Source organism: Oryzias latipes, chromosome 2, assembly GCF_053564925.1.
Source record: "Oryzias latipes strain Hd-rR chromosome 2, Olatipes_Hd-rR_3.1".
Lineage (NCBI taxonomy): Eukaryota > Metazoa > Chordata > Actinopteri > Beloniformes > Adrianichthyidae > Oryzias > Oryzias latipes.
The window spans coordinates 42,299,232-42,351,077 of record NC_136238.1 but is presented as its reverse complement, the minus strand read 5'-3'; the positions used below and the strand labels follow the sequence as shown (position 1 = coordinate 42,351,077).

The 51,846-nt window shown below is 43.8% G+C and overlaps 2 protein-coding genes across 3 annotated transcripts; both read right to left on the bottom strand.

Annotated features, from left to right (window-relative positions):
- Positions 1-474: 474 nt before the first annotated feature.
- Positions 475-22,643, bottom strand: LOC105355334 (NLR family CARD domain-containing protein 3-like). Of its 2 annotated transcripts, XM_078939546.1 has the most exons (13): positions 20,068-22,643; positions 19,154-19,245; positions 16,484-18,885; positions 15,539-15,661; positions 15,346-15,456; positions 10,033-10,111; positions 9,673-9,871; positions 7,742-9,533; positions 7,472-7,645; positions 6,578-6,754; positions 4,859-5,035; positions 3,868-4,041; positions 475-3,551 (listed from the first exon to the last, which is right to left on the bottom strand). In XM_078939546.1, exons 4-13 carry the CDS (start codon positions 15,607-15,609, stop codon positions 3,542-3,544), a joined length of 2,964 nt encoding a protein of 987 aa, XP_078795672.1. In that variant the 5' UTR covers positions 15,610-15,661; positions 16,484-18,885; positions 19,154-19,245; positions 20,068-22,643; the 3' UTR covers positions 475-3,541. The 2 variants fall into 2 exon arrangements, with proteins under 2 accessions (XP_078795672.1, XP_078795677.1); XM_078939551.1 differs by lacking the exons at positions 475-3,551; positions 19,154-19,245; positions 20,068-22,643 and having other exon boundaries at positions 3,904-4,472; positions 16,484-19,142.
- Positions 22,644-28,977: 6,334 nt separating this feature from the next.
- On the bottom strand, positions 28,978-48,186 carry LOC144988709 (NACHT, LRR and PYD domains-containing protein 12-like). The gene is made up of 13 exons (XM_078939533.1): positions 48,049-48,186; positions 44,480-44,617; positions 44,293-44,397; positions 43,746-43,841; positions 41,921-42,031; positions 38,761-38,839; positions 38,401-38,599; positions 36,470-38,261; positions 36,201-36,374; positions 35,289-35,465; positions 33,565-33,741; positions 30,805-30,978; positions 28,978-30,488 (listed from the first exon to the last, which is right to left on the bottom strand). The coding sequence occupies exons 2-13, from the start codon at positions 44,563-44,565 to the stop codon at positions 30,470-30,472; spliced, it is 3,189 nt and encodes a 1,062-aa protein (XP_078795659.1). The 5' UTR covers positions 44,566-44,617; positions 48,049-48,186; the 3' UTR covers positions 28,978-30,469.
- Between the last annotated feature and the right edge of the window lie 3,660 nt (positions 48,187-51,846).

Sequence of the window (51,846 nt, the reverse complement as noted above, 5' to 3'; positions counted from 1 at the left end):
GGGTTACACTGGGCCTTCCCTACCACCGCTGTGGTGTTTTCAATCCAGGAGAGGTCCTTGGTTGTTTACGTAGCCTAGCAGCCTCGCTTCTGCTTCCTCTCTCTCCTCTGCCTTCGTCGCTTGCCGGGTGGGCTGACAGTCCATGGAGATCCTGGTAGCCTTGCTATTTCCTCCGGTATGTTGTGGCGCTGCTGAAAGTTCTTTGTTACTGGCTGAGTGTGTCTACCAGGCATTGGCGGTTGTAGACAAAATCAGCAAATATCCAAAAGTTATTCAGTTACAAACAAAACACCACGCTGAAGAGCTAAGAGCTGCTGCAATCACGCACACCATCATCAAGGTAGGATGTTTCTAGTGTTATCGCTGGTCTGATGCGTCAGTAGATCCAGCTTCTGTAAATGTGATTTTAGGCCCAGCAGCAGAATCTTATCTCTGGTAGAATTGTCTGTTGGTCAGTTTTCTTGGTTTTGTTCATTCGCTTTATGGACCTTTTTGTGTTCTGGTTCCGTTTAGCATTCATTCTTGTTGTTCCTGTTTAGCTCTCAGCCTCAGTCACTAACTTTTAGTGGCCACTCACCACACAGCGGTTGGCTGTGACACAGAGGTAGAGCGGTCGCCCTATGATTGTAACATTGAAGGTTTAATTCCTGCCATTCTTGTCCATGTGTCAAAGCGTCCTTGGTATTTTATTATAAGAGCATCTTAAATTGAGGGAGAGCCTAAGTTAACACAACAAACAGAACACAACTCTTGTAGGAAACAAACTTCCCTCAATCCTACAAAATAAAAGTTACAAACCTACATGCTGACTGTCTGGCCACGATAAGCAACAGGAGAAAAACTATTTTGAAGTGAAATAGCAGCTCTCTCCTAAAACAAAGATGACAGTTTCACTCTCTTCAAAATAAGGCATGAGTTCAGCCTGGTGTCACCTGTTGGACTGCAGACTGGGGCTGCTATGGTGGTCCAAGTCTTTTTTTTTATCTGATCCCCTCTCATCAATACAACCACTGGCACCTGGTTAGGGGCAACCTGAGAGGTAACAATCTATGACAATCCCCTTCACATTGTAGCTGTGTTTATACCAGAGCTAGGGCGTACATTCACATCAGTTTAGATAAACCAGTTCAGGTTTACTTTGAATCAAGAGGAAAAAATTTTAGTAACACCTTTAAAATGTAAACTAACTGGATCCAGGCTAGTTTATCAGTTATTTACAAGGTTACTTGTTACAAATTCACATCAGTATTTAATTACATAAAATAAACAAACTTCCCAACAGAGATAAAAACTAAACTGAAATACGTTATTTTGTATTAAAGATATAAATCTTCTTTCCCTGTTCCAGAGTCAGAACCAGGATTCAACACCTGACTGTGTTTTCCCCTGACCCACACATAGATCTATCTAATCCAGAAATGTTCTGCCTGATCAATGATTCCCTTAATCCTTGATTGGTCCATCCCAAACTCACATCTGTTCATCAAACGTAGATCAAAGAAGAAAGTGCTGATCTAGAAAATAATCTGTTTTTCTCCAGATCCTGGAACAGCTGAACATCTGAATCCAACTGATCTATGGGGTCAAATTAGGATCAGCTTAAAGTGAATAAAAAAAACCCAGAAAATTAGAAAACAGTTATGAACTTAAAGGTACACATTGTAAACTTGAAAGAAACATCGAAAATTGGAAAAAATAATTGTAATTTTAAAACTAGCATAAAAAGAAAATTGACACATAAACCTGTTATCAAAAAATGTTTTGTATTTTCAACCTTTTTTTCTCAATTCTCAGTTTTTAGGTTCAATTAAATTTTCACTGCCAAACGGATCCTATTTTTGCATGATGGGCGGGTTTTGAGCTAATTGGCTACCGGGAGACATATTTCCATGATTCCCAAAGAGGTTCTGGTAATGTGAGGCCTTTTCTGCTCTGGAACGATGTCTGTTCATGTGCACCCCCACCACACGCACGCACGCACGCACGCACGCACTCTGATGTTCCAAACTTTGGGAGAGCATCATCACTTAAGTGTGAAAATGTTCATGTTTGTCTGAGAAAAGAGTAGAAAGTGTGTAGTGAGGAGTCTCCTCTGTCACTAGATGGGAAATCACGTCCTGGTAGCCAATGAGCTCAAAGCCCCGCCCCCATGTAAAAATAGTATCAGCTCAGCAGCGAAAACTTGAAAATAGAATAGAAACCACAAACTGAAAAATCAAAGAGCTAGAAACTGGAAAAAAAGTTGAAAATATGCCACTGCGTGGCGGCGGGGGTGGGGGGGGGGGTAACGAGATGATTGTGAGTATGTGTGAGTGCATGGGTAGGACGGACCTGGGGGCTGGCTCGCTGGGACCCTCTGGGGCTTTCCCTCCCCATCACAGAGAGGGGAGGGCACTGAGAGGGCTGGGGAGGGGGGCTCAGATATTATGGCGGGGGGGGGGGTGGGGGGGGGGTTGTAGTGTGTAGGGTTATAGGGTTATGGGGGGTGGCTGTGGGTGCGTGGCGATCCCTGGGTTGCTTGGGTCGCGTGCCTGGGCTGGCTTGCGGGGACGGGGCGCCGGTCAGGTGGTGGCCGGCTCATGGGTTCCGGGGGCCCTGCCTTCGTCCCTGGCCTTTGTCTCGGTGTCCGGCGCCCGGTGGCCCCCATGGCTGCCGCCTGGTATGGCTAAGCGCTCCTGTCTTGTGGCCTGGGGGCCGGACACTGGGTTCGCTTGTGCCTCTGGGCATTGGGGGGCCCCTGTAGGGGGGCCCTCTCTGTGCCTGGCTGGTGGGGTGGGCGGTCCCCTCCTCCCCCCCTCCCGGGCTGCCTGGGTCCGGGTGCTGGGGGGGCTTCTGGCCTGGGGGGCTCTCCTCCCCTCTCCTGGTCTGGCTGGTCTGGCTGGGTAGGATCTGGTTCCCCTTATGAACACACGGTTCACTCCGGCAGCGTGCATGTATCTCCACCCCCACGTGCACGTGCACACTGCCACACTAATCCCTGTCTGCTTCATCCCCCTTCCTAACCCACAGTGTATTGATGGACAGATATTTTCCACTCATCTTCGTGTCAGAATTTCACCTTTGATGTTATATTTGTCTTTCTGCAGATCTGGTATAATTGTTACAGCTTAATATAATAACTTATTCAAATCAGTACTTGTATCCCCCACTTTCTCACTTCTCTTCCCTTTACTCCCTTCCACCCCTTCTCTCACATTATTCTTTAAACTTTACAATTTCTTTTTTTAATTTTACAATTTTATTTTAACATTTTCCATAATTCCTTCAAGTTAATGATGAGATAATCTTTATTTGAACCTATAGTGACGTTTCAGATCCAAGTTAGAAGAAGAGGACGTGCAGTTCTCCATCAGTCCACCGGGGGAGCTGGAGCACAATAACTGTCCACTTGATGCTGAGAGAGACAGTGGAGCTGATTTCAGATCAGTTCATGCTGATTCCTCCATCACTCTGGTCTCCACCTTCCAAGAACACCATCCAGTCACAACATCTCTGCAGACCAGCTGCTGCTGCTGCTCCAGGAGGAACATCAGACTCACCTTTACCTCCACCTGCAGAGAGAAAGTGTAGAGCCAGAGATGAAGGAGTGTCTCCTGATCCTGGTCTGTCAGTCAGTGATGCAGCACAGCAGCAGAAAGAGCAGCAGGAGCTTCAGTCCTGTTCAGAGCAGCAGCTTCCTGTCATCTTCACCTGTTGGAGCTTCTGCTGCTCTGATTGGCTGACTGTTGTCCTGAAGCCTGTCATCATTCTCCTCAGAGCTTCACTGAGAAGCTGCAGCTTCACAGGAAACTCTGCATCTTTGCTCTCAGACTAACTTTAGGACCAAACATCTGGAAGCAGCTGGACTGACTCCAACCCTCTACTGACCTCAGAGTCTGCAGTTTGGAGTTTGGACTCTTCACCAGATCCTGGAGCTGCTGAACATCTGAAGGATAAAGGTTGTTGAACATCAGGTCCAGTTCTGTCAGGTGGGACGGGTTGGACTTCAGAGCTGAGACCAGAGCAGCACAGCTGGTCTTTGACAAACTGCAGTTAAACAACCTGAATCCAGAAGAAAGAGTTGAGTTTAAAGACAAAGTTCCTGTTTTTCATCCTTCACTTCTTCTAAAGAGTTCAGAGCTGAAGAAGATCAGAAAGTTTAGAAAAAGTCCAAAGATGTGAAGCAACAGCAGCAGATCAGAAGAGTCCAGCAGAAGCAGAGAAGAAGAACATTCAGGAACATTCAGGACAACATGCAGCTGCTTCAGGAAAGAAGTCCAGATGTGTGAAAGTCAAACATCAGCCTGTGGCTGCATCCAAACCAACTGATGTTTCTGCAGCAACAGCAGAAAAAGTCCACTTCCTCTTTCTGCTCAGCTCTTCTCCAAACAGCACTGAATCATGGGAGAATTTCAGTCAGAGCAGCATCCAGCTGCAGCATGACTCTGTCACTGTCTGCTCACAAACATCAGCCGCTGGACTGTCAGCTGCATCTGCTGAAACACAGCAGCAGGACTTAGAGTGCATGTGAGCATGCACGGCTGCTTCTTCTGCACGCGCTTTAAAGGAGTTTCTTGGACCAAAGCAAAGACACAAAGAAGAGCTGATGGCTGCAAGCAGAACTTTGTGGAGCACAAATGTCAGCAGACAGCTTTGAAACAAGCAGCTGCAGGAAGAAAAGAAGAAGTTCTTCTGCAGATCTTTGAAGAGAACAAGCAGCTGCAGGAAGAAAAGAAGATCTTCTGCAGATCTTTGAGGAGAACAAGCAGCTGCAGGAAGATACTGCTGCAGATCAGAATCTGGACATTTCTCCTCATTGTGGGTCAACACAACTTTGTCATCACATTGATCTGAACACAACTGAAACATTTAGTCTGACCTCAGAGTCTGCAGTCTGTAGTCTGGACTCTCCAGAAAACCACACAGATGAAGAACTCCTGAATCCTGCAGGTTCTGGTTCCAGCTCAGGTCCAGTTCTGTCAGATTAGACGGGTTTTTCTTCAGAGCTGAGACCAGAGCTTTACAGCTGATGTCTGACAAACTGCAGTTCTCCAACCTGCAACCAGACAGAAAAGTGTGTTCAGGAGCAGTGATGCAGCTGGAGGTCCAGAAACATTGTCCATTCAGTCAGGTGGGACCTGCCCTGATGACAGACTGATAGAGGATATTTTCAGGTGAAATTTTGGGCTGAAAAATAAGAAAATTCAGATTGAATTGAATTGAATTGGTAACACTTTATATTAACGTCTTCATCTTGAATCCAATATTGTAATGTGCACTTTCAAATGACATCATCAAATTGTAAAGGGAATTGTTAATTCAGAATTGAAGATCATTTTGAATTATGGGTATAAAAAAAAGTCCATAGGAACATCTTTATCACATTTAATGAATCCTACACAAATCAAGTGAACAAAGAAAGTTTAAACCCTCTGCAGATATTTTACAGAGGACAAGATTCAAGAAAACAAATTAAAAGATTCATGAAAACCTTTAAAAGAGATATTAAAGAATTTTCCAACAAAGATAAACTAGACAGAACTCTGTTAAGAATCTTTAGCACAGAAAAAGGACAGGTGCAAAAAGAGCACCTGTCCTTTTTGCCTCTTATTAAAAAGCAGCACTTCTTTTTTATTTCAAGTTTTTATTTGTATAAATTTCTGGTAGAAATACAAGAAAAAGGCCCCCCTCCCAGTATTACGTTGTACCCATTTTCTTGCAATACGGGGTTCTAAACTGTTGCTTCTGTCTTTGCAGCTCTACTTAGACTCAGAGCCGCCAGAGACAGAGAGACAGCAGGGACGGTGAGAGAAACTGCTCCACCATGGAGAACTGAAGAGATGTAACAGTGAAGCTCTTGTCTAAGATTAAGATAAGATTAAGAGTTTATTGCCATTTGTACATTTAAAACAAGTACATTGTAATTTTTCTACTGCAGCATTCAAGTCAGGGTGAATTACAGAGGACATCAAAGTAACAAAAACTAAAAAGGCTCATAAATAACCTGCTCAGTGGCCTTGTGGTAGAGTGTCAGCCCTGTGACTGGAAGGTCGTGAGTTCAAATCCAGGTCGAGTCACATCAAAGACTCGAAACACAGGACCCTGCTTGACACTCAGCATTAAGGGGTTGGATTGGGGGGGGTTTAAACTACCAAATGGTTCCTGAGTGCGGCTGTGTCTGCAGCTCACCGCTCCCCCAAATAGATACATAATGGGATTTTGACTTTAAATAAGATGAGGAACAAAATTTAATTTTTTATAAAAAATGAAGTATAACAATATTGCAGTGTCCTAACCGTTTCATAATTGCACTTTTTATCATTTTTGTAACATAATTGTTCGATTCACTGTTCAATGCACTTAGTGTCCCAGCTAGTTAGCTGTGGAGGAAAGTCCTGACATGACTGATACTGCACAGCTGGACATGCAAATTTTACATAAATTGTGCACACCTGATATATGTGAATACCTCTCTGAAAAAAGAAATCAGTAAGAGTGAGTGCAGTCAGCAGCAGCATACAGTAAGGTGGGAATGGGAGGGTCAGTCATCGTTCTCTAGTCATGTCAGCAGTCAGTTATTGATCTGAACACAACTGACCTCAAAGTCTGCAGTCTGCAGTCTGGACTCTCCAGAAAACCACACAAATGAAGAAATCCTAAATCCTGCAGGTTCTGGTTCCAGCTCAGGTCCAGTTTTGTCAGATTAGACGGGTTTTTCTTCAGAGCTGAGACCAGAGCTTTACAGCTGATCTCTGACAAACTGCAGTTCTCCAACCTGCAATCAGACAGAAAAGTATCTCGAATTTGTGTTTGTTGGTATTGCCTGCTCAGCAGTTGTTTTTGGTTATTTCGAGTATTAAAGATTTTGGGTGACTTGGAACTTCCTGCCTCATCTTCTCTGCATTTGGGGTACTTCTTCAGCCCCCCCTTAGTGACAAAATCAGAGAAAAACAGAAAGAACTTCTTGTAGAGAATCGACATTCAACCCTTGTGCTATCCTAGGCCCTTAAACATTGGGAGTTGGGTCATTTAGACCCACTAGACAGTGCGCTGAACCTTTTTTCTTCAATGATTTGTGATCTTAGGGGATCTTAGGGGGGCCGTGGTGCAGCGGTAGGGCGGTCGACCCATGATCGTAAGATTGCAGGTTGGATTCCCGCTTTGCACGCCCATGAGTCGAAGTGTCCTTGGGCAAGACACTGAACCCCCCCCTTGCCTCTGGTGGTAGGCGGGCGCCTGTGTTTGGCACCGGAGCGGCCACCAGTGTGTGAATGTGTGTGTGTGACTGGGTGAATGGGTCTGTGACTGTAAAGCGCTTTGGGCCTTGTAGGTCGAAAAACACTATGTAAGTATACGGAAAAAGCCATCTTCACTGGTGTCCATGGATTACATGAAATCTTTCCACCTTTATCCAGCTTTGTCATGGTAGGGAGAACACGTCAATATAAGGGTGGGGTCATCTAAGATAGCACAAGGGTTAAATGAAACTGACCTGAGAGTCTCCAGTTTACAGTCTGGACTCTCCAGTCCAGCTGACAGTAGCTTCACTCCTGAATCCTGCAGGTTGTTGTTACTCAGGTCCAGATGTCTGAGTCTGGAGGACTGAGAGCTGAGAACTGAGGACAGAGCTGCACAGCTTCTCTCTGACAGATTACACCATCTCATTCTAAAGAAAACAAAGACAGACAGCAGTTATTGAATCTTTCATGTTTCCACTCAGATTCATTTGTTGACTGAAGGTGATTTTCCTGAGAGTTCTTACAGAGCTTTGTTGGAGGCTTTGATCACTGGCAGCAGCCTCAGTAGAGCCTCCTCTGAACCAGAGTATTTATTCAGATCAAACTCTTCCAGATCTTCTTCTGATGACAGTAAGATGAAGACCAGAGCAGACCACTGAGCAGGAGACAGTTTCTTTGTGGAGAGACGTCCTGACCTCAGGACCTGTTGGATCTCCTCCACTAGAGAACCATCATTCAGTTCATTCAGACAGTGGAACAGGTTGATGCTTTTCTCTGCAGGCAGATCCTCACTGATCTTCTCCTTGAGGAACTGGACTGTTTCCTGATTGGTCTGTGAGCTACTTCCTGTCTGAGTCAGCAGACCTCGTAGGAGACTCTGATTGGTCTGCAGTGAAAGACCCAGGAGGAAGCGGAGGAACAAGTCCAGGTGTCCGTTTGGACTCTGTAAGGCCTTCTTCACAGCACTCTGGTACAACTGGACTGGACTTCCCTGTTCAGGCTGAGAGATCTGTGATTGTTCTTCCTCCATGAGGTTGAGTTTGGAGGTGATGAAGGTCAGGTGGACATGAAGAGCAGCCAGAAACTCCTGAACACTCAGATGGATGAAGCAGAAGACCTTGTCCTGGTACAGGCCTCTCTCCTCTCTAAAGACCTGTGTGAACACTCCTGAGTACACTGAGGCTGCTCTGATATCGATGCCACACTCTGTCAGGTCGGATTCATAGAAGATCAGGTTTCCTTTCTGCAGCTGCTCAAAAGCCAGTTTTCCCAGAGACTCCATCATCTTCCTGCTCTCTGGACTCCAGTGAGGATCTGTCTCATATCCTCCATCATACTTGACCTTCTTGACTTTGGCCTGAACCACCAGGAAGTGGATGTACATCTCAGTCAGGCTCTTGGGCAGCTCTCCTCTTCCTCTGCTCTTCATCAGATCCTCCAGAACTGTAGCAGTGATCCAGCAGAAGACTGGGATGTGGCACATGATGTGGAGGCTTCTGGATCTCTGGATGTGGGAGATGATCCTGCTGGCCTGCTCTTCATCTCTGAACCTCTTCCTGAAGTACTCCTCCTTCTGTGGATCATTGAACCCTCTGACCTCTGTCACCATGTCAACACACTTAGCAGGGATCTGATTGGCTGCTGCAGGTCGTGTGGTTATCCAGAGGCGAGCAGAGGGAAGCAGGTTCCCCCTGATGAGGTTTGTCAGCAGATCAGCCACTGAGGTGGACTTTCTAGGGTCCTTTAGGATCCGAGTCTTGTGGAAATCCAGAGGAAGTCGACTCTCATCCAGACCATCAAAGATGAAGAGGACCTGGAAGTCTTCAAAGCTGCAGATTCCTGCTTGTTTGGTTTCAGGGAAGAAGTGATGAACAAGTTCCACCAAGCTGAACTTCTCCTCTTTCAGCACATTCAGCTCTCTGAAAGTGAATGGAAATGTGAAGTGGAGGTTCTGGTGGGCTTTGCCTTCAGCCCAGTCCAGAGTGAACTTCTGTGTTAAGACTGTTTTCCCGATGCCAGCCACTCCCTTAGTCATCACGGTTCTGATTGGTTCTGGTCTTCCAGCTGGGAGTTGGAAGAGCTCTTCTTGTCTGATGCTTGTTTCTGCTCTGTCTGCTTTCCTGGATGCTGCTTCAATCTGTCTGACCTCATGTTCTTCATTCAGCTCTCCTCTTCCTCCCTCTGTGATGAAGAGCTCTGTGTAGATCTCATTCAGAAGGGTTGGGTTTCCTGCTTTAGCCATCCCCTCAAACACACACTGGAACTTCTTCTGCAGACCAGATTGGACTTCACGTCGACAAACTGGAGCAGCAGATCCTGAATGAAGACAACAAACAGTAAATCAACTCTCTGCAGCCCTGTATGACGAGGGTTTGAATCCCTGTGGTTCCATGTGTTCAGACATCAGTAAATCTTCATTTCTCAGCAGCTGAAACCTTCAGAGAAATCCTCTTACTGCTCTGCAGTCCATCAGCCAGCTCCTCCTGCTTCATTCTCCTCAGGAAGTTCACTGTGATCTTCATCAGTGACTCTCTGCTGCTCCTCTGCTCTTCATCTCCATCCTCCAGCTCTTCCTCATCCTCCCTGTGACTCAGAAGCTTTTGGATCTTCTTCAGCTCCTTCTTGACAAAAGTGACAATGTTGTCCTCCAGCAGCTGCAACAGAATTCCAGATGAATGAGCCAATCAGAGTGAAGTCATGGAGCCAAACATCAGCTCCATGTTTGACACACTGACAGTCCACTGGTGTCCAAAGTGCAGCATGGAGACGACTGTGGACAGAATGATGGGAAAGTAGTTGTTGTTCATGTACAGACCAGAAAGATGGAGTCCAGCTGTGTTTGATGCTGCTGGACAGACGGACCACTGGGAGTCTCTGAGCCCTGCTGGTCCAGTCTGTGGAGAATCAGCAACAATCAGATCCATTCTGTCTGTACTGGTGGGTTTAACCCAAAATAACTAGTGTCATGTCACAGCTAGAATGTTCTACAAACAAGTCAGTTTCCATTCACTCCAATGTAAAATGGTCCAATTGAAAAACCCATATAAGAATATTTACATTATTTTTTCCTGTGTGGTTACATTTCTTATTCATAAAGCTACTTTGGGAATTTTTAAATAAATCTTATCAGTTTTTATTTTATATAATCTAAATAAATAAGGAAATTCCAAATTGTCATTTGATTCTCATTTCACAGTTCAGATGTAGAACAGCAAACCAAAGGATCATATCAACATGTTCTGTGTCAGTGTCTATGGAGTCACTGAAGTGTCTATGTCTATACCAGGGGTCCCCAAAATTTTTAAAGAGAGGGCCACGTGTCTTTTCCATTCTCTGATGGGGGCCAGGGTCAGTTTAAAACCTAAAAAGTGTGACAGTCGCAGGGGGTGCCTAAATGTAAACTGAAAGCCACACATAACCAAATATTAATAAACCAATCTGATATTAAATAATCCTCTCTGGGTTCTTCACCAAAAGAAAAATCATAATAATCAGCAAATATATAATAAGACTATTTATGAAATCAGTAAAAAAAACATATTGTCATGGCTACAGAACAACTAAGACACAGATGCTGAAACCCGGAATAAGACACAGATGAGAATTGGCATGATGAGTAAGTGGATTTAATAATCAGGTAAGTTAGCGAGCAGGCAGGTTCTGTGAGGTCAACAATGCGTGAGACAGAGTCCTGTGGATTCGTCTGCGGAGTTCGGAGACGGCAGCGCTGGTGGAGGTCCGTGGGATAGACGGAACGGGTGGAGCAGACAGGATGCGGTTTCCAGACCAAGGCTGATTCAGGCGACCACTCGTGGCTGTGGATTCATTGAACAGGTGAGTACAAAGTATTAGGCGCAGGGTTGAAACAAGATAGCAAACTAGAACGACACTTGAAGACCAAATATGCACCATCAGGGCCAATGGACTGGCGATAAATACTGGTCCTGGAGCTCCTTAAAAAGGCAGGCGGTGAGATGAGGTGAGTGGGTACAGCTGGGCTGAATCAGGAACCAAGCGGAGAGGGGAGGAGACTGGCAGAGGCACCATAACACATATAACCCCTCTCAACGACCGCCTCCAGGCGGTCAAGGGCGGTGATCTGGGTGGGCCCGGTAGAAATCCTCAATGAGCGAGGGGTGCAAAATGAGCGAGCGAGGGGTCCAAAATGAGCGAGCGGGAGATCCAGGAGCGCTCCTCCGGCCCGTAACCCACCCAGTCGACCAGGAACTGGATTCCGCGACCCCGACGACGGACATCCAGGATCGGACTGACCCTGTAGGCCGGAGCGACGTCAATGATACGGGTGGGTGGTGGGGAAGCGGACACACCTTCAGGGCTTTGGGAAGATGGAGATGGACGCAGGTAGGATTAATGAGTTTGTCTATGACATAAAGTCCGATGAACCATTGAGCTAGTTTTTTGGAGGATGCTTGAATGGGGATGTTGCGTGTAGAGAGCCAAACCCTTTGACCTGGTTGGTAATTGGGTCCCACCACCCTGCGATGATTGGCGATGCAGCAGTTGCTCTCCTTGGTGAGCAGCCTTCATCTGAGTCCATATGCGTTGGCAACGCTGGATTTGATGTAGGACGGAAGGCACTGCCAAGTCCGGTTCCTGTGAGGGAAACAGAGGTAGTGAGTACCCTAGGGCAGCCTCAAAAGGAGAGATCCTGGTAGGAGAGGAGGGATGTATTATGGGCATACTCAATCCAAACAAGGAATTGGGACCAGTCCTGTTGATTCTGTGCCACCAGACAGCGGAGAGCTGCCTCCTGTTCCCCTTCCAGACGTGGGAGATGAACTGGGGGCCACGGTCAGAGACGATGTCCATAGGAATGTTCTTTAGTTCTCCATGCCTCTGTTTGGTGCAGTGCGATTCATGTTCTGTCCCCCTTTCCCTCTCCCCTCCTGGGGAGAGGGAAAGGTTGGCTTTCCCTCTCCCCAGCCCATCGAGACGACTGTTGTTGTAAGAGGGAAAGTGGAAGCAAACTGCTTCCAGTTCCCAGTTGGCTCATCCGTGCTCCTGTACCGGACCGTGTACCTCGTCTCTGGCTCGCCTCTACTACTGCTCCTACACCTGGCTGTGGATCCTGTTACCGGGTTCACTCTGCGCCCCCGACCGTCCCCCCAACTCCGGCTGGGTGAAGCTCGTCTGCTGGACTTTAAATATGTAGTTGTAGTTAGGTAGTTAAGATAATTCTTCTCTATGAGTTCTGGTAAATCGCCTGTCCGTCCTGGGGAGGATCCCTCCTTCATGTGGGCACCCCTGAGGTTTCTTCGTTTTTTCCGGAATCCGTTTTTTTTTGGAGTTTTTCCTTACCGCCAAGGGGGGTGTAAGGGCAAGGATGCCAGTTTTATTTAGTCAGTTTGTTTCAATTTAGTAAACTGGAGACTCTCAGGTCAGTTTCCTATTTAACTCTATGTATTCATTATCCTTTTGATTTTATGTTTAACCTTTTAATTACCGATACGAAGCCCATCGAGACGACTGTTGTTGTAAATTTGAGCTATACAAATAAAATTGAATTGAAATTGAATAGGAATGCCGTGGTGATGGAAAACATGGTTGACCATAATATCGGCGGTTTGAGTGACGGTGGGCAATTGAGGAAACGGAATGAAATGGGCCATTTTAGAAAAACGGTAGATTACCGTGATGACGGTGTTACATTTGGATGGGGGTAACCCGGTGACGAAGTCCATAGCCAGATGGGACCAGGGTCGATTCGGCATGGGGAGAGGATGGAATAACCGAGCAGGGGCCGAGGATGACGTCTTGGATCGGGCACAGGGGGTGCACGCCGAGATGTATTCACGTACATCCTTATCCATCGACAGCCAGTAGAACCTCTTGCGGAGGAGATTAAGGGTCCAGTGCACCCCACCATGACATGCCATACAAGAAGTATGACCCCACGCAATAACTTCTGGACGGAGAGAAGTCGGCACGAACAGCGTGCCCCCCCTAGGTACGGGAGAATGGTTAGTGTCCTCATTCTGGGCTTGGAGTACCTTGGCCTCGATGTCCCAGGTGACGCTTCCGATGATGCAGGAGGAAGGTATGATAGATGAGGGGGTGTGTTCTGACGGGCTGTAATTCCGAGAAAGGGCGTCGGGTTTGATGTTGCGGGAGCCAGGTCTGTAGGTGATGGTGAAATGAAAACGGTCAAAAAAGAGACACCAACGAGCTTGCGTGGAGTTTAGTCTCTTGGGAGGCCAGGTTCTTATGATCCGTCCATACGATGAACGGCTGCTCTCCTCCCTCCAACCAGTGATGCCGTCCCTCCAAAGCCAGCTTGATAGGTAAGAGTTCCCGGTTAACGACGTCGTAATTCTGTTCAGAGGGGGACAGTTTACGGGGAAAAATGCACAGGGTTTCAACTTGCCACAGCTGTCTTCTTTTTGGAAGAGAACTGCTCCTACCCCTAAGTCAGAGGGGTCCACCTCGACTATGAATTGATGTGAGGGGTCAGACTGGATGAGGATAGGAGCAGATACATAAAGACCTTTTATTTGTCAAAGGCTTGCTGTGCTTCCATGGACCAGACAAAAGGGTGCTTGATGTAGAATCCGAAAATCACTGACGTGATCGTTAACCGGTCGGTTACGTTGTTTGATAGTGAGTAACCGCCGGGTAGCTTCTTCCTGCTTGCGGGGTTGGTCGAAGATAAATCGGAACTCGCTGAGGAAACGTTCATACATGATATGACTGATGGGGTTGGCGGAAAGGTAAGTTTGGGCCCACTGAAGAGCTTTATTTCTTAGAGAATTTATGAGTAGTGTGATCTTACTGCGATCCGACTGGTAATAGCGGGGGGCTTGTTGTCAAATCAGCTGGCATTGTAGTAAAATTCCTTGACAGGCTTCAACATCCCCGGAAAATGGTTCCGGTTGCAGCCGGATGTTTTCATGAGTAGTAGATGGCCCGGAAGCGGAAGGAGTTGGGGATTACTGTGGTATGAGCTGTAGCGGCAGAAACATGAGAAAATTGTCCAGTTAATTCTTGTAAGGTCTGAGTCATACCATCCAGTCGGTGAAAAAGATCCTGTTGGACAGCTGCCATCTGTGAAAGGGTGTCCGCCTGGCGTCTGAGCATTATGCCTTGCTGGGAAACGGCTGATCGGAGTCCTTCCGGGTCAGCTGGGTCGGGATTATGGCTAGTCCGTTCTGTCATGGCTACAGAACAACTAAGTCCCAGATGTTGAAACCCGGAATAAGACACAGATGAGAATTGGCGTGATGAGTACGTGGATTTAAATAATCAGGTAAGTTAGGGAGCAGGCAGATTCTGTGAGGTCCAAAATGCGTGAGACAGAGTCTTGTGGATTCGTCTGCGGAGTTCGGAGACGGCAGCGCTGGTGGAGGTCCGTGGGATGGACGGAATGGTAGAGACTCATTGTGTGACCGGGTGGAGCAGACAGGATGCGGTTTCCAGACCAAGGCTGATTCAGGCAACCACTCGTGGCTGTGGATTCCTGGAACAGGTGAGTACAAAGTATTAGGCGCAGGGTTGAAACAAGATAGCAAACTAGAACGACACTTGAAGACCAAATATGCACCATCAGGGCCAATGGACTGGCGATGAATACTGGTCCTGGAGCTCCTTAAAAAGGCAGGCGGTGAGATGAGGTGAGTGGGTACAGCTGGGCTGAATCAGGAACCAAGCGGAGAGGGGAGGGGTAGGAGACTGGCAGAGGCACCATAACACATATAACCCTCTCTGGGTTCTTTACATAAAAAGTCAGGAAATATATAGTATTTTAGATTTTATAAAATCAATAATGACCAAATAAATCTCTGTGGTTGTTCACAGAAATGAAGCTTCTGTTTGTCCATGCACAAACTTAGGTACATGTTGTTAGAACAGAATCTCTTAAAAGAATCATATGAGCAGTCTCTTAAGGTTTTTGTGTCCTTTCTTTAAAATCCAATTTTGGAGGTTCCAGGAGGCTAGCCTAGTAGACACCCCTGTTTGTTCTCCTTGATCAAAGATCTCATTACACAGATGATGCTCCAGGTGAGCCTGATCAGAGAGATCCAGAACTGAACCAGACCTCAAGTCCTTCATCTGAAAACTGTTGATCATCTGAACTAGAATCCAGCCTCCAAAAACTCTGACAAACACTCACTGTTCCACTCCTGGACGGATGTCTTTAAAGTCAGGAACATGACCCTTTGATCTGTCACTCCTTCTGGACATCCTGCTGGATCCAGGTCCAGATCCAGGTCCAGGTTGGTTCCTGTGTAGAATGAAGGTTGCTGGTGTGAGTCCTGAGCTCTGACATGGAGAAGATCATGGACAGTTGGAGATGTACATCTCACCTCTGAGCTTTGCTCTGGTTGTCATGGTTACCATCTCTGCTTTTAGAGGGAGGGCCTCCCTCCTGATCCATGCTGCTGGATTCACTGGATCCACATCAGCTCACACACATCTTCCACCTTTACCTGCAGAGGAAACCCTCCTCATCATCATTATCATCATCATCATCATCTGCACATCAGTATTAAGTTTCTGCTTTGGAGCTTCATTTTCAGTCCTCAACATCTTCATCAAACCTTTGTTTGCTGCAGCAAAAAAGTCTTTTTGCTTTCAGTCAGCCAATGCAGCCATTTTAAAATTGGTGTAATGTGTTCCCGCCCCCTGATCCTCGTCAGAACTCGTGCCGAAGAGTTCTGTAGAAATTGTAAACTCTTTGGGTAAACCAGAAATCAGGGCATTACAATAATCTAAACGACTGAAGATAAAAGCAAACATCAGCACCTCTGTGCTGGCAAGAGAGAGGAATGGGTGGACTCTGGCATAAGGTGATAAAATCTTTACACATTTTTAATGTGTGGAATAAAATTTACTCAGTCAAAAAGTAGGCCCAGGTTTCTCACACATGGAGAAAGTTTGAAGTTCTTAAGATGTGGTAAAATAATCTCTCTCTTGTCTTCAGAACCGATAATTACAATTTTAGGTTTGTCCTAGTTGAGCTGTAGGAAGTTTTCTGCCATCCAAAAAGAAAAATCACAACCAGTTAAAATGGGATGATAAAGCTGAAGTTCAGATGATTGATCCTCCTTTCAACTCCTCCAAATCCTTTAATCACTTCATGATCCAGAAATCCAAACTAATGTTGGATCAATCTGATCTGATCTCAGCCAGGATTCTTTAGATTCCAACAAAGAGGCTCCCAGCTGATCCTAACATTCAAGAACTTCTTCTGAAAGCCTGTGAAATGCAAACATCCACATTCTTTCCATCCCAGCTGTTCATCAACTCACCCCTCTGACACAAATGCAGCTGTTCTTTCTTTGACTTCTTCCTCTGGATCTTTGGAACCGCTTTGTGTCCTGAAGTCCAACCGGCTCCAGTTTCAAACCGGTTCTGAATGCAGCCAGGAAGCAGATTCCTGTGGACTTTGGACAGAAGGACATGGTCTGAACATGAAGCAGATCATAAAGTTGGTTTATCAGTTTTGTGGTCAACAGATGATTGGTTGATGTGTAATCATTGACTGGATTTATGATTTGATTGTTTTCTGTAAAACATCAACAGATTTGGAGTTTTTTCTCTTTCTGTTTCTTCCTCTGCTTTAGTCAAAGCTGCAAGATTTCTGCTCAGCTTTTCCTCAAACAGGATTCAATTCAATTTTCAATTCAACTTTATTTATACAGCCCAAAACCACAACAACAGTTGTTTCAATGGGCTTTGGACCAGTAGTTGTGAATTAAGTATACAATCATAAATAAACATGAGTACAAAGAATTCAATAGGAAAATTCTAAACTGTCAGGGTTTTGTTTGTGAAAAAGCAATATTTTTATCTGTTTTTCTGATGAAGGTCTGACAGACAAAACCTCTAGGAAGTTGGATTTGTAGATTTTTGGTTTGGACTCTTTGGTCCAAAGTCTGTTTCCATGGCAACAGCAGGACGTCAGGTGATCCCACACTCCTCTGTTGGAGCAGATCAGAGCCTCACAGAGCTGCTCTTCAGTGGATCACTGATCTGATTGCAGCTGAGAAAAGATCTTTCATGGTCCTCAGCATTTAGAAAGCTCTGCTTTAACAACCAGAATGCAGACGGGTGGGGGGTGTTCTCAAGGAGGTTCTGACCGGGAACTTCAAATGTTTTTTCTCTGCAGCTTCTACTTTTAGCCTGAAGCTCTGCAGCTCATTGACAACAGCAAACATGTTGGAATCACTTCGACTTGATGAAACTTTCCAGTCAAAGGAATCATCTGGATCTTTCTTCACATCCACAAACTCTTCTCTCTGTTTGCTCAAAGGCGGTTTTCAACCTTCAGCGTCACAGCAGATCAAACTCAGCTGTAGGAGACTGAAAAGCAGAAGATCCTCACATCAACTCTGCAGATCTTCTACCTGAAGGAAAGGGTTGTCATGGTGACCTGCAGACTTTACACTCAGAGCTTCCTGAGGGTTTGGAGGTGTTATCATGGTACGGGCCACAGAGCTCCATGTTCAGAGCTGCTGATTAGATCAAGTCAAATCAAATCAAGCTTTATTTATAAAGCACTTTTGCAACACAGGTCACTCAAAGTGTCACTCAAACAAATCATGTTCACAGAGTCCACTACCACAGGACCCCCCCCCCCCGATCTGATCTAAAGAGCCAGACCAGGGGGATCCCACTGCAGAGACCCCGTCCACTGAGAAGGGTCATCACTGATGTGGAGGATCCCTCTGAGGAAAACACTGGAGTTACAAATAAAATGGAAAAGGATTAAGTTAAAATAAATTAAAAAAACAACAAACAAATAAGTACATGAATAAACCATAACACAAAATGGTAAGTTTGAATGAAAAATGTAATAAATAAGTAAAAAACAAATAAATGTACATACATAAACATATCAAACTGAGCACATAAATAATTAAAATATCAAATAAATTTCCTAAATTTCAACAAAAAGCTAAATTAAAAAGGTTTTAAGCCTTCCTTTGAAAACATGATCAGTCTCTGCAGCCCTGAGGAAACTGAATCTGCAGCTGAATGGAAGCAAACAGCAGCTCTGCATGGACTCTCCCACCAGTCTGGAAGTCATGAAAAAGCTTTGGAGCAGCTTGGAGTCTGGAGGTCAGCAGGAAAACATGTCATTGTGTGAAGAAAAGAAGAGCTTCTTCATTTCCTGGTAGCACCATGGTCCTCATGTTCTTGTCTTCTTGTTAGTGGAAGGAAGGGAAGACCGTCTGACCCAGACAGGATCTGCAGGGAAACCCAACAGAACTCCTTCTATGAAGCTGATTTGATTTCTATAGTTTTCTTTTATTTGGAACATCATTTTCTACAGATTCATCAATGGAGTTTATCTTTATTCTTTCACTAACAATGAAACTGTGAAGAAACTGGATTTTCTAGAAAGGACTGTATTACATTTTAGGTTCGTAACCCCGTCAGTTTCTTACACACAGAAATGAATGAATAATGACTCAGAGACAGTTACTTATCTTTTGTGGAGGTTTTACTTCGCACAAACACGAAGGGGACAGACATATGAACATGGTACATTCAAAGTCCGAACCAACGAGCTCAGGGATGGGCTTTGGTATAAAAACCCTTCATTTGCATATTCAGAAGATCGTCCGATGGACCTCGTGTGAAAATCACGCCCACAGGTTACTGCTGGAGGGAACCTCCAAGGCTAAAGTGAAGATAAGTCTGAGGCCTGCTCAGCAGAAAACATGCACAGAAAAGAGGGAGTATGGGAAGAAACTGTTAGAACAATAGTTTGGCTGTGCTTTCTTCAAATGTAATATAATTTTGAGATGACAATACATGCTCAGTGAATGCAGTTTAAACCATTAGTGTAATAAAAGTTAAGGGCAGTTTCTAACTATTCTTCACATACCCCCCTGTTTGTCATATCAAAATTATATATGTAAAGTCAGCAGAACTCCTGTCATCATCAACCAGATACCATTTGTCATGGTTACCATCTCTGCTTTTAGAGGGAGGGCCTCCCTCCTGATCCATGCTGCTGGATTCACTGGATCCACATCAGCTCACACACATCTTCCACCTTTACCTGCAGAGGAAACCCTCCTCATCATCATTATCATCATCATCATCATCTGCACATCAGTATTAAGTTTCTGCTTTGGAGCTTCATTTTCAGTCCTCAACATCTTCATCAAACCTTTGTTTGCTGCAGCAAAAAAGTCTTTTTGCTTTCAGTCAGCCAATGCAGCCATTTTAAAATTGGTGTAATGTGTTCCCGCCCCCTGATCCTCGTCAGAACTCGTGCCGAAGAGTTCTGTAGAAATTGTAAACTCTTTGGGTAAACCAGAAATCAGGGCATTACAATAATCTAAACGACTGAAGATAAAAGCAAACATCAGCACCTCTGTGCTGGCAAGAGAGAGGAATGGGTGGACTCTGGCATAAGGTGATAAAATCTTTACACATTTTTAATGTGTGGAATAAAATTTACTCAGTCAAAAAGTAGGCCCAGGTTTCTCACACATGGAGAAAGTTTGAAGTTCTTAAGATGTGGTAAAATAATCTCTCTCTTGTCTTCAGAACCGATAATTACAATTTTAGGTTTGTCCTAGTTGAGCTGTAGGAAGTTTTCTGCCATCCAAAAAGAAAAATCACAACCAGTTAAAATGGGATGATAAAGCTGAAGTTCAGATGATTGATCCTCCTTTCAACTCCTCCAAATCCTTTAATCACTTCATGATCCAGAAATCCAAACTAATGTTGGATCAATCTGATCTGATCTCAGCCAGGATTCTTTAGATTCCAACAAAGAGGCTCCCAGCTGATCCTAACATTCAAGAACTTCTTCTGAAAGCCTGTGAAATGCAAACATCCACATTCTTTCCATCCCAGCTGTTCATCAACTCACCCCTCTGACACAAATGCAGCTGTTCTTTCTTTGACTTCTTCCTCTGGATCTTTGGAACCGCTTTGTGTCCTGAAGTCCAACCGGCTCCAGTTTCAAACCGGTTCTGAATGCAGCCAGGAAGCAGATTCCTGTGGACTTTGGACAGAAGGACATGGTCTGAACATGAAGCAGATCATAAAGTTGGTTTATCAGTTTTGTGGTCAACAGATGATTGGTTGATGTGTAATCATTGACTGGATTTATGATTTGATTGTTTTCTGTAAAACATCAACAGATTTGGAGTTTTTTCTCTTTCTGTTTCTTCCTCTGCTTTAGTCAAAGCTGCAAGATTTCTGCTCAGCTTTTCCTCAAACAGGATTCAATTCAATTTTCAATTCAACTTTATTTATACAGCCCAAAACCACAACAACAGTTGTTTCAATGGGCTTTGGACCAGTAGTTGTGAATTAAGTATACAATCATAAATAAACATGAGTACAAAGAATTCAATAGGAAAATTCTAAACTGTCAGGGTTTTGTTTGTGAAAAAGCAATATTTTTATCTGTTTTTCTGATGAAGGTCTGACAGACAAAACCTCTAGGAAGTTGGATTTGTAGATTTTTGGTTTGGACTCTTTGGTCCAAAGTCTGTTTCCATGGCAACAGCAGGACGTCAGGTGATCCCACACTCCTCTGTTGGAGCAGATCAGAGCCTCACAGAGCTGCTCTTCAGTGGATCACTGATCTGATTGCAGCTGAGAAAAGATCTTTCATGGTCCTCAGCATTTAGAAAGCTCTGCTTTAACAACCAGAATGCAGACGGGTGGGGGGTGTTCTCAAGGAGGTTCTGACCGGGAACTTCAAATGTTTTTTCTCTGCAGCTTCTACTTTTAGCCTGAAGCTCTGCAGCTCATTGACAACAGCAAACATGTTGGAATCACTTCGACTTGATGAAACTTTCCAGTCAAAGGAATCATCTGGATCTTTCTTCACATCCACAAACTCTTCTCTCTGTTTGCTCAAAGGCGGTTTTCAACCTTCAGCGTCACAGCAGATCAAACTCAGCTGTAGGAGACTGAAAAGCAGAAGATCCTCACATCAACTCTGCAGATCTTCTACCTGAAGGAAAGGGTTGTCATGGTGACCTGCAGACTTTACACTCAGAGCTTCCTGAGGGTTTGGAGGTGTTATCATGGTACGGGCCACAGAGCTCCATGTTCAGAGCTGCTGATTAGATCAAGTCAAATCAAATCAAGCTTTATTTATAAAGCACTTTTGCAACACAGGTCACTCAAAGTGTCACTCAAACAAATCATGTTCACAGAGTCCACTACCACAGGACCCCCCCCCCCCGATCTGATCTAAAGAGCCAGACCAGGGGGATCCCACTGCAGAGACCCCGTCCACTGAGAAGGGTCATCACTGATGTGGAGGATCCCTCTGAGGAAAACACTGGAGTTACAAATAAAATGGAAAAGGATTAAGTTAAAATAAATTAAAAAAACAACAAACAAATAAGTACATGAATAAACCATAACACAAAATGGTAAGTTTGAATGAAAAATGTAATAAATAAGTAAAAAACAAATAAATGTACATACATAAACATATCAAACTGAGCACATAAATAATTAAAATATCAAATAAATTTCCTAAATTTCAACAAAAAGCTAAATTAAAAAGGTTTTAAGCCTTCCTTTGAAAACATGATCAGTCTCTGCAGCCCTGAGGAAACTGAATCTGCAGCTGAATGGAAGCAAACAGCAGCTCTGCATGGACTCTCCCACCAGTCTGGAAGTCATGAAAAAGCTTTGGAGCAGCTTGGAGTCTGGAGGTCAGCAGGAAAACATGTCATTGTGTGAAGAAAAGAAGAGCTTCTTCATTTCCTGGTAGCACCATGGTCCTCATGTTCTTGTCTTCTTGTTAGTGGAAGGAAGGGAAGACCGTCTGACCCAGACAGGATCTGCAGGGAAACCCAACAGAACTCCTTCTATGAAGCTGATTTGATTTCTATAGTTTTCTTTTATTTGGAACATCATTTTCTACAGATTCATCAATGGAGTTTATCTTTATTCTTTCACTAACAATGAAACTGTGAAGAAACTGGATTTTCTAGAAAGGACTGTATTACATTTTAGGTTCGTAACCCCGTCAGTTTCTTACACACAGAAATGAATGAATAATGACTCAGAGACAGTTACTTATCTTTTGTGGAGGTTTTACTTCGCACAAACACGAAGGGGACAGACATATGAACATGGTACATTCAAAGTCCGAACCAACGAGCTCAGGGATGGGCTTTGGTATAAAAACCCTGCATTTGCATATTCAGAAGATCGTCCGATGGACCTCGTGTGAAAATCACGCCCACAGGTTACTGCTGGAGAGAACCTCCAAGGCTAAAGTGAAGATAACTCTGAGGCCTGCTCAGCAGAAAACATGCACAGAAAAGAGGGAGTATGGGAAGAAACTGTTAGAACAATAGTTTGGCTGTGCTTTCTTCAAATGTAATATAATTTTGAGATGACAATACATGCTCAGTGAATGCAGTTTAAACCATTAGTGTAATAAAAGTAAAAGGCAGTTTCTAACTATTCTTCACAGAAACCTTCATCTTCTGCCTTTCCAGTCATACTAATAAACCTATTATAGATGTATCCAAACTTCTCTATTGAATCTTCCTCTTTGATAAATATTTCACATTTATTTCCATGTTTTGGTCATGAACTAAATCTTATTGTTTTTGGAATTATTCTCTTTAAAGGCAGTTTTTCAGTTTTTTTCTTTGACGTTTTGTTTCTTCATTTGTTGTTTTATTTGTGAATTTTAGCGTCTTCTTGGTACATTAGAACAGTGTTTCTCACTGCAGCACACTAGTGAGCCTTAAGAGACGGTCATCTGCACAGTGGGAAATTATTTTCACTGATCTAAAAACATTTACCATCAACAGATCAGCAGCTCTGTGTTCAGCAAAAAATGTCAGAACCAGGTCTTGAGGACCAACAAAAGATGACAGACCCAAGGAGGACGAGATCTTCAGTTTATTTAAAGGGGACCAGAGCAGGCAGGATGCTAGGCAGAACTTTGACACCAGGGGGCGTGGAGACGGACTTGTGGGAGGCCTGGAGTGAGAGGAGAAAACTATGAAGGTAGTAATGTTCCAAAATGGACGAGTTTGTAGATTTGATTTGAGAACTTTTAATATAGAATGTGAAAACTTGTGCATCAAAAATCTGCATGTGTGTAAAAATCTTCTGCTGTGAACTGACAAATTTCCATTTGCATGTGTTCATTTAGAGTTACAACTTCAAATCTGTGATTACAACTGCTCAAATGTGCTTCTGCGTGTGCTACAAGTGCGCTACAACTGTGCTCTGAATTCTTCAATAACTCTTCTGATAAACGTTCAAATGTGACAGAGTCTCTCAATCAATTTTATTAACACAGATAGGTAGTACAAGGGTTAAACGATCTGCTGGTGCTTTGTTTACACGATCAGCTGTTGTCACCTGTTAACAACTAAAGGTTTATGTTATTAGTCTCTGTTTTTTATCCCGCTTTACAGGAAACAAGTGTTTTACCGGACTGACTGTAGGTGTTCATTTCTAACCAAGTAAAGACATGTCAGAAATTTGAAGGTGACAAACAGAAGACTATGACCATGTCACACATCTATCTGGTTTATCAAATCTCCTTCCATGTTGTGTATAGATATGAGTGTGTGCATCTGGAAATGTTGTGTGACTATGAATGTTAAAGAGGTGCATCAACACTTTTTATTCTTATTTTTATAGTTTTCACTCCTGGTTCATCCGTGTTAGCTTGTCAATAAGACAGTCAGATGAGTTTTTATGTTTAATTACAACTTAAGTTACGACTTGACCTCCTAAATATTCATTAGACCTTTGAGGATCCATGAATGTAGAAGAGAAATGAACGGAACAGAAGTCACAACCAGACTTTGTTTCTGAAAATCATATTTCAAGATTTACTGTAGTTCAGATATAAAAAATATACAAAAACATCTGGTTACAAATCAGTGATGATGAAACAAATTCTTGAAGAGAAAACATTGTTGGAATCTGGAATTTGACCTGGACTGAAAAATTCTAAATATGTAAAAAGCAGAATTTTTGTCATATTGAAGCAGAGACTTCAGACACTGAACACCCAAACCCTTTTTTCTCCAAACTGAAAAACTACATTAAAAATACAAATGGATTTAAAAAAACAGCAGCAAAATTATAAAAATAACTTATGTTCAGAGCAAAACTCTCCATTATTGCTTCCTTAGGTTGTTCCAGAACATTAAAGAAACTATTCCGTCTTGTAGGACTCTGCAGTCTGGAGGTATCAGTTATTAAGACGGCTCAGAGGTGGAGACGGTTCCATCAGGAGAACCTGAGAAGTCTTCAGGTAGCTCAGTCACAGCTGAACCAGAACAAAATTCTTGCTGGTTTAAAGGTCCTCACCAAATTCATGAAAGGCCTCTTCAGGTTGATCTGTGTTCGGATCCTCGAGTTTGATGTCCGTTCCAGTTCCTTTCAGAAGAAGACACGGTTAACCCTTGTGCTATCCTACGGGGTCAAGATGACCATTGACATGTTATTCCTACCAGGACAAAGGTGGATAAAGGTGGAAAGGTTTCATGTAATCCATGGACACCAGTGAAGATCACAAATCATTGAAGAAAAAAGGTTCAGTGCACTGTCTAGTGCAGGGGTGTCAAACTCATTTTAACCGAGGGCCAAATCAGTATAGTTGTTGTCCTCAAAGGGCCAGATATAACTTCTACATGTAACTAAATGTAATGAAAAATAAATGTAACTACTCCTTAATGTTAAATTTGTTTATTTATTATAACTTTTTGAAGTGACAATTCCAGTTGCATTGAAACATCCGTTTGCTTGTTACTCTAGCATAAATCCTTTTACATTTGATTCTGTCAGGTTAGGTTAAATGGATAGTGTTTAAGTCCTAATGTTTAGTTGCCCAGCCCGATATTTCAAGTCCAATTCCCTCTAGATATGAAGAAATACACAACACTTTTTATTTTGAAGAAATTAAAAACTTTTATGCTCTCGCGGGTAGAGCTGTGACGTGTCGGATTTTTGTTATCACCGCGGTGATGAACCACCAGGGGGCACTGTGTCGCGGTTATCCGCAGCCCCCCCCCAAAAAAAATCCCCCCGGCCGCATCAGAAATAAATACAATTTCAACGTAGTATTTTTTGTTAACAAATAGCAGTAACAACTAACTACTACCTTTCTAACTAACGAACTAACTATGTAGGTGTTGTAGATTGACTGTGTGTGTGTGAGCACGCTACGTCGTGTGTAGGACTGGGAGGAGGGAGTGCGCACACGTGTGTTGGGGGTGCGTGTTGATTCATCTGCAGTGGACCGCTCTCCAGCTGCACGCGAGTTTCCCCTGTGCTCTCTGGTTCAGACATCTTCTCAGAATATTATTTATTGCCCAGTAATAAACAGCTGAAAGCGCGCGCCCGTGTGTAAAGGGAGCCGCGTGCCACGTGCAGCGGAGGCGCTGAGAGCGCGCCGAGGAGAGACAGTGACAGGCGCGGTGGGAGAGAACAGTCTGAAAGAAGGAAGGAAAGTCTGAACACAGGACTAGCAGAAACAGTAAATTATCAGCAAAGATGAATGTGTTTAATGTGTTTATTATAGTTCCAATCACGCACCATATGCTGAACTTTCAACAAAAAAAAAAAGTGCAGTGATGCGGTGATGAGGTCACCTCGGGGGCCACATAAAACGACATGGCGGGCCACATTTGGCCCGCGGGCCTTGAGTTTGACATATGTGGTGTAGTGGGTCTAAATGACCCACCTCCCAATGTTAAAGTGCCTAGGATAGCACAAGGGTTAAATGAAAGCACAGAACTGTTAATTTTTCAGGATTATTAACGTCAGACTTAATTACATACGATTCCTGATCAATCTCGGTTCTTGTGTGTTAAAGAAGCACTAAAAGGAGCAAAGTGATCACATTTGTGGTTAAAACTGTGAAACTGTTCTTCATCATCTTCTTTCCTGGTCAGCGGCTTCGTAACCGTGTTTGATCCAAAGCAAACTAAATTTATTCTGCAGAGCAGTTGAATCAAATCCATCAGACGCCTATTGTGTGGAACGTCTGTCAGTCAGCATCAGCAAGCAATGGTAATATCAATACTGAGACATTAACATCACCAAGTGGGGGCCCTTGGGCAAGGCCCTCAACGCTACTGCCTTCCTGTGAATGTGCATGAATGACCCCAGTGAAGGTCATGGCCATGGTGATGGCCGTAGGCGCGTACTGGCAGCCACGCCTCTGTCAGTCTGCGCCAGGGCAGCAGTGGCTACAACAGTAGCTTACTGTCACCAAGTATTAATGAGGAGTGAAGGAATAATGGACGCGCTCCGAGAGTTATGTATATTATGAAATCCTAACACATTTTTAATGTGTGGAATAAAATTCAGCTCAGAGTCAAAAAAGTACGCCCAGGTTTCTCACACATGGAGAATGATTGAAGTTCCCGAGTTTGAGTAAATTCATCTGTCTCTCTGGACTTTTGAAAATCTAAACTGATACTCCTGTTGGTCCAGAAGTCTACCGCCCTCTTTGTCCCAGAGGAACTCTGGCTTCCCACCAATGGGAGGGCAGAATTCCTCAGTGACAGCCTGGGCTGTGACAGATGGCTCCCCTCCTGTAGAAGTCTTCCAGAAATCCAGATCACTGACTCACAACCAGGAAGAGTCCACCTGGATGGAGGCGGGGCAGCACAGGTGGGCGGGGCAGCACAGGTGGAGCAGCTGAAGTGGAAAAGTCAGATTCAGCCTGTGAGCCTTCCTGGAATCAAACCCTCAACCTGCCTGCTGTCTACCAAGTGAACACCCACTGCTGCACAGTCAGAGGATCAGGAGCGTCAGGTTATATTCTGACGCTCGTCAACATGGTGGACATGAAAAAAGGGGCGGGGCTTCTTGTTGGAGGTGAAACGACTGTCAGGAGCTGCAGAATGTTTGTAAAGTGACCTGAGAATTTGAGATGAAGATGGAGGAAGACACATCCCATAAACACAGAAGGACGTTCAGAGAAAAATAAAAGACAGAGAACAAGTTCAACCAAAATCCTGACAGTCACTGGGAGGAGGGGTGGAGCTTCAAGCTTGACAGTTACAGTCAGGTCCATATTTTATGGGACACCAACACAATTCCAGCATTTTTGGCTCTATACACCACCACAATGGATTTAAAATGAAACTAACAAGATGCAAGTCAACTGTCAGCTTTAATTTGAGGGTATTTACATCCAGATCAGGTGAGCGGTTCAGGAATTACAAGTTTGCATATTTGCCTCCCACCTGTTAAAGATCCAAAAGTAATGGGACAGAACAATAATCATAAATCAAACATTCACTTTTTAATACTTTGTTGCAAATCCTTTGCAGTCAATCCCAGTCTGAAGTCTGGAACGCATAGACATCACCAGAAGCTGGGTGTCAGCCTTCAGTGCAACTGTCTTCACTTCCTGCTTGTTCTTAGGACATTTTGCTCAGTCGGATTCAGGTCATGTGATTGACTTGACCTTTGCATAACATTGCACTTCTTTCCCGAATTAAGAGAGTCTTTGGCTGCTGTTGCTGCAAGCTTTGGATCATTGTCCATCTGCACTGTTAAGCTCCGTCCAATGAGTGCTGAAGCATTTGGCTGAACATGAGCAGATAATATTGCCCAAAACACTTCAGAGTTGTTCCTACTGCTTTTGTCAGCAGTCACATCATCAATAAATACAAGAGAACCAGGTCCATCAGCAGCTCTACATGCCCACACCATGACATTACCACCACCATGCTTCACTGATGAGGTGATATGTTGAGGATCATGCACAGTTCCTTTCCTTCTCCATTATCTTCTCTTTCCATCACTCTGGTACAAGTTGATCTTGGTCTCATCTGCCATGGGATGTTGTTCTGGAACTGTGAAGACTGTTTTAGATGTCGTTTGCTAAACTCTGATCTGGCCTTCCTGTCTTTGAGGCACACTAATGGTTGACATCTTGCAGTAAACCCTCTGTATTCACTCTGGTGAAGTCTTCTCTTGATTGTTGATGTAAATTCAGTAATTATAATTGTAATTCTGTAATTCTTATTTCCAAAACACCCAAAATAATCATTTTCTAAGCATGCATATTTACAAATGCTGGTGTTCTGTATTATTTTGTGTTTGTACATATTTATTAATGATCATATTCATGTATTTATTGTATGCATTTATTATTTAACAAAAACACTATAATTTGTTCACAGAATTAATATCTGATTCACAGCTATTTTTTTAAATTAAGAAATGGTTATGGTTTTGTTTTTTAAAAGTTAATACCAATGTGCCTGGCAGCTACTTGACTTATTCATTTTTTATCCTGTTTACAGCAATTTGGTACTAAATGGCACTGCTGTTCATGTTCACTATTGTTTAAACTGAATTTTACAGACAGTATTACTGATTTCAACAATGTTACACAAAAGTCTGTTATTCATTACACCAAATAGGACACAACTTGTTTATTATCACAGTGTTTAAAAACGAAAAAATAATGGGGAAATATTTTCCAAAAAACAGTTTTTCAAGTTCTTCTTTCTTAATATTTTCTTAATTCTTTGATATATTGTGAGTTGTTAAGAGACGAGATATATCGATTATCACATTATCGTCATATCGTGATAGTATCGTTATTGTGAGCAATGTATCGCAAATCGTATCGTATCGTGAGGTACCCAGTGATTCCCAGCCCTAGCTCAGAGACACGAGTCTGTCTGCGTTCAGCGGCTGATTGCACTACATCTCCCATGATGCATTGGGTTAAAGTGACAGCGTCTCAACACACAGGTCTTGCTTGTTAAACATCTTGAAACTTCAACGAACACACAAACAGTTATTAAATCTTTTAACTTAACTTTTATTGCATCGTTTAGAAGAAACAGCTGCAACTTCCAGCTTTTTCTGCCACAATTATCACAAAAATGCATGGGAGATTGGAGGGGTTTTACATCAATACAGACTATAGAGTTTTTGCTTTTTGTCTAATTTTTTGGATGCTGGTGTGCTGCGGGATTTTTGTCAAGGTTAAAGTGTGTGCAAAAAAAAAAGATTGAAAAACACTGGTTTAAAGTAAATAAAAAAAAAAATTAAAAAAAACGGAAAACCAGAAAATTGGAAAAGAGTTTTAACTTGACAGTTCACTTGAAAGAAACATTGAAAATAAAAATTTAACATTTTTTTAAAACTTGAATAAAAAGAAAAGTGTAAACATAAAAATTAACAAAAGATGTTCTGTATTTTCAACATTTTTTTTCTCTTCCTCTTTGCTTTAAATTCTCGGTTTTCAGGCTCAATTCAGTTTTCGAGCTTTCACTGCCAAACGGATCCTATTTTTACATGATTGATAGAGCTTTGAGCGAATTGACTACCGGGACATAATTTCCAATGATGCCCAAAGAGGTTATAGTGATGAGAGACCGTTTCTGCTCTGGAACGATGTCTGTTCATGTCTGTGTTCATGTTTGTGTCTGGACCCCCCACCCCCCGGATGTACTAAACTTTGAGAGAACATTTTCGCTCCCGTGGTGTCAAGTTTGAAATTCTTCATGTCTGAACAGAAAGACACGATTAGCGCGAAAGAAACTCTTTGATTGCATCTTTGTCATGCTAAACAGAAACTTAACTCAGCAATATCAAAGATAGGTAAAAAGTGAGATGACACAAAGCGTATGCAAAAACTTTTTTGGCTGTGGCAATAGTGGCAGTTTTATCTAAGTCAGAGTAGTCAGCAAAAGCAAAGATAGGAAAAAGTGAGATGTAACACAACGCATGCAAAAACATGCGTTTTGCAAATGCAAAAAAAATTTTTTGAAAGCAAAAAAAATGTGAAAGCAAAAAAAGAAACAACTGGTGACCTATCCACGGTGTCCCCTGCCTTTGCCCATAAGTGGCCGGGATAAGCTCCGGCAACCCCGTGACCCCAAAAGGGATAAACGGAAGAAAATGAATGTATGAAAGCCAAAAAAATGTGAAAGCAATATAAAAAATAATTGAAAAGCAAATACTTAATATTTTTTTTGCAACTTAGAAAGCTTTGTGTGCAACGTAGTGGCAGAAATGTCATAATAGTGATGCATTAGATCAAAACTCCAAGTTGAGAAGATCAGTCCACCGGGGGAGCTGCAGCACAATAACTGTCCACTTGATGCTGAGAGAGACAGTGGAGCTGATCTCAGATCAGTTCCTGCTGCAGCTCTGACACTCATCTCCACTTCCTCTGATTCCTCCATCACTCTGCTCTCCACCTCCCAGGAACACCGTCCAGTCACAACATCTCTGCAGACCAGCTGCTGCTGCTGCTCCTCTCTGCTCCTCCAGGAGGAACATCAGTCATTCCACCTCCACCTACAGACAGAAAGTGTAGAGACAGAGATGAAGGAGTGTCTCCTGATCCTGGTCTGTCAGTCAGTGATGCAGCACAGCAGCAGAAAGAGCAGCAGGAGCTTCAGTCCTGTTCAGAGCAGCAGCTTCCTGTCATCTTCACCTGTTGGAGCTTCTGCTGCTCTGATTGGCTGACTGTTGTCCTGAAGCCTGTCATCATTCTCCTCAGAGCTTCACTGAGAAGCTGCAGCTTCACAGGAAACTCTGCATCTTTGCTCTCAGACTAACTTTAGGACCAAACATCTGGAAGCAGCTGGACTGACTCCAACCCTCTACTGACCTCAGAGTCTGCAGTTTGGAGTTTGGACTCTCCACCAGATCCTGGAGCTGCTGAACATCTGAAGACTGAAGGTAGTTGTATCTCAGGTCCAGTTCTGTCAGGTGGGACGGGTTGGACTTCAGAGCTGAGACCAGAGCAGCACAGCTGGACTTTGACAAACTGCAGTTCCTTAACCTGAATCCAGATCAAATAGTTGATTTTAAAGACAAAGTTTGTGCTTTTCAACCTTATTCATCAAACACTGAAATCTCTGATTTTAATTTTTTTGTTCTTGGACAAAAACCTTAAAGGAGAAATAAACAGTTTTCCTGCTTTTATCAGGAATATTTGCAAACTGTTAGAACAGATGTTTGCATTTGTTGAGCATTTCTTCCTGAGCTTCGTTAACAGCAGCACAGGAAGAAATGCTGTCACATTATTCTAATGCATCATGGGAGTTGTAGTGAATGCAGTGGGGCTGATGTCGGACAGACTCGCGCCTCTGAGGTTCATTCTTTTATTCAATTTTTACATGATTTGACAACGGATCCCCGGTAAGCTTCTAGGTGTGCTCAAATGATCAGTGATCCGTTTGGATCACTAGCCGTGGTTCTGCACAGACGTGTGCCGAAGATTGCCCCCCCCCCCTCCATGTGCTCAAATCAAATTGCATGTTTACATCAAACGCCATGCGGGCATCTAATTCGCATACTCCGCCTTTGATTTAACACACATCAAAGTTGCAGCTGGACACTTGTCAAAAGTTATTCTCCCCCTTCTTATAAAAGACATGGGAGATCCGGTGTATTATTTTTTAAAGAGCTCCACAAAGCTGTTGACAAACTACTCGGTGTGAAACATGAGCCTTTTTGATTAACACAAAGCTTATATTCTGGAGATGTAAATGTTTTTAAATTTGTTTCCCGCGGCACACCTGACCATCTCTCACGGTACACTGGATGAAAAACACTGATCTAAACCAATGAGAGCCCTCCAAGTGCCAGTGGTTTAAAAAATTTTTTTTTTTTAAATCTGATAAATCGTACACACGCATTAATGAATTGTGCTTGTACTGTTGCGCAACTGTGCATGCACACACGTTGCGTGTGTGCATGCAAACAACGTAGACTCGTTGTTTGCAGGCAGGGGACGGTGTTAGTCATGCTAACAATGTTTAGCCGTGGATGAACTTAAATTGGAATAACATCGGCCTTCATTTTGTCTGGAACTGACTGGAAACACAAATTTACATGATTGTTTGTACGGTTTCTCAGGACTGTTTATTCAAAGCTGCCTCCGCCCGTCCCAAAGCTGCTCCTCTGCTTGGAGATACAAATCTCCCGGGAGACACGGTTCTCCTGAGTCCAGATTGCCTCGTCCGTAGCACACCCCGTAACAAAGCCCCTCCCCTGCCCGCAAACACTAAGCTACGAGACCGGCTGCTTCACTCAGAGACATGGTTCACTCGGGTGGAGCAGCTGGTTTATTCTAACAGCCACAACTATTTTTACAATGTGGGTGGTTGCAAAATCTCTATTTAAAAATCACAAAGAATAATGTCAAAAACACCAAACAATTATGTCAGACAAACCTTATGAGGGAAAAGAAATTAAATGAAGGCCCAAGCAGATCTCTAGGCCACGCTGTGACAATGTCACATTACACTGATGTTGTGCAAAACATAGTTAGAGGAAAATACTTAAGACATGGTACTATCAGGAATTTATGTTTTGTATAGAAAATGTGTAATGTATGTATTCCTGCTGTGGAAAAGGGTGGTTGCCTGATTTTTCATGTAAATTATGCTTCAAAAGGAAAAGAATCAAAACTAAATAATTGGGGAACTTCAGTAAAAGACTATATAAGAGGGTGGTGACGAGATGGCGTGGCCAGCTGACTTCCTCGGCAACGCTGGTGAGGGGTGTGGCGCGAGGATTTTCCCTGTCATACAACACGTTTGTCGCACAAACAGCAGACAAAGTCCACTTCCTCTTTCTGCTCAGCTCTTCTCCAAACAGCACTGAATCATGGGAGAATTTCAGCAGCAGGATGCTGGAAAGTCTTCCTCCCAGTTTTCAGGAGATGATCTTCCAGTCCTTCTCTGCTGCAGCCCTTCAAGCAGAGACTTTCAGCTCCAACAGATCAAAGCAGAGAGAAGAAGGAAGTGATGAGGAAGAGTCAGCAGCAAATGTTGGACATTGATCCCTGATCAAGCATGACTTCAGCTCTGAATGAAGAGTCAGAAGCTGCTGGGAGCTTTGATGGATGATGTGATGATGTTTGTGGATGAAAAGGTGAGGATGTTTGTGGAGGATGTGTCTGTCAGAGCAGCATCCAGCTGCAGCTTGACTCTGTCACTGTCTGCTCACAAACATCAGCCGCTGGACTCTCAGCTGCATCTGCTGAAACACAGCAGCAGGACTCAGAGTGCATGTGAGCGTGCACGGCTGCTTCCTTTACACGCTTTAATGGAGTTTGTTGGAGCAAAGACACAAAGAAGAGCTGATGGCTGAAAGCAGAACTTTGTGGAGCACAAATGTCAGCAGACAGCTTTGAAACAAGCAGCTGCAGGAAGAAAAGAAGAAGTTCTTCTGCAGATCTTTGAAGAGAACAAGCAGCTGCAGGAAGAAAACAAGAAGTTCTTCTGCAGATCTTTGAAGAGAACAAGCAGCTGCAGGAAGATGCTGCTGCAGATCAGAATCTGGACATTTCTGCTCACTGTGGGTCAACACAACTTTGTCATCATATTGATCTGAACACAACTGAAACATGGAGTCTGACCTCAGAGTCTGCAGTCTGCAGTCTGGACTCTCCAGAAAACCACACAGATGATGAACTCCTGAATCCTGCAGGTTCTGGTTCCTGCTCAGGTCCAGTTCTGTCAGATTAGACGGGTTTTTCTTCAGAGCTGAGACCAGAGCTTTACAGCTGATCTCTGACAAACTGCAGTTCTTCAACCTGCAATCAGACAGAAAAGTGTGTTCAGGAGCAGTGATGCAGCTGGAGGTCCAGGAACTTGGTCCATTCAGTCAGGTGGGACCTGCCCTGATGACAGACTGATAGATGATAATTTCAGGTGAAATTTTGGGCTGAAAAATAAGAAAATTCAGATTGAATTGAATTGGTAACACTTTATATTAAAGTCTTCATCTTGAATCCAATATTGTAATATGCACTTTCAAATGACATTATCAAACTGTAAAGGGAATTGTTAATTCAGAATTGAAGATCATTTTGAATTATGGGTAAAGAGAAAGTCCATAGAAACATCTTTATCACATTTAATGAATCCAACACAAATCAAGTGAACAAAGAAAGTTTAAACCCTCTGCAGATATTTTACAGAGGAAAAGATTCAAGAAAACAAATTTAAAGATTCATGAAAACCTTTAAAAGAGACATTAAAGAATTTTCCAACAAAGATAAACTAGACAGAACTCTGTTAAGAATCTTTAGCACAGAAAAAGGACAGGTGCAAAAAGAGCGCCTGTCCTTTTTGCCTCTTATTAAAAAGCAGCACTTCTTTTTTATTTCAAGTATTTATTTGTATAAATTTCTGGTAGAAATACAAGAAAAAGGCCCCCCTCCCTGTATTACATTGTACCCATTTTCTTGCAATACAGGGTTCTAAACTGTTGCTTCTGTCTTTGCAGCTCTACTTAGACTCAGAGCCGCCAAAGACAGAGAGACAGCAGGGACGGTGAGAGAAACTGCTCGACCATGGAGAACTGAAGAGATGTAACAGTGAAGCTCTTGTCTAAGATTAAGATAAGATTAAGAATTTATTGCCATTTGTACATTTAAAACAAGTACATTGGAATTTTTCTTCAGCAGCATTCAAGTCAGGGTGAATTACAGAGGACATCAAAGTAACAAAAACTAAAAAGGCTCATAAATAACCTGCTCAGTAGCCTTGTGGTAGAGTGTCAGCCCTGTGACTGGAAGGTCGTGAGTTCAAATCTAGGCCGAGTCACATCAAAGACTCTTAAAAATAGGACCCTGCTTGACACTCAGCATTAAGGGGTTGGATTGGGGGGGGTTTAAACTACCAAATGGTTCCTGAGTGCGGCTGTGTCTGCAGCTCACCGCTCCCCCAGATAGATACATAATGGGATTTTGACTTTACATAAGATGAGGAACAAAATTTAAGATTTGAACATTTTTTATAAAAAATAAAGTATAACAATATTGCAGTGTCCTAACCGTTTCATAATAGCACTTTTTATCATCTTTGTAACATAATTGTTCGATTCACTGTTCAATGCACTTAGTGTCCCAGCTAGTTAGCTGTGGAGGAAAGTCCTGACATGACTGATACTGCACAGCTGGACATGCAAATTTTACATAAATTGTGCACACCTGATATATGTGAATACCTCTCTGAAAAAAGAAATCAGTAAGAGTGAGTGCAGTCAGCAGCAGCATACAGTAAGGTGGGAATGGGAGGGTCAGTCATCGTTCTCTAGTCATGTCAGCAGTCAGTCATTGATCTGAACACAACTGACCTCAAAGTCTGCAGTCTGCAGTCTGGACTCTCCAGAAAACCACACAGATTAAGAACTCCTGAATCCTGCAGGTTCTGGTTCCAGCTCAGGTCCAGTTCTGTCAGATTAGACGGGTTTTTTTTCAGAGCTGAGACCAGAACTTCACAGCTGATCTCTGACAAACTGCAGTTCTCCAACCTGAAATCAGACAGAAAAGTATCTCGAATTTGTGTTTGTTGGTATTGCCTGCTCAGCAGTTGTTTTTGGTTGTTTTTGGTTATTTCGAGTATTAAAGATTTTGGGTGACTTGAAACTTCCTGCCTCATCTTCTCTGCATTTTGGGTACTTATTCAGCCCCCCCTTAGTGACAAAATCAGAGAAAAACAGATAGAACTTCTTGTAGAGAATCAACATTTAACCCTTGTGCTATCCTAGGCCCTTAAACATTGGGAGTGAGGGTCATCTAGACCCACTAGACAGTGCGCTGAACCTTTTTTCTTCAATGATTTGTGATCTTAGGGGATCTTAAGGGGGCCGTGATGCAGCGGTAGGGCGGTCGACCCATGATCGTAAGATTGCAGGTTCGATTCCCGCTTTGCACGCCCATGAGTCGAAGTGTCCTTGGGCAAGACACTGAACCCCCCCTTGCCTCTGGTGGTAGGCGGGCGCCTGTGTTTGGCACCGGAGCGACCACCAGTGTGTGACTGTGTGTGTGAATGTGTGAGTGACTGGGTGAATGGGTCTGTGACTGTAAAGCGCTTTGTCCTTGTAGGTCGAAAAGCGCTATACAAGTATACGCCAAACGCCATCTTTACTGGTGTCCATGGATTACATAAAATCTTTCCACCTTTATCCAGCTTTGTCATGGTAGGGAGAACAGGTCAATGGAAGGGGGGGTCATCTAAGATAGCACAAGGGTTAAATGAAACTGACCTGAGAGTCTCCAGTTTACAGTCTGGACTCTCCAGTCCAGCTGACAGTAGCTTCACTCCTGAATCCTGCAGGTTGTTGTAACTCAGGTCCAGATGTCTGAGTCTGGAGGACTGAGAGCTGAGAACTGAGGACAGAGCTGCACAGCTTCTCTCTGACAGGAAACAGCTTTTCAGTCTGAAGAAACAAAGACAGACAGCAGTTATTGAATCTTTCATGTTTCCACTCAGATTCATTTGTTGACTGAAGGTGATTTTCCTGAGAGTTCTCACAGAGCTTTGTTGGAGGCTTTGACCACTGGCAGCAGCCTCAGTAGAGCCTCCTCTGAACCAGAGTATTTCCAAAGGTCAAACTCTTCCAGATCTTCTTCTGATGACAGTAAGATGAAGACCAGAGCAGACAACTGAGCAGGAGACAGTTTCTCTGTGGAGAGACGTTCTGACCTCAGGACCTGTTGGATCTCCTCCACTAGAGAACCATCATTCAGTTCATTCAGACAGTGGAACAGGTTGATGCTTTTCTCTGCAGGCAGATCCTCACTGATCTTCTCCTTGATGAACTGGACTGTTTCCTGATTGGTCTGTGAGCTACTTCCTGTCTGAGTCAGCAGACCTCGTAGGAGACTCTGATTGGTCTGCAGTGAAAGACCCAGGAGGAAGCGGAGGAACAAGTCCAGGTATCCGTTTGGACTCTGTAAGGCCTTCTTCACAGCACTCTGGTAGAACTGGACTGGACTGCTTTGAAGAAGGTCAGAGAGCCAATATTTCTTCTGTTCTTTCATGAGGTTGAGTCCAGAGGTGATGAAGGTCAGGTGGACATGAAGAGCAGCCAGAAACTCCTGAACACTCAGATGGATGAAGCAGAAGACCTTGTCCTGGTACAGGCCTCTCTCCTCTCTAAAGACCTGTGTGAACACTCCTGAGTACACTGAGGCTGCTCTGATATCGATGCCACACTCTGTCAGGTCGGATTCATAGAAGATCAGGTTTCCTTTCTGCAGCTGCTCAAAAGCCAGTTTTCCCAGAGACTCCATCATCTTCCTGCTCTCTGGACTCCAGTGAGGATCTGTCTCATCTCCTCCATCATACTTGACCTTCTTGACTTTGGCCTGAACCACCAGGAAGTGGATGTACATCTCAGTCAGGCTCTTGGGCAGCTCTCCTCTTCCTCTGCTCTTCAGCAGATCCTCCAGAACTGTAGCAGTGATCCAGCAGAAGACTGGGATGTGGCACATGATGTGGAGGCTTCTGGATCTCTGGATGTGGGAGATGATCCTGCTGGCCTGCTCTTCATCTCTGAACCTCTTCTTGAAGTACTCCTCCTTCTGTGGATCATTGAACCCTCTGACCTCTGTCACCATGTCAACACACTCAGCAGGGATCTGATTGGCTGCTGCAGGTCGTGTGGTTATCCAGAGGAGAGCAGAGGGAAGCAGGTTCCCCCTGATGAGGTTTGTCAGCAGATCAGCCACTGAGGTGGACTTTCTAGGGTCCTTCAGGATCCGAGTCTTGTGGAAGTCCAGAGGAAGTCGACTCTCATCCAGACCATCAAAGATGAAGAGGACCTGGAAGTCTTCAAAGCTGCAGATTCCTGCTTGTTTGGTTTCAGGGAAGAAGTGATGAACAAGTTCCACCAAGCTGAACTTCTCCTCTTTCAGCACATTCAGCTCTCTGAAAGTGAATGGAAATGTGAAGTGGAGGTTCTGGTGGGCTTTGCCTTCAGCCCAGTCCAGAGTGAACTTCTGCGTTAAGACTGTTTTCCCGATGCCAGCCACTCCCTTAGTCATCACGGTTCTGATTGGTTCTGGTCTTCCAGCTGGGAGTTGGAAGAGCTCTTCTTGTCTGATGCTTGTTTCTGCTCTGTCTGCTTTCCTGGATGCTGCTTCAATCTGTCTGACCTCATGTTCTTCATTCAGCTCTCCTCTTCCTCCCTCTGTGATGAAGAGCTCTGTGTAGATCTCATTCAGAAGGGTTGGGCTTCCTGCTTTAGCCATCCCCTCAAACAAACACTGGAACTTCTTCTTCAGACTAGATTGGACGTTATGTCTACAAACAGCAGCAGATCCTGAATGAAGACAACAAACAGTAAATCAACTCTCTGCAGCCCTGAATGATGAGGGTTTGAATCCCTGTGGTTCCATGTGTTCAGACATCAGTAAATCTTCATTTCTCAGCAGCTGAAACCTTCAGAGAAATCCTCTTACTGCTCTGCACTCCATCAGCCAGCTCCTCCTGCTTCATTCTCCTCAGGAAGTTCACTGTGATCTTCATCAGTGACTCTCTGCTGCTCCTCTGCTCTTCATCTTCATCCTCCAGCTCCTCTTCATCCTCCTTGTGACTCAGAAGCTTCTGGATCTTCTTCAGCTCCTCCTTGACAAAAGTGACAATGTTGTCCTCCAGCAGCTGCAACAGAATTCCAGATGAATGAGCCAATCAGAGTGAAGTCATGGAGCCAAACATCAGCTCCATGTTGGACACACTGACAGTCCACTGGTGTCCAAAGTGCAGCATGGAGACGACTGTGGACAGAATGATGGGAAAGTAGTTGTTGTTCATGTACAGACCAGAAAGATGGAGTCCAGCTGTGTTTGATGCTGCTGGACAGACGGACCACTGGGAGTCTCTGAGCTCTGCTGGTCCAGTCTGTGGAGAATCAGCAACAATCAGATCCATTCTGTCTGTACTGGTGGGTTTAACCCAAAATAACTAGAGTCATGTCACAGCTAGAATGTTCTACAAACAAGTCAGTTCCAGTGGCCCTGAGGTAAACTGAGTTTGAGACCCCTGATCTACACCCACAACTGCAAACCCACACACTAGAACAACACTGCTGTTGAATTTACAGATGACATTGCAGTGGTGGGGGCTGATTCCCTCTGGGATGAGATGGTTTATAGCAGCGGTCTTCAACTAACACTGAAAGAGATCCAGTTAGAAAAACTGTCTTGAAATTGAGGTTTGGAAAAAAATTATTTCTAAGTATTCAGTGTAAAATATTTGTAAGTAGCCGAGGATTGTTGACATCTGCATGTAATTAATATCTATTCAATTTCAGTTGCATTTTATTTGTATAGCCCAAATTCACAACAATAGTCGTCTCAATGGGCTTCGTATCGGTAATTGTAAGGGAAACATACAATCCAAAAGCATCATAAATGCATAGAATTCAACAGGATCATATTAAAACTTTAACCAAACAGACTAACTAAACTGGCATTCCTACCCTTAGGCCTAAAAAAAACGGATTCCGGAACGAAGTAATCTCAGGGGTGCCAACATGAAGGAGGGATCCTCCCCCAGGACGGACATGCGATTTACCAGAACTCATAGAGAAGAACTAATTTATCTAACTATACCACTACATATTTAAAATCCAGCAGATAATCTTCATCCAGTTGAAGTTGGGGGACGGTTGGGGTGCGAGACAAGCCAGAGACAGGATCCACAGGCAATTTGGTTGGTAGAAAATCAATGTTCAACTAAAACTGGTTGAACATTGAAATTCTAAGTAAAAGATTCATTAAAGTGAATTGGAAATCTTTTTACGTTTATGTCATTTATGGACAAAGATGATCTGAAGTCCAGCTTTAAAAACTTTCAGAAAGTTTGTTTGTACTTTCTTCATTGATTCACTCCATCAAGGCTCCTTTACTCCACATGTGTCAAAGTCGAGGCCCATGGGCCAAATCCGGCCCAGCATGTAATTCTATCCGCCCCCAAGATAATTTTATACTGTTGATATTAGTCACCGAGTGACTGGATTGACTGAGTCAAAGCCCAGACCTAAATCCCAAAGAGAATCTGTGGCTGGACTCTAAAAGGGCTGTTCATGTCTGTATCCTAGCAACCTGACAGAAATTGAACAGTTTTGCAAAGACGAATGGAGCAAAATTCCTGCAGATGTACAGAATGACTGAGACGTATCCACACAGACTCAAGGCCCGTACACACCGGGACGAATATTCGCCAGGCGTTATTCGCCAGCGTTTTTCGCCACTTTTTTTGTGTTCACACCCAGGCGATTTTCGCTGACGATGAGCCGAGCGAACATGCAATTTCCTTCCCTGACATTAGATGGCGCTTAATGTAAAACAGAAATACTCCTGTACACAAGGTGGCGCTGTGCAACTTTACGCTTCTTAAATTCGCTTTTCACTCAGAAGAAGAGAGCAAGTATTTACGCGCTTGTCAGAATCATACAAAGAAAACATGAATATTTCAAGCACCAGTAGCTCCAACTGGTGCTTGGTTCGGGGATATTTTAGAATGTCCGTCATTATTTCTTCGCGGCAAGATAGATACTTGGCGTCTATCTTCTTCGCTGGTATGTGTGCTCAGCAAGGCAGTTTTGTGTTTGAGCGTCCCCAAGTTGTGTTTTACTGTAACTTCAGAAGCTCCAGACACGTGTGCAAAAGCGCCATTCTCATTGGTCGAGTAGATTTCGACGCAACGCGTCGAAGAAAAAAAACGAACCCGAGGCGTTTTTTTTTTTTTTGACGCTTTGACGCGTGGCGTTTTTTCGCGTCGGTGTGCACACTCTCATTGGTGCCCTTTGTTTAGTCACGCGGCGTTAAACGTCGGCGAAAATCGCCGGCGAAATTCGTCCCGGTGTGAACGGGCCTTCAGTGCTGTGATGGCAGCCAAAGATGAATCTACTAAATACTGACTGGAAGGAGGTGAATAACAATGCAAACAATTAACAATTGACAACAACTGACATTACTTTGTAGAATTCTGTTTTCACATCAACATTGAAGGTTTTTTCTAGTAAATTTGTGTGAGGACAGACACATTTTATGGACCATGAGAGATTTATGAAAGCAACAAAAGGGACTAAAATCCAAAGGAGTGAATACATTAGCAACGCACTGTAACTACTATATCATCAATAGTTGTATTAAAAACTTCATAATTTAACTATTTCAGGCTGTATGTCACTGATACACAAATGACCCAGAAACCTTAAATGGAAAAAACACAGTAAAATATATTTATATAATCAGAAATAATGTCAGGCATGAAAGGAATAAATGCTGAATTCACTTTCAGGATTATTGTTTATTTCATAACTTTGTTTAGTTAATTAAAAGGATGAGGATTTTCTAAAGCAGACTAAATCTAGATCCAGAAATGTTAGATTTAGTCTGAAGTATATTAACACCTGATCTAATTAATGTAGATCTACATGGTTTAGCTGTAGGAGCACAGCAACTACATTTATGGTTGATGATGTTTTTCTACAGAGAGGATGTCAGTTTCTAGAAAAAAAACAGAAAATATTCCTCTGGTATTTCTGGACTGAGGAGATCATGTTCATCTGAATCTTCTCTAGAAAAAAACCATCCTGACTGACTGGAGGAGAAACAAGTGGAATTGTCAGACTTGGAGAAATCAGCCACACTATGAAACCAAACTCAGACATTTTCAACGTGACAATCTCCCAAATCCAGAGAAAACTGGAACTTTTCTCCTGATTTGGTTGGAATCAGACTGGAGCTGCTGTCAGTCAGAGTCAGCAGTCAACATGTTTTCTTCTCCAACATCTCTGATGTCTCTCAGAGACTCTCAGAAGACTCAACTGAAAAGATCTCATCACACACATGATGCTCCAAGTGAGTCTGATCAGAGAGATCCAGAACTGAACCAGACCTCAAGTCCTTCATCTGAAAACTGTTGATCATCTGAACTAGAATCCAGCCTCCAAAAACTCTGACAAACACTCACCGTTCCACTTCTGGACTGATGTCCTTGAAGTAAGGATTTGGACTCTTTGACACGTCACTCCTGTTGGACTCACAGCTGGATCCAGAATCAGTTCGAGGTCTCTGTTGAATCCTGATGGAAAAACATTAGTTTTATTAGAAACATTTCTGTTCTGGAGGTGGATTAGATTGTCTTCCATGTTGAACTATTGAACTCAGATCATGAACAGACTGATCTGCAGTGAGACAGTCGGTTCAAACGCCCCCTTCTGACAACTGTGTGACACTGCATGCAGGTATTGTCACTAAGATAATGTATTTGTTTGTGGACAAAGACACACATTTGTAATCACAAACTAGTTTTCATATGATACTGTATTATTTTGAAAAACAAGATTGTTCTCAAAGGCTTCAGGTTTAACCCTAAATCTTTAAATTATGTGTCATTTCTACATGTCATCAATCTGTGAATTCCATCAGGCTGTAAATGAAGTGAAACAAAGTGAAATCTCCAATGACTTAGTCACTGTCTGATTAGAGATGGGAATGAGAAAGAAGCATTAACCGCAGTAGGGGACATTTCCAGGGACTTTATTTTGAAGGACAGACTTTCAGATCAGCAGGATTCTGCTTGTTTTCTCCAATTTCCATCAAGTCATTCTTCAGATTTACTCATTCATTTTCAGCCTCAGTTTCTGTCCTCATGGATCAACTCTTTGTATTCATAGAACAATATTGATGAGTAGAAAATCAATGTTGAACTAAGACTAAATTAGTTCAATAATAAATAAATTAAAGATTTATTATACTACAATTGAAATCTTTAAACCTTTATTTCATTTATGGACAAATAGAATCTAAAGTTCAGCACAAGGTTCATACGGTCATGGAAAACCTGGAAAAGGTTGGAAAATGAGACTGTAGTTTCTAAAAAGTTTGTGAAAAATGAATTCTTCTGTAAGGTTTTGGAAAAGTAATGAAGTTTCAATATTTTGGATGCAAAAACATAAGAATAAACTAGTTTATCATGATAATTTAATAGAAATTGTGGCAACAAATGTCTGTTCAAGGAGAAGTACCAACTGTGGATGATGAAGGTCAGGGTTCAACCACCAAATGGTTCCTGAACGTGGCTGTGTCTGAAGCTCACTGCTCCCCGGGGGAGGGGCCAACAGAGGAACACATTTGACACACCTAGGAGTGAACGCTGACGGGACTTGAACTTTAAATACACAAAACATTTAGCCTGGAATGACCTCAAAATAAGTGCCAGTGACATCATCAACAACTGTGTTCACCAGGATATCTCTGTTCTGTTTAGTTCTTCCTACTTTATCCACAAACATTACAGAGAAAAACTTTGGAGAAGTATTAAATATTGACCACTATGAAGCGTTTATTTTATTTATGACTCAATCCGGACGACAATATTGGGCACAAAGCAGCAAAGTCTGTGGGTGACCTGCTGGACAATCACGTTGTGGGCGTGGTCAACTTTATCAGACTTGGAGAAATCAGCCACACAATAAAACCAAACTCAGACATTTTCAACGCGAAAATCTCCCAAATCCAGAGAAAACTGGAACTTTTCTCCTGATTTGGTTGGAATCAGACTGGAGCTGCTGTCAGTCAGAGTCAGCAGTCAACATGTTTTCTTCTCCAACATCTCTGATGTCTCTCAGAGACTCTCAGAAGACTCAACTGAAAAGATCTCATCACACACATGATGCTCCAAGTGAGTCTGATCAGAGAGATCCAGAACTGAACCAGACCTCAAGTCCTTCATCTGAAAACTGTTGATCTTCTGAACTAGAATCCAGCCTCCAAAAACTCTGACAAACACTCACTGTTCCTCTGCTGGATGGATGTCCTTGAAGTCTGGATTTGGACTTTTTGACTTGTAGGACCCACAGCTGGATCCAGGTTTAGGTATCTGTAGAGTCCTGATGGAAAAAAAACATTTGTTTTATTAGAAACTCATTTCTTGTGTTCTGGAGGTTGATCAGATTATTTTCCATGTTGAACTATTGAACTCAGATCATGAACAGACTGATCTGCAGTGAGACAGTCGGATAAAACGCCCCCTTCTGACACCTGTGTGACACTGCATGCAGGTGTTGTTACTGGAATCATGGATTTGTTTGTGGACAAAAACACAAATCTTTAATGTAAAATTAGTTTCAAATGATACTATATTATAAAAAAACAAGATTGTTTTCAAAGGCATCAGACTGAACTAAATATTTAAAATAGTGAAATTTCTACATGTCATCAATCTCTGAATTCCATCAGGCTGTAAATGAAGAGAAACAAAGTGAAATCTCCAATGACTTAGTTACTGTCTGATTAGAGATGGGAATGAGAAAGAAGAATCAACTAATGTTAGCTACTTACAGTTCCACTTTTGAACTGATGACTTTGAAGTCAGGAGGTTTATCCCTTGATATGTCACCCCTTTTGGACCCCAAGCTGGAACCAGATCCAGATCCAGGTTGGTTCCTGTGAAGAATGAAGGTTGCTGGTGTGAGTCCTGAGCTCTGACATGGAGAAGATCATGGACAGTTGGAGATGTTCATCTCACCCCTGAGCTTTGCTCTGGTTGTCATGGTTACCATCTTTGCTTATAGAGGGAGTGGCTCCCTCCTGTGGTTCCTCCCACTGATCCATGCTGCTGGATTCACTGGATCCACATCAGCTCACACACACCTTCCACCTTCACCTGCAGAGGAAACCCTCATCATCATCAGAGGAAGCTGCCATCAGCTGCTGCACTTCTGCTCTCCCTCCACCAGGTGGAGACATGGAGCTGCAGCAGCAACATTTCCATTCAGTCACTTTGACAACGAAACAACAAACTTCCTGTTTCTACACTTCAGGAAACATGAAGCATCAAGAAAAACAGACAGAAATCAAAGAATGAGGAGAAAAGAAAGAAAGACATGAATTCTTCCTCTCAAAGCTCCAACAGAGACTTTGATTCCACTGTTGAACCTCTAGACTGGAAAACATTAGAGGTTACTTGTTCTACAGCAGGGGTCCCAAACTCGCAGCACGTGGGCTTTTGGCGGCCCCAAAGATGATATTTTGCGGCCCACGCCTTAATATGAAAGTTTAATGTTAATGCGGCCCGCCAGTCTGTATGAACGACACCTTTTCAATTTTGTGCTCGGAGTTGACGAACCAACCAATCACAGTGGAGTATATGACTCTTGGGGGCGGGACATTGACCGGGCTCGAAAGCAGGGGAACATTTAAGGCAGGAAACCTGACAGCCCCCTCCCCGGACCACATGAAGGAGTTCCTTACTTTATTTGTCAGAACGTATCTAAATACATGCAGTCAGTGCTGAACTTTTCTCTGGGTCGCACAGACCCGGAGGAGGGCTGAGGTTATGGTTACGCCGGTTAGGCGCGGCGCCAACCCAGCCCGCTCCCGCAGGAGATGGGTCGCTACGGAGAATAAAGGTCCCACATCTTGCGTGACAACTAACGGGGCTTTGGCATTAAGCACATGCCAGCGACAACACGATGTAGCCTTAGACACTGTTTGCTGTTTGGCTGTTTGAGTGTGCTTGAATTAACGGGCTTGACTCTCAAAAGGAATGATTGCCTCTCTTCTTATTTATTTCTGCTTGAGACTGTCCGGGGTCGTGCGGTGTATGGGCCACGGGCAGCTCTCCAACGAAGCCATCTAAATTATCAGTTGGCTTTAGCTACCCCACTAAAGTGACGGTCCGGCTGGGTCGTTACATTATGTTAATTTATCACTCAACTACAAAAACTGTCAGCACACATTTCCTAATGCATTGTTTGTAGTCATTTTTAGTCAGACACTCACAAGTTGTGTGTGTGTGCGTTGAAGTTGCGGCCCTCCCTCAGCTAGGCGCCGCCTTCAGTGGCCCCCAGGCACATTGAGTTAGAGACCCCTGTTCTAAAGTAATCCATTACTTTACAATATTACTCTCTGAATACTGTAACATGAGTACTGAGTTACTTTTTAGTTTGTTTCTTTGGAACAGCTGCAGAAGAAAAACTTTTGAAGAGACAAATTTACCACCAAGTTGTTCTCATTTCTATGTAGGAGGATTTGGTTTCATGAAGATTTCTGATAATAAAGTTTATTTCTGGTAAAGTGAAAACAATGTAAACACAATCAGAGGATCAGAATTAAACTTCAGTGAGTTTATTCCATAAAAAGAAAACTGAGTTTTTTCAGACTGGACACATTTGGTTTAAAGTGAACCAGAGTTTGTTTTTCCTAATAATCTGGAACATATTTTCAGTCTGATTAACCCAAGTGGATCCTGGTCTGGAACCAGGAACCGCCCTCTAACCCATATTTGGAGGTGGTCTCTGTTCATTTCCAATCAGACTGAGCTTCAGTTCTCTGAGATTCCTCAGTCTGAATACAAGAATACTCAGAGCGGAACATAGGAACCAAACGGCCACCGTAGCCGATGGTCATGTGATCTAAACAGATTTGGAATGTGATAAAACACAAGAGTAAAAAAAAAAAGACAAAAATAATAATTCTATCTTTGAAAAGATATGATGTGAAATCTAATTGAAAGCTGATTTTAAAAAGTGTGTCTTTAATTTCTTTTTAAAAACCTCCACAGTGGATGAGGCCCTCACATCCTCAGGTAGACTATTCCACAGACGAGGCTCATAGTTTCTATACGAGGCCTCAACGTGGTTTTTTGTCCTGACCCTGGACACCTTCAGCAGGCCTAACCTGAGGACCTAAGGGCTCTGGGAGGATCATACGTTAAAAGCCAGTCGGATATAAAAGAAGGACCAAGACCCTGATGTCAGTCTGAGAGGAACAGAGAGTTTGTTCACATGCAGCTCAGGAAAATGGCTGACAGTGAAGCTGAGAAGCTTTTCTTTCCATGTCTGTTAGAATCACAACCTTTCAAATCCACAAGATCCTGAAACTGAAGGAAAAAAAACAAATGGATTTGATGATGTAGAATTATTAGTTTGATTACAGATTCTATTGGATTTTTAGAGGAATATTGTCAGATTCTGTTTAGGATTGAGATGTTTTAAGGATTTAGATGTTTTTAGGATTTAGATGTTTTTAGGATTTAGATGATGTCTCTCCTCTGCTAAAGCTCAGAACTGAGCAGATTGAAATCTGAATGTGAACAAGTCAGAAAAGCCATTTGAGGAAGAGATTTGATCACAAAGAAAACATCAAACTGAAAGAATGTGGATCTTCCAGATCTGTCAGAGCTTCCAGGAAAAACTCTGACAGATTCCAACAGAGAGAAAGATGTGAGGAGCAGAAAAACACTTTAGTTTGACACTTTGATCAATGCAGGAAGTTTAGAAAAAGTCCAGAAAAAGAATTATTTTTCATTCTCAACTCATAACTTATGAAATTATAACTTTATTATCATATAATACTGACTCTTTTACCCCAAATCCTACAGGTTTATTCTTATAGAATTACTACTTTTGTCTCATAATTGTGCTAATTGATTCTATTTTGATGGAGGCTTCAATTCTCTGTCATAAAGTTCAAATGACCGAAATACAAAAACTACACAGACAACTCTGTGCCAAAAACAGACGAAACCCAACAACTAAAGTTTAGGGGCAGTGCAGGCTAACAGCAGATTGAAAACAATCATTTATGATGATATTAAAAAATAAAATTCATAGTTGAAGAAAAGCAGAAAAATCTTTGTTTTCATCCACTAATGCCTCATAGTCTCTCTGCTACAAACATTTCTATTTTAGGTTGTTTGTCTGATGGAATCTGAGAGTTCCTGAACATGGAATGAGGAAATATTACTCTACTGTGTTCCAGCACAGTTACCTGGAACTGTAATCTATTACTTTAGTAATGAGTTCTCACACAGACTTGGATGGAGGAGAACAGGAAGGTTTGGAGTCAGAAATGAAAAAACACAACAAGCATCAGCTGATTGTTGTTGACTTGATGAAGAAGAGTCCTCCATGTTGTTGATCCAACAATGATGAAGCTTTGGAAACAGCAGAGGGAGGAGAGTTTGCAGAGAAAGAAGAAGATCTTCTCCAAACATTCAGAAACAAACAGTCAAGTTAGTGAAGACAAAGTTCCAGAAACAAACTCACTTCAGTTTCTGCAAAGAGATGAAGAGGAAGAAGAGTCTCCACTCACCGTGTCAACGCAGCTGCAGCACTGATCACTGACTCACAACCAGGAAGAGTCCACCTGGATGGAGGCGGGGCAGCACAGGTGGGCGGGGCAGCACAGGTGGGCGGGGCAGCACAGGTGGGCGGGGCAGCACAGGTGGAGCAGCTGAAGTGGAAATTTAATGTCAAATTCAGCCTGTGAACCTTCCTGGAATCAAACCCTCAACCTGCCTGTTGTCTACCAAGTGAACACCCACTACCACACAGTCAGAGGATGAGGAGCGTCAGGTTTTATCCTGACGCTCATCAACACGGTGGACAAGAAAAGGGGCGGGGCTTCTTGTTAGAGGGGAAATGACTGACAGGAGCTGCAGGATGTTTGTAAAGTGACCTGAGAATTTGAGATGAAGATGGAGGCAGAAACATCCCATGAACACAGCAGGACGTTTAGAGAAACTAAAGACAGAGAACAAGTTCAACCAGAAACCTGACAGTCACTGGGAGGAGGGGCGGAGCTTCAAGCTGTTAGATTGACAGATGGTCGGGTGATTCCCTGAAATCAGTGCACTCTGTGTCCTACAGGTTCACTTCAAAGATTTTCGTATAAATTAAGCCATAAAATGCATTTTAAAACAAAAAATGGAAAGAGCCACATGTCTCTGCATTATAGCACACAAAAATAGTTTGAAAATTATGTTTTAAAAATGTCATGGGTGTTTGAGGTGCAGAGGTCAGACAAAGGAGCATGTCCCCCCAAACCAAAGTTACCTTGACACTGAATGCAAAACCAATAAAAAACAGTCAATAACCACATGTTTGTTTCTGCTAACATGATCATTTGCATATTTAGTGTCACTTAAATTGAAGAAATATGAGAAAAATACATGAATCTTTATAAAATGTCACCATTACTTATGTCCCTCAGTTTTGTTTAACCCCGTAACAGCCGATCAATCCACCCTTTAAGAAAACTGTAGTTCAGTTAAACTTCTTGTGGAAAGATCAACCTGTCAGATCTTCCATTTATTAGCCAAATAGTTAAAAAACAGGATTGTTTCAAAAGTACTAATATAAATGCCACTTTAACAGCCTGGTGGGAATTTCTCAAAATATCAAAATCATCAATTCAACCGTGCAAAATGACACCCATCTGGAACAACCCAGACATCCTCATAAACAAAAAAATTATCCACTTCCCAGCTTGGCAAGCAGGGGGCATAAAACAACTAGAGCACATAATTATTGATAGAAGATTCATAACTCCCCAGGAACTTCAAGACAAACATGGAATATATAACTTCTTGGAATATCAGCAACTTAAATCAATTATTACTAAAAAGTTTAAATACAGAGACAACGATTTAAAGCTACCAGATGTAATTACCACTCTGATCAATTTCTCAATGAATAAAAATCTCTACAAAATATACAAACTTTTATGTAATTTAGATAACAATATTTCACTTCCGACAACAAAATGGGATGCGGATTTGAGCATCAGCACAGATGAAAGTTTTTGGTCAGAACTTTGTCTAAACACCTTTAAAATGACAAAAAGTCCAAATCTGCAGCTAATCCATTTCAAAACTCTTCACAGAATTTACTACACTGGACAGAGGATGTTCAAGACGGGTCTCAGTAACTCAGACATTTGCGAGCACTGTGACAGTAATCTACCCGACAATTACATGCATGCACTATGGTTCTGCACGCCTGTCCAGGCTCTCTGGCAGCAGGTATGTGCCGATCTATCAGTCTGGCTTAAGGTTTCAATCACAGCTTCACCGTCACTTTGTGTGCTTGGTGACATGAGTGCCATCGATGTAGAAGAAGGATTAGGCTCTATCATTTTCATAACTCTTTGCATTGCTAAAAAAACTATTTTAATAAATTGGAAAAGCAAGAAAAATATAAATATAAGTCAACACAGAAATCTGCTGCTTGATCATATCCAAAGTTCAAGTAACTTTGAAAGAATTCAGTCTCTCTGGTCTCCCATAGCTAACTCCGTGACTTAGGGGGTGGGGGGGGGCCTGGTCGTCGCTGCTCCTTGCCCTTCTGCCGTGGGCCGGGGTGGGGGTCGGGGCCTCCGGTGCCTGGCGGGGGGTGGTGGGGGCTCCGTTGGTTGGGGGGTCGGGTCCGGCGCCTGGGTGGGGCGGGCTGGGGCGCTGCGTGGTCCTCTGGGCTTGGGTGTGGAGGTGCGTGGTGGGGGGGTGGGGTGGTGGTCTGGCTTGGCTTGGGGGGGTGGTCCATTTGCCTGTGCTGGGGGGGGTTGGCGGGGGGCGCTGCTCGGGGGGGGGGGGGGGGGGGCCCAGCGGTGCTGGATGGGCTTCCCATCTACACCTGAGGCTGGGATCGGCCCTTCCCTGGCTCTGGGGCGGGACGGGACAACCCTCTTGGGGCCCCCGGTCGCTCTGGGTGTCATCCGCTTCGGCTGCGGGGTCTGGGGGTGGGTGGGGTGGGGGGTCTTGTCGGCCCTGTCCTGTGGGGGGGCATTCTGGGGGAGGGGGGGGCACTATTGGTACGGGGCAGGGGGGGTTGACGGGTCGGGGTCTCCGCTGAGGCCATCGGCGGTTTCCCCGGCCGGTTGGCTGCCTCGGTCCCGTCGAGGCCTGACCAGAGCTCTTCTAGGGCCGGCGTTTGGGGGTGGGGGCCTGGGCTTGCTCCGGAGGGGGGCAGCGCTTTCTGGCTCCTCTCTCTCTGTGTGGGGGGGGTGGTGCTGGGCCTGGGGTGTCGGCGCCTCCGGGGGTGGGGCCCCTGGGCTGGGTGGGCCTGGCCCCCTTGCTGGGGGGGGGGGCGGGGGACAGCTGTTTGACCACCGGGGGACAGTCTATCAGCTGTCCCCAACTTACCCCCTTCCTCATATAACCTCATAATAGGTTGAGGGGGTGGGGGGCTTAGCCTGCGATGAGCCTTGGGGGGGGGTTTACTAGGCAGTGGCCCCCCTCCTATGGTTGCCGTATGGAGTGGGTCCCCCCTCTTTCGGTTTTATTTGCACCTTAGACATGTAGGGCCCTTGGTAAGGGGGGTGCTTGGACATCACTGCCAGCAAGCAGCAGATGTCCTCCTAGCACCCTACCCGCCAATTTTAACCGCACCTTAGACATTTAGGGCCCCTTGGTGGGGAGGGTGAGGGGACGTCACTGTGAGTAATCAGGAGATGTCCCCTTAGTGCCCTACCCGCCAATTTTAACTGCACCCCCCTTAGTACACACACCCCTCCCCCCTCAATATATACATCCCAACATAAACACACACACATGCACACACACACCCTCTGGAACACACATACACGCACACACATTTTGCAAGGAAGGTGGGACCTGGGTCCATCTGTCCCCTGCCTCTTCCCTGGTAGGGGTGAGGGGCCCTTTGCAACGGCGCCCGTGTCCCCGGGGTGCCGGCTTCCTGGGCCCGGCGGTGCTCTCTCCGCGCGGTGGGGGGGTTCACATTACATCTGAGCCGGGGGTGTCTGGTCCCTGGGGGGTGGGTTCTGGTCCTTGCTCCTGAGTGCTGGGCCCCGCCAAATTTCCAACTGTGGCCGAGCCTGGTCGGGCCATATTTACAACACCCCTTGTGGGCCCTCTTTTTTCCCCGGGGTTCCCCCCTCCTGGGCGGGGGCGGCGGGCACCTGCCTCGCTCCTCCCTGGACCAACCGTGGGCCGGGCGGATGGCTGCCTGGAGTGCGGAGCGGGTCTCCCTTGGGGGGTCCTGGCTCGTACCTGGGGTTGGGACGGGGGGATGCCCGGAACTCCTGGGTGGTGGTGGGGTGCTCGTTTGGGGCTGTGGGCGTCCTTCTCCGGTGGGGCCCTGCGTTGGGTTC

Excerpts from the sequence above, each read along its gene's own strand:
- LOC105355334 (XM_078939546.1), bottom strand. The coding sequence starts at position 15,609 with ATGGATCAGGAGGGAGGCCCTCCCTCTAAAAGCAGAGATGGTAACCAT. Across the intron at positions 10,112-15,345 it reads ATCCGTCCAGGAGTGGAACA|ACTGGACCAGCAGGGCTCAG; the intron begins GTGAGTGTTTGT and ends GATTCTCCACAG. Across the intron at positions 9,872-10,032 it reads AGCTGGACTCCATCTTTCTG|CTGCTGGAGGACAACATTGT; the intron begins GTCTGTACATGA and ends ATTCTGTTGCAG.
- LOC144988709 (XM_078939533.1), bottom strand. The coding sequence starts at position 44,565 with ATGGATCAGTGGGAGGAACCACAGGAGGGAGCCACTCCCTCTATAAGC. Across the intron at positions 43,842-44,292 it reads ATCAGTTCAAAAGTGGAACT|GACTCTACAGATACCTAAAC; the intron begins GTAAGTAGCTAA and ends TTTTTCCATCAG. Across the intron at positions 38,262-38,400 it reads GGCTGATGGAGTGCAGAGCA|GATCTGCTGCTGTTTGTAGA; the intron begins GTAAGAGGATTT and ends GTCTTCATTCAG.